This window comes from Oncorhynchus kisutch, linkage group LG7 (assembly GCF_002021735.2).
Source record: "Oncorhynchus kisutch isolate 150728-3 linkage group LG7, Okis_V2, whole genome shotgun sequence".
In the NCBI taxonomy this organism is placed as follows: domain Eukaryota; kingdom Metazoa; phylum Chordata; class Actinopteri; order Salmoniformes; family Salmonidae; genus Oncorhynchus; species Oncorhynchus kisutch.
In genome coordinates, this window is record NC_034180.2 from 48512525 (window position 1) to 48584429 (window position 71905).

Consider the following 71905-nt stretch of genomic DNA (forward strand, 5'->3'; position numbering starts at 1 on the left):
ACAAAAAATACCAGCAGCAGATTGTTACATTTACACACAGATTATTCCCCTAACAGGTTATTCCCCTAACAGGTTATTCCTCTAACAGGTTATTCCCCTAACAGGTTATTCCCCTAACAGGTTATTCCTCTAACAGGTTATTCCCCTAACAGCACAAGAACTTGCATTACCCGAAACAGTTAGAAGAAATAGAACAATAAAAATCCTCCAATAAATGTTTAATGGGCGACAGGGGGACAAGAGTCTCAGTTTAGTCTGCAGGCTATTCCATAGGCAAGGAGCATAACAGGAAAAGGCAGCCATACCCAACTCTGGAAATCGCATGGGCCTCAAGTGTAATCCATGTTTGAGACCTGTTTTCATGAATTATAATTATAATGTTGAGAAGTGATGATAAATCAGAAGGTAGTTTATTCAGAAGTGCTTTATAGACAAACACGAGAGCATGTTGTTCTCGTCTCATGGACAGCGAAGTCCAACCCACATGTTGATATAAAACACAGTGTTGAGTTCTGTAGCTAGCGCCTGTAATAAATCTGAGTGTGCAATGATAAGTAGCATCCAGCGGTTTAAGTGTTGATGCCGTAGCATGCATGTAAATAATATCCCCACAATCTAGAACAGACATAAAAGTAGTTTGCACAATTTGTCTTCTATGTGTAGAGGACAAACATGTCCTGTTTCTATATATTGAAGCAACATCTCAAGACATCAGTCAGGAAGTTAAAGCTTGGTCACAAATGGGTCTTCCAAATGAACAATGACCCCAATCATACTTCCAAAGTTGTGGCAAAATGGCTTAAGGACAACAAAGTCAAGGTATTGGAATGGCCATCACAAAGCCCTGAGCTCAATCCTATATAAAATTTGTGGGCAGAACTGACAAAGCGTATGTGAGCAAGGAGGCCTACAAACCTGACTCAGTTACACCAGCTCTGTCAGGAGGAATGGGCCAAAATTCACCCAATTTATTGTGGTAAACCTGTGGAAGGCTATCCGAAACGTTTTAAGGGCAATACTACCAAATACTAATTGAGTGTATGTAAACTTCTGACCCACTGGGAATGTGATGAAAGAAATAAAAGCTGAAATAAATCACTCAACTCTTATTCTGACAGATTGACATTAAAATAAAGTGGTGATCCTAACTGACCTATGACAGGATTAAATGTCAGGAATTGTGAAAAACTGGAGTTTAAATGTATTTGGCTAAGTTGTATGTAAACTTCCGACTTCAACTGTATATATATATATATATATATATATAGTAAATCACACAAATTTGCCTCGGTCTTATTCTGGCTGTCTGGAATATTTAAGCAAGCACTTAGGCCATATGAATGACTGCTTAATCACTTATCACTAACCATCCATGAGTGTGAAAAGCGAGCTCTGGTTTTCACATCCTTTTATCGCTCGTTTCAGGATATGGATTTATCTAGAAACATCCACGACAATGTTAAAGTATCAGCACCTAATCTGCTGGCAGCCAAATAATAAATAGAATAAATTGGTAATGGGATTTCTTCCCATCTGGACAGTATCATGATGCAAAGGAAAACCAGAGACAATGAGTCAACCCATCCCTTAATAAGACGATGCTGACTTAATTGATGCCTTCAATTGACTGATAATATGCAAATGAATATATGGATGACAGGAAAAGCCTACATTTCCCTCAGTTGTTTCACAGATTTTTACATTTATCATTCAAGATAATGTGTGTATGTAAAAGATCAGAATCGGATCTGGCATATTTGTCTGGTTTATTTTCTTAATTCAAAATTAAACATTTTAAATGTTTATTTTATTTTTTTTACAATATATTTTATAATAAAAATGTCAAGGGAAAGCTGTGCAGATCAGACAAGAATAATACCAAACAAGTAACTTCTTGATAATGAAATTCAGTGCAATGTGGCTCCATTGTAACTGGTATTACCTGATTTAAAACAGACAATATGCTACACGAGCCTCTTCTGACTAACATGGTCTAAGGTATGCCACTTCTCCAGCAGGTTTGAATACATGATACTTTTACTTAAAAAAATATACATATTTTTTTTTTTTTAAACACAGGCACACCAAATCCACACATATATATGCAATACAATATATACATCATAAAAGTAAGCACTCAGAATTAGGATAAATAACGTTGCCATGTTTGCTGATTGACTGGCCTAAGGGATTTGCCAACACTAGTCCCTACAAAAGCCTCCATTTCTCTAAATGATTTACACGAATTTACTTTGTTTTTCTCGACCCACTCCTCATGACACTTGGTGACAAGATCAGGTGAGCTGTCCTCTTCGTTCAGCTAGCAGCACGGCCGTGGCAGTCAACCATCTCATACACACTCAACCCTACCACCCCAAAGAACGTGGTGGTATATGGCTCTTATGAGCCCAGGGCGTTGATGCCTCCCATCCTCTGTCTGAGAGTGTGTAGCAGATGTTTAGGCAGGCAGTCCCAGGACCCAGATAGCAACTCTCTGTGCTGCAGCGCTGCTTCCATACAGAACCTAAAACAAAATCAGGCAATATTTAACTTCCCAGTTCACATGGGAAGGTAAGTTTTAGGTTGACCACAAGATGTATTGTATCAAGAGTTGACGTGTTCATTAGGCAGAAGGAAACTGACTGAAACAGGGACCTGGACTTTGGGTTGTGTTCATTAATGCATGCAATGAAAAACAGTATTTCGGTGTATGGGCCATATTGTCTGGGTTCGGTTTCTACTCACCGAACAAGTGACTTGGGTTGAACAGTGAAAACCAGCAACTCTTTGCTGTGAGCCTGTTGAAAAAGAAATGGAAGAACATATTCAGACTGTACTTGGTAGTAAAACTGGTTATCAATCTTTTTTTTGTTCTAATTTCAAGTGACACCAAGAAAGGTCTAGTAGTTTATGACTGAGTGTTGTTCTAACCGTCCTCACCGCTCGTTGATGGGACAGCAGGTTGTTGGCACAGCCACCGAACACAAACACCTCCCCGCCAGGACCGGAACAGGCCGTGTGCCAGAGCCTGACACACACACAAAATCAGCGAAAAATCACCACTGACTCATAACACAAACAATGTACACAGTGAGACACGCAGCTTCTTTTCCTAACCACTTATTTGGTGATATTGTCATGAAGATAGTTTTTATAGACTCATTGATCTCTATGGAGATATTACCTGGGGCTCTCTGTGTGATTGTGCTTGAACTGCTGCCACTCGTTCTTGCTGACACAGTACAGCCAAGCATCACCTGTATACATGACAAATAGATAGAGGAATTCATTGTGGTCGAGCCATGGACTCTTAAGGAAAATTAAATATTCTTCACTCACTGAGCGTCTCTCGGGAAGTTGTGAAGCCTCCGAACAGGAATATGTGGTCAGGTGACACAGGGGTTAAGGAGTGCCATGAGCGTCCCACAGGACCCTGCTGAGGAACACTCCTGCAGAAGGCCAAGGAGAGGTGGAGGTGGGACCGGGAGAGGTGGAGGGGAGGTGGGACCGGGAGAGGTGGAGGTGGGACCGGGAGAGGTGGAGGGGAGGTGGGACCGGGAGAGGTGGAGGGGAGGTGGGACCGGGAGAGGTGGAGGGACCGGGAGAGGTGGAGGGGAGGTGGGACCGGGAGAGGTGGAGATGGGACCGGGAGAGGTGGAGATGGGACCGGGAGAGGTGGAGGTGGGACCGGGAGAGGTGGAGGTGGGACCGGGAGAGGTGGAGGTGGGACCGGGAGAGGTGGAGGTGGAGATGGGACCGGGAGAGGTGGAGGGGAGGTGGGACCGGGAGAGGTGGAGGGGAGGTGGGACCGGGAGAGGTGGAGGTGAGGTGGGACCGGGAGAGGTGGAGGTGGAGATGGGACCGGGAGAGGTGGAGGGGAGGTGGGACCGGGAGAGGTGGAGGGGAGGTGGGACCGGGAGAGGTGGAGATGGGACCGGGAGAGGTGGAGATGGGACCGGGAGAGGTGGAGATGGAGATGGGACCGGGAGAGGTGGAGGTGGGACCGGGAGAGGTGGAGATGGGACCGGGAGAGGTGGAGATGGGACCGGGAGAGGTGGAGGTGGAGATGGGACCGGGAGAGGTGGAGGTGGAGATGGGACCGGGAGAGGTGGAGGTGGAGATGGGACCGGGAGGGGTGGAGATGGGACCGGGAGAGGTGGAGGTGGAGATGGGACCGGGAGAGGTGGAGATGGGACCGGGAGAGGTGGAGATGGAGATGGGACCGGGAGAGGTGGAGGTGGGACCGGGAGAGGTGGAGGTGGGACCGGGAGAGGTGGAGGTGGGACCGGGAGAGGTGGAGGTGGGACCGGGAGAGGTGGAGGTGGGACCGGGAGAGGTGGAGGTGGGACCGGGAGAGGTGGAGATGGGACCGGGAGAGGTGGAGATGGGACCGGGAGAGGTGGAGGTGGAGATGGGACCGGGAGAGGTGGAGGTGGAGGTGGGACCGGGAGAGGTGGAGGTGGAGGTGGGACCGGGAGAGGTGGAGGTGGAGATGGGACCGGGAGAGGTGGAGGTGGAGATGGGACCGGGAGAGGTGGAGGTGGAGATGGGACCGGGAGAGGTGGAGGTGGGACCGGGAGAGGTGGAGGTGGGACCGGGAGAGGTGGAGGTGGGACCGGGAGAGGTGGAGGTGGGACCGGGAGAGGTGGAGGTGGGACCGGGAGAGGTGGAGGTGGAGATGGGACCGGGAGAGGTGGAGGTGGGACCGGGAGAGGTGGAGGTGGGACCGGGAGAGATGGAGGTGGAGGTGGGACCGGGAGAGATGGAGGTGGAGATGGGACCGGGAGAGGTGGAGGTGGAGATGGGACCGGGAGAGGTGGAGGTGGAGATGGGACCGGGAGAGGTGGAGGTGGGACCGGGAGAGATGGAGGTGGAGATGGGACCGGGAGAGGTGGAGGTGGAGATGGGACCGGGAGAGGTGGAGGTGGAGATGGGACCGGGAGAGGTGGAGGTGGGACCGGGAGAGGTGGAGGTGGGACCGGGAGAGGTGGAGGTGGAGATGGGACCGGGAGAGGTGGAGGTGGAGATGGGACCGGGAGAGGTGGAGGTGGAGATGGGACCGGGAGAGGTGGAGGTGGAGATGGGACCGGGAGAGGTGGAGGTGGAGATGGGACCGGGAGAGGTGGAGGTGGAGATGGGACCGGGAGAGGTGGAGGTGGAGATGGGACCGGGAGAGGTGGAGGTGGAGATGGGACCGGGAGAGGTGGAGGTGGAGATGGGACCGGGAGAGGTGGAGGTGGAGATGGGACCGGGAGAGGTGGAGGTGGAGATGGGACCGGGAGAGGTGGAGGTGGAGATGGGACCGGGAGAGGTGGAGGTGGAGATGGGACCGGGAGAGGTGGAGGTGGAGATGGGACCGGGAGAGGTGGAGGTGGAGATGGGACCGGGAGAGGTGGAGATGGGACCGGGAGAGGTGGAGATGGGACCGGGAGAGGTGGAGATGGGACCGGGAGAGGTGGAGATGGGACCGGGAGAGGTAGAGGTGGAGATGGGACCGGGAGAGGTGGAGGTGGAGGGGAGGTGGGACCGGGAGAGGTGGGACCGGGAGAGGTGGACCGGAGGTGGGACCGGGAGAGGTGGACCGGAGGTGGGACCAGGAGAGGTGGACCGGAGGTGGGACCGGGAGAGGTGGGACCGGGAGAGGTGGAGGGGAGCATGGGGAGGTGGAGGGGGAGAGGGTTAAGAGTTGTTAGTACCATCATGGTGAACACACAAGGACATCCATGGGTAAGAACACAACATCCTCCCATAAAAAAATGGATAAGTTGCCATAGCATACATTTCATGCCACTCCCAGGAATCCATGTCGATGTAGTACATGTCGTTCAGGCGGTAATCCTGTTGCGAAAGAGTCAAGCCTTACTCATATGGAGGAAGAGCATCAAACATTTAGAACACAATATCCTTTATAATCTATGTTGTAACAAGGCATAACAATATGTAAATCATATAAATTAACATCGTGAAGACCTAAATCTCTGTCTACAGGCCAGTGATATTGTTTTACATTAGACAGCATGACCATAAACTCAGCAGGAACTTGAGTAAACTCTATTTTCAAAGAACATTCCTACTTACCCTGTAACGCCCCCCAAACACGTAGCCTCGGTTGCCCACCTTGGCACAGGCATGCGCTGCCCGGGGAGAGGGGGCGTTGCCCTTTCGCCAGGAGAGAGGGAGGGAAAGGAGAGGTGAGAATGGGGCTCCCACTGAGACAGCTGTACAAAATGGCTTCCAACACAAAGTCGTAACGTGACAGGATTTATGGGAACGGCGTTACCTTGGTGACTGGCTGGCTCCAAGTGGACTTCTCCAGGTCTAAGATGTGAATGTGGTTGTTCCAGCCCCGCCCCGGATTATCTCCCTGTTACAACACACAGTGAAGGGGTTGTGTTCCTTAGGCCATGCAACAGAAAACATTTTTCTACAAAACACCAAAATTGACAACTCTTATTGGACAAGTCCAGGTTGTCCCTCCCTGTTTCAGTCCATTTTCTTCCGTTGGGTGCCTAATGAACACGACCAAGGATTTACCCTTACTGACGAGTCCCTTTACTGCAGACTAATAGACTAAACAGACCATTGTTTTCATACTGCCATTAAAAAGCAGCTGCAGAGTTGACCATACCATGAATGAAGTTTCATCATATTCAAATGTCCCTCGGTGAGCTCCTTGTGCCATATAGCCGTAGCCCCCGAAGAATACTAGCCTGTCGACACACAGAGCAGTTCATTGAGAAACATCAAAATAAACATCTCTTTCTTTAGAGGCAATATGTAATGGCGCAACAACAATATAATATAATCTAACTCACTGCCTGCCAATGGGCCACCTCACCGGTTCTATAATCTAACTCACTGCCTGCCAATGGGCCACCTCACCGGTTCTATAATCTAACTCACTGCCTGCCAATGGGCCACCTCACCGGTTCTATAATCTAACTCACTGCCTGCCAATGGGCCACCTCACCGGTTCTATAATCTAACTCACTGCCTGCCAATGGGCCACCTCACCGGTTCTATAATCTAACTCACTGCCTGCCAATGGGCCACCTCACCGGTTCTATAATCTAACTCACTGCCTGCCAATGGGCCACCTCACCGGTTCTATAATCTAACTCACTGCCTGCCAATGGGCCACCTCACCTGTTCTATAATCTAACTCACTGCCTGCCAATGGGCCACCTCACCGGTTCTATAATCTAACTCACTGCCTACCAATGGGCCACCTCAACGGTTCTATAATCTAACTCACTGACTGCCAATGGGCCACCTCACCTGTTCTATAATCTAACTCACTGACTGCCAATGGGCCACCTCACCGGTTCTATAATCTAACTCACTGCCTACCAATGGGCCACCTCACCGGTTCTATAATCTAACTCACTGACTGCCAATGGGCCACCTCACCGGTTCTATAATCTAACTCACTGCCTACCAATGGGCCACCTCACCGGTTCTATAATCTAACTCACTGCCTGCCAATGGGCCACCTCACCGGTTCTATAATCTAACTCACTGCCTGCCAATGGGCCACCTAACCGGTTCTATAATCTAACTCACTGACTGCCAATGGGCCACCTCACCTGTTCTTGTGGACCCAGCAGCCTAGTTTGTCCTTGCAGGACGGTGCCAGGCCCTTGAGATCCTTCATCTCCTCCCAGCAGAGGGCCGGTGTTCGGAGGGGGAGCCGGAAGACCTGAAGGCCACGAAGCAGAAGAGGGACAACGTTGCGATGGTATGAAATCAAAAAAGGTACAACATCATAAGTTTCGTAACAGACATTAACATTTAAATGGTTTGTTGGAAAACAGACTTCTGAGGTGAGATGTAGATAAATAAATAAATCCTGCCGTGATGAATTAACATCCGATGCTGAAAGTGGGGATTTTAACCAAAAAATTATCGAAAACATAGTTCTTAGCATGCAGTACATAAAATATTTTTGTAAACACAGTTTCTGAAAAGGGACGGACTGAACACAACCTTAGGTGCCAAGATTCTACAAGACATAACAGAGTCCATTGTACATGCACACACGGTATATTCTCACCCGGTCAGTGTTTCCCCTGGCATGGTGGCCTCCAAACAGATAGAGGACGCCATCCACACACACTCCACAGCTGCCAGACATGGAGGTATGCAGGTTACCCACAGTCATCTGCTTCTTCCTGCAAATACAGACAGTAGATATACAGTGCCTTGCGAAAGTATTCGGCCCCCTTGAACTTTGCGACCTTTTGCCACATTTCAGGCTTCAAACATAAAGATATAAAACTGTATTTTTTTTGTGAAGAATCAAAAACAAGTGGGACACAATCATGAAGTGGAACGACATTTATTGGATATTTCAGACTTTTTTAACAAATCAAAAACTGAAAAATTGGGCGTGCAAAATTATTCAGCCCCTTTACTTTCAGTGCAGCAAACTCTCTCCAGAAGTTCAGTGAGGATCTCTGAATGATCCAATGTTGAACTAAATGACTAATGATGATAGATACAATCCACCTGTGTGTAATCAAGTCTCCGTATAAATGCACCTGCACTGTGATAGTCTCAGAGGTCCGTTAAAAGCGCAGAGAGCATCATGAAGAACAAGGAACACACCAGGCAGGTCCGAGATACTGTTGTGAAGAAGTTTAAAGCCGGATTTGGATACAAAAATATTTCCCAAGCTTTAAACATCCCAAGGAGCACTGTGCAAGCGATAATATTGAAATGGAAGGAGTATCAGACCACTGCAAATCTACCAAGACCTGGCCGTCCCTGTAAACTTTCAGCTCATACAAGGAGAAGACTGATCAGAGATGCAGCCAAGAGGCCCATGATCACTCTGGATGAACTGCAGAGATCTACAGCTGAGGTGGGAGACTCTGTCCATAGGACAACAATCAGTCGTATATTGCACAAATCTGGCCTTTATGGAAGAGTAGCAAGAAGAAAGCCATTTCTTAAAGATATCCATAAAAAGTGTCGTTTAAAGTTTGCCACAAGCCACCTGGGAGACACATCAAACATGTGGAAGAAGGTGCTCTGGTCAGATAAAACCAAAATTGAACTTTTTGGCAACAATGCAAAACGTTATGTTTGGCGTAAAAGCAACACAGCTCATCACCCTGAACACACCATCCCCACTGTCAAACATGGTGGTGGCAGCATCATGGTTTGGGCCTGCTTGTCTTCAGCAGGGACAGGGAAGATGGTTAAAATTGATGGGAAGATGGATGGAGCCAAATACAGGACCATTCTGGAAGAAAACCTGATGGAGTCTGCAAAAGACCTGAGACTGGGACGGAGATTTGTCTTCCAACAAGACAATGATCCAAAACATAAAGCAAAATCTACAATGTAATGGTTCAAAAATAAACATATCCAGGTGTTAGAATGGCCAAGTCAAAGTCCAGACCTGAATCCAATCGAGAATCTGTGGAAAGAACTGAAAACTGCTGTTCACAAATGCTCTCCATTCAACCTCACTGAGCTCGAGCTGTTTTGCAAGGAGGAATGGGAAAAAATTTCAGTCTCTCGATGTGCAAAACTGATAGAGACATACCCCAAGCGACTTACAGCTGTAATCGCAGCAAAAGGTGGCGCTACAAAGTATTAACTTAAGGGGGCTGAATAATTTTGCACGCCCAATTTTTCAGTTTTTGATTTGTTAAAAAAGTCTGAAATATCCAATAAATGTCGTTCCACTTCATGATTGTGTCCCACTTGTTGTTGATTCTTCACAAAAAAATACAGTTTTATATCTTTATGTTTGAAGCCTGAAATGTGGCAAAAGGTCGCAATGTTCAAGGGGGCCGAATACTTTCGCGAGGCACTGTAAGGGCTCTGGTCAAAAGTAGGGCACTATATAGGGAGCCATATCATTTGAGACACGCTAGACACTAACAAAAGTATATTTAAAAATAATTATTACCATCGTTCTGTCTCCATGTTGTAGATCCAGATTTCATTCCTTGGCAAGTATAAGTCAAAGAAGCCAGTGGTCTGGGAATTCTAATGACAAGACAAACGAGGGAAGTCAATGGAATTACATAATCTGTAAACATGTTGGCTGGGAGTTCGGCTGTGTTATATCTGGCAAAGTGGACTGTGGCAAATGGTATTCATAGGTCAAAGTTGACAGCAAATCTTCCAATAAAAACTATAATTGATTGAAGACTGATTGATCATTGTTTCAATCATTGATTAAAATGGTATAGTTCCAAATTAAATTATTTAGATACACTATCATATAAACAAGTCTATTCAGAATGCCTGTCATACTTGCTTACCTTATATCCTCCCCAAACGTACATGTAGTGTCCATCCACCGCTGCTATGTGGCCACTGCGCTCAGCTGGCTGCTCCAACTCAAAGGGCTCTGCTTCTGTGTCCAGAACAACTACATCCTCATCATCGAGTTCATCAGCCTCATCCACCACCCAGTCAAATTCTCCCTCCTCTTCATCCCTCTCCAACTCCTCATCTTCCTCAACAGGCAAGGGGTCAGGAATGTCCTCCTCCATTTCTGCCATGATCACCTGGAAGGGAGAAGAGAGCTACATAGTTTTGCATACACAGGGATTCAGAGTAGAGGAGTATGAGGGGTATTGGAACAATACAGACATTCACTATAGTTAAATCTCATCCCAACATGCAGCTAGCTATAGGATATAGCTAAGCAGGTAGCTCAGCCAACAATGGGCTGTGTTATGAACAGGGTTAGTATGACTAAAAAGAGAATACGTTTTACAGTATGAATTCTAAGAGATTTATAAGTAATTCAGATTGTAAAATGTCTTCTCTTTTTAGTCAAATATATAGCGTTAGCTGTTACAGGGTAGGACTAGAATTGTTGTTGCCGGCTAAGTAAGTTAATATCAACAGCTGGCAACTGTTTCAGTACCACCATGGCTGATGGTTGGTGCCCTGACTGTTGGTTTACATGGAAACACAAGTCATGATGTTGGTTTGCTTGCCATCATGAAGACAATATAAATGCGTAGCTTGTGCAAAAAGACTAGTTTGCAGTAAGCATCATGTTTTGCATATACCGACTCAACGTGACACCAAAAGCTACCTAGCCAACGTTAGCAAACTTAGCTGTCTGCAAGCTAGCTAACGTACTACACAGTTCGCCCTATCAACCAATTTAACTGCGTTTTAACGCCACCTAAACTTTGAAAAAAGGAACTATGCAACCTTTCAACAACAACAACAAAAAATCCACTTACGTAGTCTGCTTTAAATGGTCCACGGCTGCTTTGGCCTTCAGTGTGAAACGTTGTTTTTGTTCAGTGATTATTATGCGACATCTGGTTGAAGTCGTCAATTACAAGATGCCTGACCGGAATTAACCAATAACTTCTTATTTCCGCCATCTTTGTGAGGTCAAATATAATCATTTGATTTATGCAAGTACAGAAGAGTCAACATTAACCAGTCAAGTAAAAAAGCACAAAGATGACAATTCAATGACAGTGAACCTTTATTCTCCATGATACAAAAGGTACATACAAATAAAATAAAAAGGGATTTAGCAAAAGTATTTTTAGACATATTTTACAAACATTTTTTTTTTTACACAACTATAACAGCCGATTCCCCCCCGTCCAAAATAATCCTTATGGTCTTTAGAGGCTTTGAAGTTTGCTGTGAGGAAAAATAAAACATATTTAGATCAGCAAAGAGAAATGAAGACTGCCATGAAAACCAAGTTGACTCTCAATATACTATAGTTACCATATTGCCAGTAAAGCAATGATTAGCACCAAGTGAATTATGTGTAGAGCATGCATAAACAAAGAGTAAAAAAATAAATCTCACCTGTCCTCAACGGTCCTGTTGGATGGGTAATATACCTTAAAAGTGAAGCCACTTTTTGGGAAGGAGCCCTGCAAGAACAGAATGACAATATATATAAAAAAATATTTTTAAAATCTTAAATTAAGAATATAAGATCTCATCATAATATAGTTCGAAACCCAAGACCAACATCTCATACCGAGTCTCATAATAAAACAAAATGGTGGAAATCTAGGAATAAGCATAACGTACCGGGTTGATGCAGAGGCAGTCTGTGTTGGAGATGTTGAAAGGGTCATATTTGTCCGCAAAGATGATGACATCAGGCACGGGGTACACCCGTAAAGCATAGTCATAGGCCCAGAACACTGGACTGACATACAGCGGCAGGGGAGTCAGGTGGCCCTGAGACAAGATGGTCTTCACAAACTGGGGAAAGAGAGTTTATTGGTGATTGTCAGACATTTTCATGTCGTTATCATTCATGAAGAATAAATTTAACTACAGGACAAATATTCACGCAAAGCACCTCAGAGTAGGGGTGCTGATCTAGGTGTGTGTGTGTGTGGGGGGGGGGTGATGCGCTTTGTGAATACGGGCCAAACTAACTAGCTAAGTTTATATAATGTACAGTACCAGTCAAAATTTTGGACACATCTACTCATTCAAGAGGTTTGCTTTATTTTTTGTATTTTATACATTGTAGAATTATGGTGAAGACATCAAAACTATGAAATAACACATATGGAATCATGTAGTAAACCAAAAAAGTGTTAAATTAAATAGATTTTAGATTCTTCAAAGTAGCCACCCTTTGCCTTGACAGATTTGCATACTCTTGGCATTCTCTCAACCAGCATCACCGGGAATGCTTTTCCAACAGTCTTGAAGGAGTTCCCACATATGCTGAGCACCTGTTGGCTGCTTTTCCTTCACTCTGAGGTCCAACTCATCCCAAACCATCTCAATTGGGCTGAGGTCAGGTGATTGTGAAGGCCAGGTCATCTGATGCAGCACTCCATCACTCTCCTTCTTGGTCAAATAGCCCTCATACAGCCTAGAAAGAAAACACTCTAAAGCCTATATAGAAAACACTCTAAAGTTTCCAAAACTGTCAAAATATTGTCTGTGAGCCTCCCGGGTATCGCAGTGGTTAAGGGCGCTGTACTGCAGCGCCAGCTGTGCCACCAGAGACTCTGGGTTCGCGCCCAGGCTCTGTCGTAACCGGCCGCGACCGGGTGGTCTGTGGGGCGACGCACAATTGGCATAACGTCATCCGGGTTAGGCCGGTAGGGATATCCTTGTCTCATTCGCACCAGCGACTCCTGTGGCGGGCCGGGCGCAGTGCACGCTAACCAAGGTTGCCAGGTGCACAGTGTTTCCTCTGACACATTGGTGCGCGGCTGGCTTCCGGGTTGGATGCGCTCGGTGTTAAGAAGCAGTTTGGCTTGGTTGGGTATTGGAGGACGCATGACTTTGAACCTTGTAGAGTTATAGCGATGAGACAAGATAGTAGCTACTAACAATTGCATACCACGAAATTGGGGAGAAAAAGGGGGTAAAAATGTATATTTAAAATTATTTTATTTTTATATTGTCTGTGAGTATAACATAACTGATATTGCAGGCGAAAACCTGAGGAAAATCCCATCAGGAAGTGCCTCTTATTTTGAAACCTCTGTTCCTATGCATGCCTATCCTCCATTTAAAGGGATATCAACCAGATTCCATTTTCTATGGCTTCCCTAAGGTGTCATTCTTTAGACATAGTTTCCGGCTTTTATTTTGAAAAATGAGCGAGAAAGATCACATTGCGTAAGTGGATAGGTGGAGGCTCTCAGAGTGAGTTTTGCACAACAGAGTAAAGCAGCCATTGTTTCTCCCTGTCCTATTGAAAAACCTACACTCCCGGGTTGATATATTATCGAATATCTATTTTAAAAACGATGATTATAAAAAACGTTTGACATGTTTCTGTAGACATTATGGATATTATTTGGATTTTCGTCTGCGTTGTTGTGACCTCTCTTTCCTGTGGATTTCTGAACATAACGCGACAAACAAACGGAGGTATTTTGGATATAAAAATAATCTTTATGGAACAAAAGGAACATTTGTTGTGTGGGAGTCTCGTGAGTGAAAACATCCGAAGATCAAAGGTAAACGATTAATTTGATTGCTTTTCTGCTTTTCGTGACCAAGCTACCTGATACTATGCTGTCCGGTCCTCTGGCAGTCTCTATGGGGGTGCCACAGGGTTCAATTCTCGGACCGACTCTTTTCTCTGTATATATCAATGATGTTGCTCTTGCTGCGGGCGATTCCCTGATCCACCTCTACGCAGACGACACCATTCTATATACTTCCGGCCCGTCCTTGGACACTGTGCTATCTAACCTCCAAACGAGCTTCAATGCCATACAACACTCCTTCCGTGGCCTCCAACTGCTCTTAAACGCTAGTAAAACTAAAAGCATGCTTTTCAACCGTTCACTGCCTGCACCCGCACGCCCGACTAGCATCACCACCCTGGATGGTTCCGACCTAGAATATGTGGACATCTATAAGTACCTAGGTGTCTGGCTAGACTGTAAACTCTCCTTCCAGACTCATATTTTATTTTTTATTTTATTTTACCTTTATTTAAGCAGGTAGGCAAGTTGAGAACAAGTTCTCATTTACAATTGTGACCTGGCCAAGATAAAGCAAAGCAGTTCGACAGATACAACGACACAGAGTTACACATGGAGTAAAACAAACATACAGTCAATAATACAGTATAAACAAGTCTATATACAATGTGAGCAAATGAGGTGAGAAGGGAGGTAAAGGCAAAAAAGGCCATGGTGGCAAAGTAAATACAATATAGCAAGTAAAACACTGGAATGGTAAATATCAAACATCTCCAATCTAAAATCAAATCTAGAGTGGGCTTTCTATTCCGCAACAAAGCCTCCTTCACTCACGCCGCCAAACTTACCCTAGTAAAACTGACTATCCTACCGATCCTCGACTTAGGAAATGTCATCTACAAAATAGCTTCTAATACTCTACTCAGCAAACTGGATGCAGTTTATCACAGTGCCATCTGTTTTGTTACTAAAGCACCTTATACCACCCACCACTGCGACCTGTATGCTCTAGTCGGCTGGCCCTCGCTACATATTCGTCGCCAGACCCACTGGCTCCAGGTCATCTACAAGTCCATGCTAGGTAAAGCTCCGCCTTATCTCAGTTCACTGGTCACGATGGCAACACCCACCCGTAGCACGCGCTCCAGCAGGTGTATCTCACTGATCATCCCTAAAGCCAACACCTCATTTGGCCGCCTTTCGTTCTAGTTCTCTGCTGCCTGTGACTGGAACGAATTGCAAAAATCACTGAAGTTGGAGACTTTTATCTCCCTCACCAACTTCAAACATCTGCTATCTGAGCAGCTAACCAATCGCTGCAGCTGTACATAGTCTATCGGTAAATAGCCCACCCAATTGTACCTACCCCATCCCCATACTGTTTATATTTATTTACTTTTCTGCTCTTCCAGTGTTAATCTGCAAAATTGTAATTATTCGCCTACCTCCTCATGCCTTTTGAACACAATGTATATAGACTTTTTTTTCTACTGTGTTATTGGACTTGTTAATTGTTTACTCTATGTGTAACTCTGTTGTCTGTTCACACTGCTATGCTTTATCTTGGCCAGGTCGCAGTTGCAAATGAGAACTTGTTCTCAACTAGCCTACCTGGTTAAATAAAGGTGAAATATATATTTTTTTTTAAATACTAAGTGTACTTAATGTTTTGTCATGCGATCGATAAACTTACACAAACGCTTGGATTGCTTCTCGCTGTAAAGCATAATTTCAAAATCTGAGACGACAGGTGGATTAACAAAAGGCTAAGCTGTGTTTTGCAATATTTCACTTGTGATTTCATGAATATGAATAGTTTTTGTCATTATTTGAATGTGGCGCTATGCAATTTAGCGGTTGCTGATGACAATTATCCCGCTCAAGGGATGGGTAGCGTCAAGAAGTTAAGGAGGAAAGAAATCCCACAAATGAACAAGACACACCGGTTAATTGAAATGCATTCCAGGTGACTACCTCATGAAGCTGGTTGAGAGAATGCCAAGTGTGTGAAGCTGTCATCAAAGCAAAGGGTGGCTACTTTGAAGAATCTCAAATAAAATATGTTAAACACTTTTTTGGTTACTACATGATTCCATATGTGTTCTTTCATAGTTTTGATGTCTTCACTATTATTCTACAATGTTGAAAATAGTAAAAATAAAGAAAATCCCTGGAATAAAGTAGTTTTGACTGGTAATGTAGGTAATTGTACTAGTATATGTTGGGTATGTCATAACTGAGAAGCTAAGACTCACATGGTTTGGAATGTCGAGGTTGCTGCTAGGCAGTCGGACACAATTTCTGCACATCTTGTTCACCAGGTCTTCTCTGATGACAACAATCTCCTGGCTGCAGTACTGGATTCTGACATAGGAACATTTGAGTCACAGGTCGTGAGATGTTAAAAGACTACATGCAATGACAAAACCTGTGAGAACTAACTGTCAAAGAATGGTCAATTGTTATCACAGAAAGTTTGTGGCACCTGAACGGTGGAGGACGGGCTTGTGGTAATGGCTGGGGTGGAATAGGTGGAATGGTATTAAGTACATCAAACACATGGTTTTAAAGCGTTTGATGCCATTCCATTTGCTCCGTTCCAGCCATTATTATGAGCCGTCCTCCCCTCAGCAGCCTTGACTGTTTGTTATAATGAGCAAATGGAACCAAATGTTTTTGACAATGTTGGGCTTTGTTGCCAAAATCCAAACTTTTATCCACTTCCCCAGTCAGATGAACTGGATACGATTTTTATGTCTCTCTGATCTTAAACATATGGAGATGGGAGAACCTTCCAGGAGGACAAACATCTCTGCAGCACTCCACCAATGAGACCTTTACGCTAGAGTGGCCAGACGGAAGCCACTCCTCAGTAAATGGCACATGACAGCCCACTTAAGAATTCGCCAAACGGCACCTAAAGGACTCTGACCATGAGAAACAAGATTCTCTGGCCTGATGAAACCAAGATTGAACTCTTTGGCCTGAATGCCAAGTGTCAGGTCTGGAGGAAACCTGGCACCATCCCTACGGTGAAGCATGGTGGTGGCAGCATCATGCTGTGGGGATGTTTTCAGTGGCAAGGACTGGGAGACTAGTCAGGATCGAGGGAAAGATGAACGGAGCAAAGTACAGAGAGATCCCTGATGAAAACCTGCTCCAGAGCACTCCGGACCTCAGACTGGGGTGAAGGTTCACCTTCCAACAGCACAACGACCCTAAGCACTCAACCAAGACAACGCAGAAGTGGCTTCGGGAAAAGTCTCTGAATGTCCTTGTGGCCCAGCCAGAGCCCGGACTTGAACCCAATCGAACATCTAGGGAGAGACCTGAAAATAGCTGTACAGCGATGCTCAAGTTCCAACCTAAAAGAGCTTGGGAGGATCTGTAGAGAAGAATGGTAGAAACTCCCCAAATACAGGTGTGCCAAGCTTTTAGCGTCATACCCAAGAACATGCAAGTCTGTAATCGTTGCCAAGGGTAGCTTCAACGAAGCACTGAGTAAAGGGTCTGAATACTTATGTAAATGCGATTTTTTTATATATATATAAAAAAAAAATCTAAAACTCAGTTTTACTTTGTCATTATGGGGCATTGTTTGTATATTGATATATTGATACAGGGGAAAAAACGATTTAATCAATTTTAGAATAAGGCTGTAACAAAATGTGGATAAAGTCAAGGGGTCTGGATAGTTTCCGAATGCACTGTATATCCCTTTAATAAAGCTCAAGAGACAAATTCCTCAAAATAGAATAAATCAACAAATATTATATTTCCAAGTTGATTCACAACCGGCCGTGATTGGGAGTCCCTTCGGGCGGCGCACAATTGGCCTAGCATCGTCTGGGTTTGCCCATGGTAAATAAGAGTCATTGTAAATAAGAATTTGTTCTTAACTGACTTGCCTAGTTAAATAAAGGTTTAAAACATTTAAAAATACATATATTTCAGTCACCTGCATGGGTTGGTAGTGAACACAGAGAATGGCACCCTCTGTCTGAACTCCTCAGTGATGTGGTCTGCCAATGGGGGCCTGAGGACACAAGTATTTATATCAAGTACAGTACATCAGAGGACTACAGTCAAATCATGAGCAACACAACAGAGGAATAACAGGTATCTTGTTTTTCAACTCTCACCTGGGTAGAATTGTACTCGGACCAGGGTCTTCAGGCCCGGGGACGAACACGAAGCGACTACTGCAATTTTGAAAGGATGCATTCAGTTAGACAAGTAAACACAACAATTTCCCGTAGAAGACCCATAATGCAGCATGGTGAATATTTCCCAAACAGTTTGTCACCCTGGATGCAACAATGTAGTACTGTTGAAATTGTTTCCTGGAATATCAGACTTTTAGGTCAACCAAGTGGTTTTCCTCCCTCACACGTTACCTGTTGTGGATGCTGGGATATTCACAGATTGCATCGGCAAGAACTTTCAAAGACTCTGGGGGGGGGGGGAGAAAATACTTCAATTGTGTGTACTAATGCTTCTGTCATAACCCATTTGCCAGGCCAGTATAACTTCACAAGCAGGGCATTATTATTTTTTCTTTCTTACCTTTGAGTGATTTGATTTGTGTTTTTCCATAGGGGGCCGAGGAGAAGTTGCCGCAGAAGATGAAGCAGGTAGGAGGCATGGCTGCGTATCCTACAATGGAAACATGCTAAGATTGTTTCAGACCATACTATTAAGCAGGAGAGATAGAAATTGAGCCCACTGATGGAGACTTCAAAATCTGTCAGAGATGGACATGAAACGCATGACAATAACCATCAGTGTCAACATTAATACGACTTGCATAAATGCTCGAGTCAATCAATGAACCCAATTGTATCTAGAAAGCCTTTTTTACATAAACAGTTGTCACAAAGTGCTTTACAGTAACCTGGTTAATACCCCCATACGAGCTCCTCTTCTGTCAGTGACGTTATGGGTGGAACGAACCTGAGAACATAAGGTGGATCTTCTCCAGCACCTCCACGCTGTCCAGCCACACGTCTGAGACCACCACAAACATGGCGTCCTCGTTCTCTTCCTCCAGCTGCTTTAGCTTGGCTGAGGCCTTCACCGATGTGGTGGACGGCCCACCGAAGAAGTTCACGTTACCGTAGTAGGCCCTAAAAAAGTCCATGCTCATCAGCTGTTTTTTACATTTATTTGTTTATCTTCTTGTATATATATATATAAATAAACATAGGGGAAAGGAAAATATATTTTTAAATGCCAACTGTAGAGTTAAAAACAATACATTGGAATTTAAAATAACTATCGCCCTTCTCAGTAGACCTACTGATTTTCAGAGGAGAATACATTATGTAGGTAATGTGCATTTCTAAATGAAGACAACACTGATAGGTCAGCAACATTGTAATCTATTGACCTTGTGGTGGATGATGGCTCAGTCGGCGGGAATCCAAATGCGTTGACATGGAAGACTGAGTCCTCATACCAGCCTATGGGGGGGAAAGAGGACCGGACTACTAAGTCATTGCATAACACAATAAGGTATATCTCCTTCAATGTCCATTAACGTGGATGGAGAAGATCAATTATTTTACCTTCTGCCAAAACAAAGCAGGACTCTGTGTAAAGTCCACTGTGGAACTGGTGAGGACAAGGTTAAAGAAAACATGCATGATCTGAAATACAATCAAAATTGACGAAATTCAAGATTTTAATTGGCCCCTTGAATTATGTAAGAACATTTGTAGCATTCGCTCTCCATCACCATCCCCACCAGTGAAAGGATATTGCCTTTGAGAGGTTCAGCTGTACTGTACCACTGGGGTCTTCCAGATAGAATTTCCCCTGAAAAAAAAAAAAAACATTCCAGGTGAAGCTGGTTGAGAGTTGGCCAAGAGTGTGCAAAACTGTCATCAAGGCAAAAGGTGGCTACTTTGAAGAATCTCAAATATATTTAGATTTGTTTAACACTTTTTTGGTTACTGCATGATTCCATGTGTTATTTCATAGTTTTGATGTCTTCACAAATATTCTACAATGTAGAAAATAGTAAAAATAAAGAAAAACCCTGGAATGAGTAGGTGTGTCCAAACTTTTGACTGGCACTGTATATCTATAGATATTACTATATTTTCCAATTAAAAAGTAATTAACATGAATTTTAGCTGCTCACCTCTTTAAGCTGTGTGACCATCCCCAAAACAATGACCTCTCCTAGTTTAGCCGTACTACCTAAAAGTGCTTCAACAGTCTGAAGCTGAAAACAAGAACAGAGCAAGATCAGGGCAATCAATGTTCAACATGAGAACATCCTCTTAGGTTATATCAAATCCACTAAACATGTTTAAGTGTGTTTTAGGTTATGACAGAGTTATTACCTGAAATTTGTTTCTGCCTTCTTCTGCTGCTGCCCCTATTACAGGTGGGGTGAAGAGTTCGTGCCGATGTGTACGCTACAGAAACGGGGTAACTGTCAATGTGGATCAGGGTACACCTTTATTTATCACGGATTTAATTTTTCATTTATTTAAGTGGATTGGGAACACATTCTCTTTACAACGACCTCACAGAGAGCAGCGTCTCAGGAAAGAAAAGTTTTTTTAAAGTAACTGTCCAATGAAAATCTCACTTTTAAAAGTTAATATTCTGTTAACCCATACCCAAATAATGTTGATGACTCATCCTACACTCGTATGTGGCCAAAGCATAAATTGGAGATTTTTTTATTTTTTTAACCCCACCTCAAACTTGTACCTCAAACAGACTGTTTAAAATGCTTGCTATTTCCTCATAAATGATGTCGTCCTCCTGAGGAAGATGAGCTGGCCAATCAGCGGTCTGCTCTAGTGAACATTTTTAATGACCACTATACCCCCACAGAAAATATGCTTTTTAACATACTGTTATTAACAAAAAAATTTTAAGGAAAACTTTTTCACTCATATTGTAATTACATATAGGTAATATTATGTCAGAGAAGTCTGGAAACACTGGTACAGTTGCTTTAAGGCCAAAATATACAAAGATCATCAAACTATGATGGATTCAGAGGGCAAAGAAATGTAGCCTACTGACCTGCTGTAGGAGTATGTAGCGTTCCCTAAAGAGCTCTGCCTTGTCCCTGGCTGAGCCACAGAGACTTGGAACAGAGTGGGTGGTCATGTTGAGGCTAGGTGAAGAACAAACAACGCTTTCACTGATGGGTTTCTTCACATGTTGGTTTCAATAGAAAGATCATTTATTCTAGAGTGTTTTTGATAAAACATGTGAACCATGTAGACTAGATGTGGTCAACCTATAGTAGTAGTAGTTTTATTACCTTGCATGTTGCCAGTACTTGGCAGATAAAAGCTGAATCAAGTACACAGCACAAACAAGTAATTAAACAAGTAAACAAACAGTAAAGCATCAGGAAGTCAAGGTTTATACATTCATACTTACGGTACAAACTTCTTCCTCTCTGTGCTGTAGATATATCTTGGCACGTCAAAAGCGCCAATTATGTTGAAAACATTATCTCTGAAAATAATTAAATAGTTCACACGAATAAGTCAAATTTGAGGATGACTATCTAGAGAATGTGTATGAAACTGGGTATTGTGAGACTGACACCTTTCTCAACTTACATGGTTTCATCACATGACTGGCTGCAGTCCTGAACAGCAGTCTCCACCACAGCCAGCTCAATCATACTGGAGGACACTGTCCAGGAGAAGAGGAATAGCTACATCATTCACAAGCATCGAATATTCTGAAATACATTTGTGGCAACAGGTAGCCTAGTGGTTAGAGCATTGGACTAGTAACCAAAAGGTTGCAAGATCGAATCCCCGAGATGACAATGTAAAAATCTGTCGTTCTGCCTCTGAACAAGGCAGTTAACCCACTGTTCCTAGGCCGTCATTGAAAATAAGAATTTGTTCTTAACTGACTTGCCTAGTTAAATAAAAGGTCATGTAAAAAAATAGCCAACACAACTGACTGTATTGAGTTTTGTACATAATTTTTAGTAGCTTGTTATGATCGAAGAAGACGTACATGGCTGCTTCTCCACAGCATCCATGACTCTCTCGATGACATCATCCAGTTCAAGCTCATCGACAGACTCCAACACCTCCACCAGGTACCTGCTGGCTTCCCTGGAGGACAACAACAACACAACGAACACATCTGAGGGGTATACTACAAAGCTGGATCAAGGAGTTAGCCAGCTAACTTGTCTGAATATTCTGAAATAACTTTTTTAGATAAGATATACTTGAAATGGGCATGGTCTAATTGACTTAATAACCAAACACATATCTATGTTTAGCTAACTTTCAAATCAATTGTTATTTCTGGTTGTTTATCAAAGTTTGCTGGCTAACTCATTGACGCTGCTTTGTAGTATACCTCTGACTGCCAGACATCAATCCCATCATTCCTATTAAAAACATACAACATTTGCATTAATTTCTATAGATTAAATGCTTAAATATGCATAGCATACTACTAAAATGTCTAGCTAGCTGTCCATGTAATTTACTGTAGCTAAGCTAACCTTAGCCTCCTAGTTTCTTTCTTGGTATCACTGACACAACAAGACAGATTTAGCTACTAACTAGTAATGCAGCCATTACATTTACTGTAAACCAAATATTATGTCAAGAACAACATGATTGACAAATGACAGCGTACGGTCGAAGCATAAGTCCCCTCATCTTGAAACCAGCAGATACTTTCGTCTTCACTCTGCGAACCTCCATGTTCAATCTTTCTTCAACAATCAACATTTGGCGCTAAATATTAACTTCCGCCTATATGTTTCGTCACTTCCTTCAAAGCAAAGATTCTACACAAGCTTCACTACTGCACGATTCTGCCGATATTTGCTGTTTGAAGTCAGCTGAGGTTTTCAAAACAGTGGGTATTCTCAAAAACACATGGATAAAGCAGCCAGACATGTAAATAGCTATTACCCAGATTATTACTTATCATTGCATGATCAATTGGCATGGTTATTAATGTATATCAGTCTTGTCATATGTTTATTTATCATATCGCAATATTATTCTAAAATGTTTCCCGCACATAATTTTGTTGGTGTAAAAACTAATACAGAATAGAACAACCATTATTAGTAGGTCAGGTTGAAGGATAGATCATAAGTGTCCAAAAAGACAACCTGCCCTGAAGCCTATCAGGGCAAGAAAAACTTGTTTTCTCCAAGAAGCTGTTGGAAAACATCCTCTTGAGGCGACGGACGAGAGACCCTTGTACCTTAACTTACCATATGGCCTTGGTTCTTCGCTGTCAAAAGCTGTGTTGACAAAAATGAATTACTTGGATCTCTAAACAAGGTTACATTTTTACAGATTTCTTCAACCAGATACATTGAAAGTACTGCCACGGTGTGGTCTTTTATGTAGCCACCTTTCGTTATTTTTTCATCTCCCTTTTTAGTACCCATGGATTCTGCACTTGCAAAGCACTGTCCAGAGCTTGTAGCCGGTGAGCGATGCGGTCATACGGCTGTAGTTGAGGGAAATGTCCTATACGTGTGGGGAGGCTACGTGTTACGCAAAAAACTGTCAAACAGATGGAAGAGTTTGAAGAAAGTCTACTAGCAAATATCGTTACAAACATTGCCAATGGATAGTCTTGAATTTATGTTAAGCATTTCAATATTTCACTAATATGTTGTTAGGGATATGCAAAATTATTCAATGTAGTTGTGCAATAAATGTTTTTCTTCTCCATACAGTATTGATGAATATGCACAGATAGAATTTAAGAATGTAAAGCAACGTATTCCATCTTCCCATTCAGTAATAAAAAAAAAAAACTTTTACGTTTCAATTGTTTTCTGCAGTAAATTGCTGATGCTGATGTTTTACTGCCAAATGATGAAGTCTGGTTTTATGATTTAGAAAGAGGTGTGTATGGTAAGAATATTAATCTAATTATAACAAATTGTATTTTTGTATATGGGAAGTATATAGATTAACACGTTTCAAAGATTGTGAATTCATAAATTGATGTAATACAAAAGTTTGGATCCTTGGAAAACTACATTCTAAACATAAAAAAAAAAATCTAATCTACCCATGAAAAAAAGAATATGGAAAAATGTACTCAAAGATTGCACTGAAACCAACATATCATTAGATGGCAGACTTTGTAAACACTACAGGTCATAATTGGTAAACTCTGCATCGCATGTCAGAGGTGTTAGGCCTACTACATAGTTACTCAAATGTTATTACATTGACACAGTGGAATATTGGTATTTAGAGAGTTTTTGAATTTTGAATTGTGTTAAAATTCTAGACATTTAGGGAGCGTTTGTAAATTCACTCCGTAGTGTCAGTGTACCCAGTGTGCGCTCTGAGCATTCGTAAATTCATAGTGTTGTCAGATTGTCCTATCATAAATTCAGAGCGTTTCTCTCTATGAATGGGTGTAACGGATGCGAAACGCTAGCTTAGTTAGCGGTGGTGCACGCTAAATAGTGTTTCAATCGGTGACGTCACTTGCTCTGAGACCTTGAAGTAGTACTTCCCCTTGCTCTGTAAGGGCCGTGGCTTTTGTGGAGCGATGGGTAACGATGCTTCGAGGGTCCCTGTTTCACGCCCGGGTATGGGCGAGGGGACGGTCTAAAGTTATACTGTTACATGGGCACACTCGATGCTCTGGCCGAGGAGTAGCGTTTGTAAATTCACTCTGGATATCTACTCCGATTTCAGAGCACTCTCGTCTGTGTGTGTCAGAGTGCAGAATAACGTTTTTTTTTATTTAACCTTTATTTAACCAGGTAGGCAAGTTGAGAACAAGTTCTCATTTACAACTGCGACCTGGCCAAGATAAAGCAAAGCAGTTCGACACATATAACAACACAGAGTTACACATGGAGTAAAACAAACATACAGTCAATAATACAGTAGAAAAATAAGTCTATATACAATGTGAGCAAATAAGGTGAGATAAGGGAAGTAAAGGCAATAAATAGACCATGGTGGCGAAGTAAATACAATATAGCAATTAAAACACTGAAATGGTAGATTTGACAGTAGATGAGTGTGCAAAGTAGAAATACTGGGGTGCAAAGGAGCTAAATAAATACAGTAGGGAAAGAGGTAGTTGTTTGGGCTATTTATAGATTGGCTATGTACAGATGCAGTGATGTGTGAGCTGCTCTGACAGCTGGTGCTTAAAGCTAGTGAGGGAGATGTGTTTCCAGTTTCAGAGATTTTTGTAGTTCGTTCCAGTCATTGGCAGCAGAGAACTGGAAGGAGAGGCGGCCAAAATAGGAATTGGCTTTGGGGGTGACAAGTGAGATATACCTGCTGGAACGCTTGCTACGGGTGGGTGTTGCTATGGTGACCAGCGAGCAGAGATAAGGCGGGACTTTACCTAGCAGGGTCTTGTAGATGACCTGGAGCCAGTGGGTTTGGCGACGAGTATGAAGCGAGGGCCAGCCAACGAGAGCGTACAGGTCACAGTGGTGGGTAGTATATGGGGCTTTGGTGACAAAACGGATGGCACTGTGATAGACTGCATCCAATTTGTTGAGTAGGGTGTTGGAGGCTATTTTGTAAATGACATCACCGAAGTCTAGGATCGGTAAGATGGTCAGTTTTACGAGGGTATGTTTGGCAGCACGAGTGAAGGATGCTTTGTTGTGAAATAGGAAGCCAATTCTAGATTTAACTTTGGATTGGAGATGTTTAATGTGAGTCTGGAAGGAGAGTTTACAGTCTAACCAGACACCTATGTATGTGTAGCTGTCCACATATTCAAAGTCAGAACCGTGCAGAGTAGTGATGCTGGACGGGTGGGCAGGTGCAGGCAGCGAACTATGACCAAACATCGGCCCCTCCCAAAAAACGCAATTCAATTGTTGCCATAACACAGTTAGAGTCACTAACCCTCGTGATAACATGAAAACACTAACCAACTCTGCTAGGGCGAGCAAGAGTCGAATGGTCAGAGTGAGGTGTTCTCTCATATGTCTGGAAGTAGCTTGCAAGCTAGCCAACGTTAGGCAGATAGCTTGGGTGCTTTACTGGCGTCGTGAGGTCAGAGCGCACGGAACCCTAATTACTCCTCGGCCAGAGCGTCCAGTGTGCGCTCTGAATTTACGAACGGACAATCTGATAACGCCCAGAGCACACTCTGGCACTCCAGATTGAATTTACGAACAAACCCTTTACAACGACAGTCAACCCACCCACGCCAACTGCATAAAGAGTTGGCTAGGTTGCTAGGTAGCTACTTCCAGACATAAACACCTCATTCTGAACATTTTACTCGCCCAGACAGAGCTGGCATAGCTTCTTGAGTGTTGTGTCATGTTATCAAGAGGATTCATGACTGTAACCTAGTTACTGACAACAGTTGAATTGAAACAATTCGTCGATGTTTACTTACACCTGTCACAACAACCAAGTTTAGGGCGTTCATAAATTCCTCAATTATTCTGTGCTCTGGCACTCAAACCAGAGCACTCTGAAATCGGAGTAGGTTGCTAGGGTGAATTTACGAACATACAATTACACAGCATGGTTTAAATATTCCCCATCTAATGTTAATGGTGAACTAACATGGCTGCTATGTTGTACATAGTGTTGTAGTGTCATGTAAATGCATCATAATGCTAATTCTAGACATTCAGTTCTATAGTATTTAAAAAAAAAACATTTCCCATGTAATGTTAATGGGGAGCTAACATGGCTGCCATCGAATGTTAAAGTGTCATGTAAATGCTTCATGATGCAGAAACCCCATTGGTTCAACTCTCTAAATACATCTGGTTAATGGTATGCTTTATGTGCAATGTGTGTTCTCGAATGGTTTAGCTGCAGAACGGAATCCTTCATTTCCCTGTTCTGTTTGTTTATTGTTTGTTTGTTCTCCAATCTGAAGGGAAATGTGTCAAATGTCTGGAGAGGTCCCACCCCCAATGTCAGGCACCTGTGGCTGCTCTTTGAATGGGGACATGTACATATTTGGGGGATGCAATGACAACAGGACAGACCAATCAGGTAAACTCATTCAACAGAAAAAGGGTTCCAGAGCATGTATTCACAAAGTGTCTCGGAGTAGGAGTACGGATGTATGATTCGTTTTTCCCTCTTAGATCATAATGAATAAGATTACATGGGCAGGGTGGACCTGATCCTAGATCAGCACTCCTACTCTGAGACACTTGATGAAAACAAGCGCTGATGGTACAGTACACATTGGCAGGGAAGTGTGAAAATCCTCAATAGTTTTACAAAGCCTTATATTGTTTTGTTCACATTTACATGATGAACTGTACTGTGTTTGCAGCTTTACTGTGTCAACCTCCTGGATGGGAAATATAGCTGGAGGAAAGTGAACCATTAGAGTGGCTCATCTCCCTCACCCAGAGATAAACATTCTTTATGTAAATAGAAAGATTGTCAGGGTTCTGATTACACCTTTACTATTATAGGTGGTCTAAATCAATAGTGTGCTGGCCAGGCTAAAGTCTTTCTTACACTTATGGGGGTTCCTAGCTCCCCTGTAATATGAACCCCTTGTGATTGGAAGATATTTTGGTCTTTCTGTAGGCTCATCTACTTCGCTGGATATGGTTATAAGCAACTTGATGACATCAGTAACAATAGAAGCTTTTCTTATGGATGAGGCATCAAGTGTAATTTTTTGCTTCCGGGTGCAATTATGTCCATAGGTATACATTCATTTACTATTAACTTTCCTTATTGTATGAATTAGTAATATTGTGCTTTGGAGGTGGATGACCTCTATTAGGGATGGAACAATGAAGTTCATATGTTTGACCCAACATGGGCCTGTTGGAGTGAATGACAAACCAGTGTAAAATGGAGGTTAAATTGTGTTTACATATATAATAAAGCAATTAATTCAGTGAATAGACAAAAACATGGTGTTCTCATAGCATATGATTAACAGTGTAGCATATAAGGCAAGACACTTAAAATATGATCGTTTATTTGTGGATATCTAGCTACACTGTAAATGTTGTTTTTGTCTACAGGGTCGTGCCCCTGACCCCAGGGCTGCCCATGCCAGTGCAACACATAGGAACAAAGGATACGTATGTGGAGGCAGAATAAGGGTGAAAAACGATGTATCTCAACACCTCTCTCCGTGGTTGCATTGACACAGACAACCTGAAGTGTCACAACGATACATGAGATTGTGTCTCTCTGCTGTACATTAATGAAACATAGGACTTTTGACTCAAGTTTCTTTTGCGCTGGTCTGGAATAAACTCTTCTGTTTTTCCGTTTTCACTTTTAGGAATCCAGGACAAGTGACATTTATTGTTTAGATCTAGAATCATGGACATGGTCCGAAATGTACGTATTTACTTTTCACTCTTTCAAATGCTCAACTTAAAATGGTTACTATTCTGTACTATACTGTTATCACATCACACTTGATTTAAAAAAAAATCTGTTCTTTCAAAATGGCTTTTCCAGAGTACCAGAATCCACTGTGCCAATGGGAAGGTCGTGGCATACCCTAACCGCAATATCTGATAGCGCTTTGTTTCTATTTGGAGGACTGGGTATGGACTGCGAACCAATGAGTCAGTCATTTACCCATTCAGGTTCCCAATCCTACCTCTGTACCTTATGTTCCATAGAAACATGGCATTATTTGGTTTTCTAAAACAAATTATGCATCTCTAGGCGATGGCTGGGCATTTGATGTAGAGACAAAGAAATGGAGAGAGCTTGAGCATCCATACATGAACAAACCAAGGTAGTGTATGTGCTAGTTGTTAGCAGAAAGTGTTTCATTTTCCAATTTGAGGAATGTACCAAAAATGTGCAAATGGTAAAACTGTTAACACATTGTCTGACTCAGAGTGAATTATAGGATCTCTATATGTAATTCTATGATATGGGCCTCATTTCACAGAGCTTTCATAGCGTTAGTGTCATTCTCACGATTCACATTCTTACGATGTGTCATTCTCACGATTCACATTCTTACGATGTGTCATTCTTCCGATTCACATTCTTACGATGTGTCATTCTTACGATGTGTCATTCTTACGATTCACATTCCTACGATGTGTCATTCTTACGATTCACATTCTTACGATGTGTCATTCTTACGATTCACATTCTTACGATGTGTCATTCTTACGATTAACATTCTTACGATGTGTCATTCTTACGATGTGTCATTCTTACGATTCACATTCCTACGATGTGTCATTCTTACGATTCACATTCTTACGATGTGTCATTCTTACGATTCACATTCTTACGATGTGTCATTCTTACGATTCACATTCTTACGATGTGTCATTCTTACGATTCACATTCTTACGATGTGTCATTCTTACGATTAACATTCTTACGATGTGTCATTCTTACGATGTGTCATTCTTACGATTCACATTCCTACGATGTGTCATTCTTACGATTCACATTCTTACGATGTGTCATTCTTACGATTCACATTCTTACGATGTGTCATTCTTACGATTCACATTCTTACGATGTGTCATTCTTACGATTCACATTCTTACGATGTGTCATTCTTACGATTCACATTCTTACGATGTGTCATTCTTACGATTCACATTCTTACGATGTGTCATTCTTACGATTCACATTCTTACGATGTGTCATTCTTACGATTCACATTCTTACGATGTGTCATTCTTACGATTCACATTCTTACGATGTGTCATTCTTACGATGTGTCATTCTTACGATGTGTCATTCTTACGATTCACATTCTTACGATGTGTCATTCTTACGATTCACATTCTTACGATGTGTCATTCTCACAATTCACATTCTTACGATGTGTCATTCTTACGATGTGTCATTCTTACGATGTGTCATTCTTACGATTCACATTCTTACGATGTGTCATTCTCACAATTCACATTCTTACGATGTGTCATTCTTACGATGTGTCATTCCTACGATGTGTCATTCTTACGATTCACATTCTTACGATTCACATTCTTACGATGTGTCATTCTTACGATGTGTCATTCTTACGATGTGTCATTCTTACGATTCACATTCTTACGATGTGTCATTCTTACGATTCACATTCTTACGATGTGTCATTCTTACGATGTGTCATTCTTACGATTCACATTCCTACGATGTGTCATTCTTACGATTCACATTCCTACGATGTGTCATTCTTACGATTCACATTCCTACGATGTGTCATTCTTACGATTCACATTCTTACGATTCACATTCTTACGATGTGTCATTCTTACGATTCACATTCTTACGATTCACATTCTTACGATTCACATTCTTACGATGTGTCATTCTTACGATTCACATTCCTACGATGTGTCATTCTTACGATTCACATTCTTACGATGTGTCATTCTTACGATTCACATTCCTACGATGTGTCATTCTTACGATTCACATTCTTACGATGTGTCATTCTTACGATTCACATTCCTACGATTCACATTCCTACGATGTGTCATTCTTACGATTCACATTCTTACGATGTGTCATTCTTACGATTCACATTCCTACGATTCACATTCCTACGATGTGTCATTCTTACGATTCACATTCCTACGATGTGTCATTCTTACGATTCACATTCTTACGATTCACATTCTTACGATGTGTCATTCTTACGATTCACATTCTTACGATTCACATTCTTACGATTCACATTCTTACGATGTGTCATTCTTACGATTCACATTCCTACGATGTGTCATTCTTACGATTCACATTCTTACGATGTGTCATTCTTACGATTCACATTCCTACGATGTGTCATTCTTACGATTCACATTCTTACGATGTGTCATTCTTACGATTCACATTCCTACGATTCACATTCCTACGATGTGTCATTCTTACGATTCACATTCTTACGATGTGTCATTCTTACGATTCACATTCCTACGATTCACATTCCTACGATGTGTCATTCTTACGATTCACATTCCTACGATGTGTCATTCTTACGATTCACATTCTTACGATTCACATTCTTACGATGTGTCATTCTTACGATTCACATTCTTACGATTCACATTCTTACGATGTGTCATTCTTACGATTCACATTCCTACGATGTGTCATTCTTACGATTCACATTCCTACGATGTGTCATTCTTACGATTCACATTCCTACGATGTGTCATTCGCACAATTCACATTTTTAAGATGTGTTTTTAGTAGTGAAAGTGTTTCCTAGAGCCTTTGCTAGTAACGTGGCCGTTAAAAACCTTTTGCACATCGACTGATCCAGACTGGGTGGGCTTTACTTGTCTCATCGCGCTCTAGCGACTCCTTGCAGCGGGCCGGGCACCTGCAGACTGACCTTTATTGTCAGTTGAACAGTGTTTACTCTGACACATTGGTGCTGCTGGCTTCTGGGTTAAGCCAGCGGGTGGTAGGAAGTACGGTTTGTCGAGTCATGTTTTGGAGGACGCATTACTCGACCTTTGCCTCCTGAGCCCGTTGGGGAGTTGCAGTGATGAGACATGATCGAACTTGGGGAGTAAAAGGGGCGGTAAAATATATAAATAACTTCGGCATGCTCATAATGGTTACTTTATTATTATTCTTTTTTTAAAGCAGACATATCTACCGATAGCTGCCCTTCTTTCCAAAACATTGTAAAACCTCCCTGATCTTTGTGGTTGAATCTGTGTCTGAAATTCACTTCTCGACTGAAGGACCTTACAGATAATTGTATGTGTGGGATACAGAGATGATGTAGTCATTCAAAAAAATAATGTAACTTGTTAATTAATTAAACGTTTACTCCTGAACTTATTTAGGCTTGCCATAACATAGGGGTTGAATACTTATTGACTCAAGACATTTCAGATTCGAATTATTTTTCATTAGTAAAAAATTCCCAATCAAAAATTTCACTTTGATATTATGGGGTATTGGGTGTAGGCCAGTGATACAAACTCTACATTTAATCCATTTTAAATACAGTAACACAATAAAATGTGGAAAAAGTCCAAGGGTGTGAATACTTTCTGTCAAGCCGTCTACGCATACAGTTTGACGCATACGTTCGATAAACCCAACGTATGCACCACACCAAACGCACTGCAACTGCCTCTGCAACGCAGTGCTGCAAGGCATACGCAGCGTTTCATTGGAAATTAATGTAATTCTGGTGTACCAAAATGCAAAAACACTGTCAGTGTGTTTGAAGCGTTAGCTGTACTATGAAAGGTCTGAGACAGGCGTTAGATTACAGGCGTTAGATTACGAGCGTTTTCAAGTGCAATGTTAATAACGATGGTTTTGGGAAACAAGATTTGAATGATTAACCTGGCTCTTAAAGTCTCCATCTTATTTACTTTCTACCCTCAGGTTGTGGCACACAGCGTGGCAGGGGAAGGACTCTGATGTCATTGTGTTTGGGGGTAGTTGCGACTACATCCTCCTTGTAGACACAGTAAGTATTATGGAAACCATACAGGGAACGTATGGTTCAATGGTGAATGTGCATAAAGATTGCGGCCCCCCATCTACTTACGACAAATGCCTCGTTTGCTAAGTTCGCCATATTGTACAATGCTGTCGGTTACTCTTTTTTTTGTATCGGCATTAGCGTAGTATACATGATCCCAATTCTAGCTCCAAGATGGCGGCAATTTGAAAAAAAAAAAAAAAGTACATTGTGCTGATTTATAGGCATATTGAACAGCGCAGCATAGTTTAGGAACTCTGTGGGTAGTGCTAAAAACAAGTACGTAATACATTATATATACAAAAGTATGTGGACACCTTCAAATTAGTGGATTTGGCTATTTCAGCCACACCCGTTGCTGACAGGTGTATAAAATCGAGCACACAGCCATGCAATATCCATAGACAAACATTGGCAGTAGAATGGCCTTATTGAAGAGCTCAGTGACTTTCAACTTTGCACTGTCATAGGATGCCACCTTTCCAACAAGTCAGTTCAACAAATTTCTGCCCTGCTAGAGCTGCCCTGGTCAACTTTATATGAAGTTATTGTCAAGTGGAAATGTCTTGAAGCAACAACGGCTCAGCCGCGAAGTGATAGGACACACAAGCTCCCAGAACGGGACCACCGAGTGCTGAAGCACCTGGAGTGGAAAAGAGATCTCTGGAGTGATGAGTCACGCTTCACCATGTGGCAGTCCGACAGAAAAATCTGGGTTTGGCGGATGCCAGGAGAACGCTACCTGCCCCAATGCACAGTGCTAACTGTAAAGTTTGGTGGAGGAGGAATAATGGTCTGGGGATGTTTTCCATGGATTGGGCTAGGACCCTTAGATCCAGCGAAGGGAAATCTTAATGCTACAGCATACAATGAAATTCTGGACAATTCTGTACTTTCAACTTTGTGGCAAGAATTTGGGGAAGGGCCTTTGCTGTTTCATCATGACAATGTCCTTGTGCACAAAGCGGGGTCCATACAGAAATGGTTTGTCGAGATCGGTGTGGAGGAACTTGACTGGCCTGCACAGAGCCCTGACCTCAACCCCATCGAACTCCTTTGGGCCGACTGCGAGCCAGGCTTAATCGCCCAACATCAGTGCCCAACCTCAGTAATGCTCTTGTGACTGAATGGAAGCAAGTCCCTGCAGCAATGCTCCAACATCTAGTGTAAAGCCTTCCCAGAAGACTGGAGGCTGTTATAGCAAAGCAGGGAACCAACTCCATTTTAATGCCCATGATTTTGGAATGAGATGTTTGACGAGCAAGTGTCCACATACCTTTGGTCATGTAGTGTATCTGAATTCTTCCATCTTTATACACCTTCGTCATTGGGATGATTTTACCATTTCTGACAGGAAGGAGATTGCCTGGTATTATGTTAAAGCATATATTATTCAAATTCATAAACAGAAAGGGTCCATACAGCATTCATTTATGATGAATTATGGAACATATGGATTATGAATTATGGAACATATGGATTATGAATTATGGAACATATGGATTATGAGTTATGGAACATATGGATTATGAATTATGGAACATATGGAGTATGAATTATGGAACATATGGATTATGAGTTATGGAACATATGGATTATGAATTATGGAACATATGGATTATGAATTATGGAACATATGGATTATGAATTATGGAACATATGGAGTATGAATTATGGAACATATAGATGATGAATTATGGAACATATGGATTATGAGTTATGGAACATATGGATTATGAATTATGGAACATATGGATTATGGAACATATGGATGATGAATTATGGAACACCTTTACAATGAGCTGTTGTGGTGGGGTATATAAAGAATTGTTTATGACACAATTCACGTTTTTTTTACAATCACCTTTCTTCAGGGTCACTGCAATGATGTACTTGTTTTCCAGATCCAGCCCTACCACCTCCTTCGGTAACTAATCAATTATGATCATTCGTTCAATGAGGGAGAATCTGTCTCAGCTAGAACACACTTTGATATTTTGGAAATCATGTTGACTGTTTGCCATTACATGGATGCTATAACGTAGTGAAAGATTAGTATACTAAACTACATCTTCCAAATGCATGCAGTGCCCTGCCCTCTTAGCCGACACTTTCACTGTTCTTTAAAACATTTTTTCCCCCCACAGGATATGTGAGGATTACATAGCCAAGAATGTGAAGAACTGCAAGCTGCTTCAAAAACAGCTTCCATGTATGCCCCCAAAACTACTGTCAGCTGTACAGAGGATAATGTCCTTTTTTCGGACATCTAGGAAAATATAGCATTTTCATATGTAAATATTAGTGGGAAATTATCAATAGTAGACTACAGTAAATTGATAATACAGAGTTCATAGTTCATACTCTATGTTCCACGTATTACTGTTGATAAGACAGTCATAAAAATGTAAATTCGTTAAAGTTGTATTATGGCTATTAACACAAACGCCACGCGAGTGGACGAGCCCTCTCCAGTACCTGGCTGCTGCGCTGCCTTGTTGCCATGGTTTCGTCAACACACAAGACACTCGGCAGCTTGCTCCTGCGTTTACGCCACAACTCCTTGGTAACCTAGTCTACAAACAACTCAAAAGTACTGAGAAACTTTACTTTTGGCAGGTTGCGAATGATTTGCTGTATAATATCTGTTCATATTTCGTGTAACACCTTAAAATCTTTGTAGTAAAGTTGTTGTTTTGTGCTGGGATATCAAAGCTAGCTACAAGAGTGAAAAGACTTTGTGGCTACAGTAGCCAAGTTAGCTTCTCGCACAAATATGGAGTTCGGTTCCAAACTCAAGGACCTGAATATGACACCGGATGAAATGGGCCGCTTTACCAAGGCTTTTCAAAATGAGGAATTCAGAAAGATGCTGCACGAATACGCAGAGGAAATATCAAAGCCAGAGAACAAGAAGAAATATGAGGAAGAAATCAAGTTGTTAGAACAAGAGAGGGGCGTGGACATTCAATTTGTCCACCCCAAACCTTACCGAGCCCTGAAGACGAGTATGGACGGTAGGCAGAAGTGCTTCATCAATGTCTGCAGCAATGACATGATTCGTAAACCTGAGTTTAGGAGGGTAGATGAGGCTGGCAGAGTAGGGCAGCATTGGTCACTACCCCACAGCTTGACACCTGGAACGCCAGACAGGGATGCAAAGGGGAATAAGTACACAATCTATGATGTTGTGTTTCATCCAGACACTATTCACATGGCTGGAAACAACCCAAGATTTATGGAAATGGTTGACAACACTGCTGTTGAGGCTGTCGAGAATGGGGGCAAAGTGAAGCTAGACAAAAACAATGTAAGAGTTTTGAAAATCAAATACAAAGGGACACCACACGCTGCCGTCATGCGCAAGCCCTTACCTGGTCAACCTGCCAAGGAAAAACCTTCACCACTTGACAATCATCTCTCGTTCCCCTACCCCGACGAAAAGCAACCAGATACGGCAACAAATCAAAAGGAGAGCCCTATGCCGAAGGCAGAGATTCAGTCCGACACCCAGATCAGCCAGAGACAACAAAATGTCAATTCACCCAAGAAGCCAACGAAACCACATTACACTCTAAAATACAGATCATTCATTGATTTGCAAGATTTCAGGTGTTCAAGAGATTCAGCTCAGAGCCCACGCCCTAAAGAGATTGTCATCACTATTGATTTGCCTTTGCTTAGATCTGTTGCGGATGCTGATCTAGATGTGACTGAAAGACTTGTTAGTTTGGAATCCAAGAAACCAGCTTACAGACTAGAGGTGCCGATGGCATACCCAGTGGATGAAAACAAGGGAGAGGCAAAGTTCAACAAGCAAAAGAAACAACTGGTTGTTACTTTACCTGTTCTACCTCTGAAGCAGCCAACAGTCGCTGAAGTGTCTGGCCGGCAGCTTGTCAATGATGATGGTGAAGAGGATTTTGAGAATAGTTGTGTAAGCGCAGCGTTGTCGGAAGACGCAACACATGGAAAAGAAGATACCCCCGACCACAACGGATTTGGCAAAGAAGATACCCCCGACCACAACGGACGTGGCAAAGAAGATACCCCCGACCACAACGGCAAAGAAGATACCCCCTACCACAGTGGACGTGGCAAAGAAGATACCCCCGGCCACAACGGCAAAGAAGATACCCCCGACCACAGCGGACGTGGCAAAGAAGATACCCCCGACCACAGCGGACGTGGCAAAGAAGATACCCCCGACCACAGCGGACGTGGCAAAGAAGATACCCCCGACCACAACGGACGTGGCAAAGAAGATACCCCCTACCACAACGGACGTGGCAAAGAAGATACCCCCGACCACAACGGACGTGGCAAAGAAGATACCCCCGACCACAGAGGACGTGGCAAAGAAGATACCCCCGACCACAGAGGACGTGGCAAAGAAGATACCCCCTACCACAACGGACGTGGCATTGAAGATACCCCCGACCACAGAGGACATGGCATTGAAGTTACCCCCGACTACAGCGGTTGCAATGAAGGGGACATCTCAGAAGACGTTCACTCTGCAAATACAACATCACTCCGGTCTGAAAATCAACTAATCTCAGTCCTGGAAGACAAGATAGAGTTTTCTGAACAGTCTGGTGACATTGAGGAGGACAAGCAACACAAACTGAGAAGTGGTGAATCACACCGAGCTAAAGCTTCAGAGCCCACTGAGTTTGATGGCAAGACTGGGTGCACTGACCAGAATGAGGGACAGTCAGATGAGAATCATTTACATGATGAGGTGAGCCATCATCTTTAGGTTAACATTCATTCAGTAGAAGAAAAATGTACTATTATAGTGTATGTCTAGCAAAAGCTGACCCTGTTGTTGTTGAACCGTTAGGCTTCTGTTCATCAGTGCTGTTACTAACCCCAACATCCACTGTGACAATTAATTTTCTTTTAGGTGGAAACAGACCCATCATCCCTGAGCGAGAGAATAGATGACCCATCTAACACTGCAGCAATGGTCATCCCATCCAATCTTGACAACAATGACCAGGCCAAAGACTGCTCATCCCCCAAGATCGAAGAGATAGTTGAAAGTCAAGCTCCAACTAAGGATAAACAGAAGACTGTGCAATTCAGTGAGCATGTGGAGGTGGCTCAGTCTCAGGAGGAAGATGACCTGCCTGCTGAGCAGACCTTTCAGGACTGTAATATGAGACCACAGCAAGTACTGCTGACAGAAATCAACCAGCATGGACAAGAGGTGGTCATTTGTGATCATACTACATCTGCTGGTTTCGTTTTTCAAAACTCCTTTATCTATGACCTGGACTGAGTCTCCTGTCAAGGAACTTGCTCCGTCACAAAGATACTATATGAAGTTTGTTGCTAATTCAATTCGTTGAGGTCTTGCGTGAAAACCTAAAATCCTTTTATCCAATTGAGGGCAATAGGAAAAAAAGTATTTAAAAAGGTTTATCTGAACAAGTGAATCAGTAAGACTCCCATGTCTTCAGTATCAATTTCAGAGATCTCCTTTTGAAACTATTTTAATAAGTTATTTCCCATATACTTACTTCTTTCTACAAAAGGGGGGAAAGTTTACATTTAGTATGTTTAAGCAATAAAGCCCATATACCGGTGTATATGCCAATCAGCATTCAGTGGAGTACCCACCCAATTTATAATTCGTTTTATACCTACCATTTGCTATTAGGCCTACGTGTTGAGGGTGTGGAGAAGCCCACCATTTGAGCGACGCTTCAACAATTGTAAAATGCTGTACTCAGACCATGCCACGAGGTTCAAGACTGCTTGACATATCAAAGGATGCATTAGTCACACCACAAATACTAACATTTTAAACAATTGTTTTGGTACATTGTGTACTACTACAAAATGACAAATATCATTTTAAACCTTCAGAAACTAATTGAGACAATGATAGATATGGATAGTTTCTTTAATTTCCTTTCAAACTTGTACCAATACAGTAAAAATAAATCAACATTTTTTGAATTCCACAAACATATAAAAATGTTTATATACACAAACACACATTGTTTAAACAGATATAAACTACTACTTGTCATTTTAGGTTTCTCAATCTGTACCACTGATGGTGAAACACACTTGAATACAAAATGTCTGAACATCAGCATATGTCCAATCAGTGGTTACATAAGAAGTTCTGAGATGCGTGTTGGGTCCAATGACCAAAGAGTTCATACTGCCCTTTACATTACAGTCTACACTGGCTGGTCACCATTGCCCTACACTGGCTGGTCACCATTGCCCTACACTGGCTGGTCACCATTGCCCTACACTGGCTGGTCACCATTGCCTTCAGAATAATACCAAAAGCATTAACCACGTTTCCATCCGACCATTTCATGCGGATTAATTACCTAATGCATGGAAAAAGGTTACAACTGGGCTGATGGAAACAGGAAATGCCGTTACAATTCTATAAATACCAATTATTTGTTTGACATGGTGGGATCTTTTTGTGTCTAAAATTAATTATGTGAGAAATTACAGTGGAAACGCCTTTATGTGCAAATATTGATACAATTAACCATCACATCGAAGTAAACTTGGGAGTCACGTGATGATATTTTGTGTGTTCCTCCCACTACAACTCGGGAAACCATGCATTTATTAAGCTACAGATGAACTAACTTATGAACTTCATAGGGTGGTGAAAGAGCACGGTGTTGAGCTTGAAGTATTGATGGTCTTATTCTGGTGACATGATGATCGATGCTTGGCTGCCATTTGACAAATAATATCACTCTGCTCCATAATAAAATCTCATCATGTAGGTAGCCTACCTGCACTGTGTGTGTGAGCTGTTGGCTAGAGAGCACGTGCCAAGACCAGAGTGGGTACATTTACTGTATAACGCAACATTTGTGACAAAACCCATCAGTAGACTTGACAATACGATGGAAACCCATTTAACTTGTGTTTTCACATTCTGTACATGGGATTTAACAATTAAAAGTTATGTTTACGTGCACTACGTCATCACACAGCATTTATCCGCAAAAAAAGTCAATTTGATGGAAACATCTCTGGTGGGAAAACAAGCATATTTTTTTTTTTTTTTTAAATGCAGATTTAAGAATATTCTAAATGAAAATGTGTCGCAAATTGGATGGAAACCTAGCTACGGTACTGATTGCCATGGAACAGTTGAGGGACTTAAATCATCTCAGGCCTCGCTGAAGGCATTGGTCCAGGAACTCAGAGTAACATGATAGGGAGCAAAAGTGATGCTGCACCGGTGCATCTGTTCCTCCCATGTCATCAACCAAAACCACAGTGTGAGACACCAGATGCAGATTCATGCTGACTGCTGTTTTGATGTAGTAGTTCACACAGGTACAGCCACAGTCACAGGTCTTGGCAACCTCCAGGTCTTGACAAAGTTGGGCAGGGATGAGATGAGGCCCGTATGGGATTCTATGTGGCATAAACACAAAACATAACTTAGGCTCAAATATTGCATAAAACTTTACGTGATACTACACGTTTAAACTTTACAAACAAGGTAAAAGTACGTAAATGGGTGAAATGTTGAAAGGAATAATTGGACTAACCTGAGGTTGGCCACAGCCCTGGCGGCCATCTCCTGCAGTGTCAGGGGGAAGGTGAGCTGGATGGTGTGGTCCAGGGGGTTGGGATGGGCGAACGGATTACCAAACAGGTCCAGGTTCTCCAGATTTAACTTTCGGAAGTCCCCTGGCAGCAGGGCCAGCTGGTTGTGTGCAGCTGACAAAAAGCGCAGCTTGGAGAGATGGCTGATGTGAAAAGGCAGCCACATCAGTCCGTTGTTGTCCATCTTGAGGTTGATCAGCTCTCGCAGCTGGCAGAAGTGAGGCGGCAGGGCCTGCAGGCGGTTCTCACTCAGGTCGAGGTGTTGAAGTGTGCGCTGGAGGCTGGACAGGCAGAGGGCTTCACTAAAGGTCTCTAAGTGGTTGTTGTGGAGAATAAGCTCAGCCAGGCAGCCCAGGTCACCGATAGTGTCAGGAAGTTTTTTTATGTTGTTATTACTGAGGTCCAGTCTGCGCAGTGCCTTGAGGGAGAGCATTCGCATGTCCACCCGTGAGAGCTTGCAGTAGGACACCTGGAGCTGCTCTAATGAGTAGGGAAAATTGGAGGTCAATGGATAGTCCTTCTTGGATACAATAGTCAGCTTCTTCTTGGGCTTCTCCACATCCCTGGCTCGGACGGGCGTCAGTGTAGAGAGAGGCAGGCTGTCCATGTCATTTCCTCTGTGAGCCAACCGAGCAGCCGAGAGGAAGTTCTTCAAGCTGTTAGCATCAGCCTGAAACTCAAAAGAAGGCCGATGTCACTAGTGGTTAACAGTCAATACAACAGCTCTTATCGTACCTGCTATCAAACAATTTGAGCGTTACATGAGAGGGATTGCATTTATTTATAAATCCCTCCATATCAAACAAGTTGACACATTTGCTATCTATCCTTCAGAGTGAGAACCATTCACGATGGTGGGAAAAGTGCTTGGCTTATAATAAGACACGTAAAATGCATAATTAAGCAATAAGGCATGAGGGGGTGTGGTATATGGCCAATATACCACGGCTAAGGGCTGTTCTTATGCATGACACATCGCGGAGTGCCTGGACACAGCTCTTAGCCATGGTATATTGGCCATATACCACACCCCTCATGCCTTATTGCTTAATTATGCATTTTTACGTGTCTTATTATAGGCCAAGCCTTATTGCTATTATAAAACTGGTTACCAATGTAATTAGAGCAGTAAAAATAACTTTTGTCATACACGTGGTATACAATCTGATATACCATGGCTGTCAGCCAAATCAGCATTCAGGGCTCGAACCATCCAGTTTATAATGTAACTAACAACCCACGGATTTCATCATATTGTATCAGGCCTACATTTGTTCCCATGACACAGATATCTTTGGTCTTAGTTGTGCTAGCACAAGATGAAACATTTAATTACAAAAAGATTACAATACACATGAGATGTTATTAACATAAGTCACACAAAGGATTGCCTAGTGAGTCCTTCTCACAATGCTAGCCTGGTTCCATTTGTGTATCACCATAGCTGTACGCACCACAGCCTGTGTGTGATGGGTTGAAAATTTGTTTCAAGATCTAGGGGAAAGGTCAACACTGCCCTAATACAGCCTAGAGCCATTGTCACCCTTTGGGAGAAACAGCTGCTCATTTACAGAGCATGCTCCCCACATTCAGACAAGTCTGGCTAATGCATACATATCAGATTAAGATACACACGGAGTGTACAAAACATTAGGAACAACTGCTCTTTCCATGACAGACTGACCAGGTGAATCCAGGTGAAAGTTATGATTGATGTCACTTGTTAAATCCACTTAAATCAATGTAGATGAAGGGGAGGAGACATTTTAAAGAATGATTTTTAAAGCCTTGAGACAAGATTGTGTATGCGTGCAATTCAGAGGGTGGGCAAGACAAAATATTTAAGCTGGGTAAGTGCCAGGCGCACCAGTTTGAGTGTCAAGAACTGCAATGATGCTGGGTTTTTCACGCTCAACAGTTTCTCGTGTGTATCAAGAATAGGCCACCACGCAAAGGACATCCAGCCAACTTGACAAGTGTGGAAAGCATTGGAGTCAACATGGGCCAGCATCCCTGTGGAACGCTTTCGACACCTTGTAGAGTCCATGGCCTGACGAATTGAGGCTGTTCTGAGGGCAAAAGGGGGTGCAACTCAATATTATGAAGGTGTCCCTAATGTTTTGTACACTCAGTGTATTATGCAATGATTCTTTTAAGCATCGGAGATGATTGAAAATCCTAATTAGGGCTGGGAGGATACAGCAATGCAACATTCTATATGTTGGGTCATGTTAACTGTTTAATATGCACGCCCTAAAATGATTTATTTCAGTGTAAGCGGTCTACTTTTCCAGCAGAAATGTAAGTAGCATATGAACCTGAAGGCCAAATTATATATATTTTAAATTCTCCTTTTTCATTGGAGATCAGATTCCGCCATACAGAAATGTCTAGAGACATACCTTGCTCAAGCAGATGTCAACAGTGGGCTCCTTCAGTCTCACAGTGGCTTTGCCCTCCTCAACAAACCTGGTGAAGAATGTTTCAATGTTTTCTTTTAGCTGTAGAGGAAGTAGGTACACACATTAGAGTAAGACGTGGAACAAAAAACAAAGTGATGGTGGATTCGTTACCTAGCATTTCTGGTGACTCGTTCATGCAAGACCACACACTATTAATGTCCATTAAAAGGGAAAATCCACAAACTATATTTAGGCCCTTTTATCTTGTTGTATCTGCACCAAAACTCCAGTATTTGTCATTCATAGCTTGTTCTCCAGCTTCTTCTTTTTTCTTTTTAAATAGGGAGCCAATTCGTTTTCAGCACTTTTATTTCCATGACTGATCAATACTCATTCTCATGGCTCTCTTGTCCCTCTCCAGCAGACATATGGTGAGCAATATCGAATTGCAATACATGTGATTTCGGCACCAAAGTATCGTGTTAATATCGTATCTTGAGGTCCCTGGCAATTTCCTGACCGAATATCAACAGTAGACGAAGGAAAAAAAATACCCCAAATAGTTTAGCACAACCCTTGTTAATTTTCCTCCAAGTTATCTGAGATAATGGATTTCAATCAAATGCAACTCATTCATTCCACAATGAAGTCATCATACATTTGAAAAGTAGCTATACCAATTAACAATGTCAAGAGTGGGATGATTCATCCTGTGTACTTGGGGTATACCTGTAAAACATAGAATACATAGCTAGACAACTAGCCAAGTAGTTAAATAAACAAATAGCTAGATACTAACCTTATATTTCGTTCCTGTCCTATCCTTTGCTGTACAGATCATTAGATAAATGTTGTGGCGTTGTGTGGTCTTGTCCACATGTCTTCCAATAGACAGCACAGCCCTTGCTCCCTTTCCTCTGTTTTTCATCCCATACGTGGGAAGCATCCGGTTCACGACTTCGACGTCGCACTGAAGCTTCATTGCTCGAGGTGTATAAATAAATGCGCGACCTGTGTTAGTTCTGTAAATATATCCCAATAAATGAATGTGTTCAAAAAAGTTTTTCCAAACCAAACGGGCAGTTTGATCCCATGTATGATTTTCGTTTAACACAACCTGCTGGCATAAAAAAAGGTAACGTTAGCCCTTGTCACGCCACTAAGTTACTTTGCTAGCAAGATGTCTCAACCTTAGGAGTTTGTATAGCTAGTTTGTAGCTAAGTCAAATACAAGGACATCTGTTATCTGCTAGCACACTCAGCCAGACAACGAACATAGTTAGATAGCTGACTAGGTTAGTTGCTAAAAAAGGTAGCACAGCATAATATACACTTACGTTGGCAAACTGCAAGTTATGACAACAGAACTAACGAAATGTTTCAAACGCTTTACCGGACCGTTATGGAATACAAGAGTTGACAAAAAAAATCATGCAAGTTCTCTCTAGCATGCAAACTAACCTGTCAACATGGACCCAAAGAACAAGGAAACGTAGCTACCCAGAGGATCGAACGCGCGAAGAGAACTGATAAACGTACACATGCGCAGACGTGATTTTGTTTGAGAATATTTTCTTTGGTTGTGGCAAGAAGGGTGCAGCTTTTGTCAAATTATTAACGTCAAAAAGTCGATTTTTTTGTTGTTGTGAATTTGATTTGAACCTAACCCCTTTCTTAACCGTAATCTAATTCTCCTAACCTGCTACAAATTCAAATCTGACAAAACCTAGAACCATTTTAGCCATGACAATTTTTTTCTTAGCACCTACCTCCGGTTCTCAACATTCTGTGAAATTTATAAATAAAAGTAATGAGCGTTAAGAATGCAATTAAATTGGTTGAATGGCGCTTCTTTCGGATGATCAACACTGAAGTCTCAAATGCGACCAGGCCAGACAATAATTGTGTATGATCTTCTGTGTAGAAAATAACACCATAATTGCTTTCAATGGCTAGATTTCCATCCAATTGTCGGCAGATTTAATGTGAATATTCTCAAATCCGCATTTTCCCACAAGAGGTGTTTCTCTCAAACTGACTAGGGTGTTAGTGTGTAAATAAACATTGCTTTTAGAGATAAAGGGAGCATACCAAATTATACAGACTATCAGAAGCACAGTGCACTTTGTTTCATGTCTGTAGGCTTTACCATTAACTTTATTTATTTTTTATTTTTTATTAAGGTTTAAATAAATATAACTAGGCAAGTCAGTTAAGAACAAATTCTTATTTACAATTACGGTCTACCAGAAGGCAAAAGGCCTCCTGCAGGGACGGGGTCTGGGATTAAAAATATAGGACAAAAACACACATCATTAGATAAAGAGGCACTTAAGACAACATAGTATGGCAGCAACACATAACACAGCATGGTAGCAGCACAAAACATGGTAAACATTACCGGGAACAGACAACAGCATAAAGGGCAAGAAGGTAGACAATACATCACGTGAAGCCGACACAACTGTCAGTAAGAGTGTCCATGATTGGGTCTTTGAACGAAGAGATGGAGATAAAACTGGACAGTGAGTGTTTTTTGCAGCCCGTTCCAGTCGCTAGCTACAGCGAACTGAAAAAAGGAGCGACCCAGGGATGTGTGCGCTTTGGAGACATTTAACAGAATGTGACTGACAGAACAGGTGTTGTATGTGGAGGATGAGGGCTGCAGTAGATATCTCAGATAGAGGGGAGTGAGGCCTAAAATGGTTTTGTAAATAAGCATAAACTAGTGGATCTTGCAACAGGTATTTTTATTTATTTATTTCACCTTTATTTTAGCAGGTAGGCAAGTTGAGAACAAGTTCTCATTTACAATTGGCCAAAATAAAGCAAAGTAGTTCGACACATACAACAACAGTTATACATGGAGTAAAACAAACATACAGTCAATAATACAGTAGAAAAATACGTCTATATACAATGTGAGCAAATGAGGTGAGATAAGGGAGGTAAAGGCAAAAAAAAGGCCATGGTGGTGAAGTAAATACAATATAGCAAGTAAAACACTGGAATGATAGATTTGCAGTGGAAGAATGTGCAAAGTAGAGATAGAAATAATGGGGTGCAAAGGAGCAAAATAAATAAATACAGTAGGGGGAGAGGTAGTTGTTTGGGCTAAATTATAGATGGGCTATGTACAGATGCAGTAATCTGTGAGCTGCTCTGACAGCTGGTGCTTAAAGCTAGTGAGGGAGATAAGTGTTTCCAGTTTCAGAGATTTTTGTAGTTTGTTCCAGTCATTGGCAGCAGAGAACTGGAAGGAGGGGCGGCCAAATGAGGAATTGGCTTTGGGGGTGAGCAGAGAGCTGGAGCACGTGCTATGGTGACCAGCGAGCTGAGATAAGGGGGGACTTTACCTAGCAGGGTCTTGTAGATGACCTGGAGCCAGTGGGTTTGGCGACGAGTATGAAGTGAGGGCCAGCCAACGAGAACATACAGGTCGCAGTGGTGGGTAGTATATGGGGCTTTGGTGACAAAATGGATGGCACTGTGATAGACTACATCCAATTTATTGAGTAGGGTTTTGGAGGCTATTTTGTAAATGACATCGCCGAAGTTGAGGATCGGTAGGATGGTCAGTTTTACAAGGGTATGTTTGGCAGCATGAGTGAAGGATGATTTGTTGCGAAATAGGAAGCCAATTCTAGATTTAACTTTGGATTGGAGATGTTTGATGCGAGTCTGGAAGGAGAGTTTACAGTCTAACCAGACACCTAGGTATTTGTAGTTGTCCACATATTCTAAGTCAGAACCGTCCAGAGTAGTGATGTTGGACGGGCGGGGCAGGTGCAGGTTGCGATCGGTTGAAGAACCTGCATTTAGATTTACTTGTATTTAATAGCAATTGGAGGCCACGGAAGGAGAGTTGCATGGCATTGAAGCTCGTCTGGAGGGTTGTTAACAGTGTCTAAAGAAGGGCCAGAAGTCTACAGAATGGTCTCGTCTGCGTCAAGGTGGATCAGCGACTCTATATACAGAGATGACCAGTTTACAGAGGAGTATAGAGTGCCGTGATATGTCCTATACGGAGCATTGGTGGCAAATCTGATGGACGAATGGTAAAGAACATTTAGCCGCTCGAGAGCACCCTTACCTGCCGATCTATAAATGACGTCTCCGTAATCTAGCATGGGTAGGATGGTCATCTGAATCAGGGTTAGTTTGGCAGCTAGGGTGAAAGAGGAGCGATTACGATGGAGGAAACCAAGTCTAGATTGAACCTTAACCTGCAACTTTGATATGTGCTGAGATATTACAATTTGTTACAATTTTAGGGGACACTGTGGCCCCGTCTGACGATACCCCAGGACAGGGCCAAACAGGCAGGATATAAACTCACACCAAGAGGGATAACAACAGACCACCAACTTACTACCCTGAGACAAGGCTCAGTATAGCCCAAGAAGATCGCCTCCACTGCACAGCAATGGGGAAGGGAAATATGCAGTCAGGAAGCACCGCCACACAATCAATGGAAACACGAAGAACATTTTGTGTATGTAAGTTATATTTCCCTTCCCCATTGTGTAAACAGAACATATCATACTGTCTGTCACCTGATGTGCACATAGAGCAAGCACAGTGTGTGTGATATATCACACACACACACTACATGACCAAACATGTGGACACAATTAGTGGATTTGGCTATTTCAGCCACAACCGTTGCTGACAGGTGTATAAAATCGACTACACGGTCATGAAATCTCCATAGACAAACATTGACAGTAGAATGGCCCATACTGAAGAGCTCAGTGACTTTCAATGTGGCAGTCAAATGTCTGGTGTTCCAGTCAACTGTTAGTGCTGTTATTGTGAAGTGGAAACGTCTAGGGGCCACAACGGCTCGGCCGTAAAGTGGTAGGCCACACAAGCTCACAGAACAGGTCCGCCGAGTGCTGAAGCACGTAGCTCGTAAAAAACGGTTGCAACACTCACTACCGAGTGCCAAGAACTGTTTGTCGGGAGCTTCATGAAACCGGTTTACATGGCCGAGCATCCGCACACAAGCCTAAGATTTCTTTATTTTGTCTCTTTTCTACATTGTAGAATAGTGAAGACATCAAAACTATGAAATAACACATATAGAATCATGTAATAACCCCCCAAAATGTAAACAAATCAAAATACATTTTATATTTGAGATTCTTCAAAGTAGCCACCCTGTGCCTTGACATCTTTGCACACTTTTGGCATTCTCTCAACCAGCTTCATGAGGTAGTCACCTGGAATGCATTTAAATTAACAGGCGTGCCTTGTTAAAAGTTCATTTGTGGAAATTCTTTCCTTCTTAATACAAGTGAGCCAATCAGTTGTGTTGTGACAAGGTAGGGCTGGTATACAGAAGAGCTCTTGTCGTGTCATTGGCATCATTAAACTGGTGACTTATTTTTAGTTTATCAAATAAATTCTCTGTAATTGTGATTAATTAAATCAGGTAGCTGTAATTAACTAGGAAGTCGGGGCACCAAGGAAAATATTCAGATTACAAAGTAATAGTTTTCCTAATTTAACTTTCAGATATTTTAATGTCTTCTCATTAATGAATTATTATTTACCTCACGTTAGTCTCATTCCAAATGTCGTAAATTGTTGGTTATCTGCACAAACCCAGTCTTCACTATGAGTGATCCATACATCAATTGTCTTAAATCATTTATTTACTAAATAAATCACAGAAATGCATAAACAAACAGTAGATATAGTTACAAGGAAATAATAGCAGATGTGCCCTAGTGGGCTAAACCGCCATCGCGACTTGGTGGACAAAAGGGAAGTGGGGGTCGACTGAGGTAAGACACTACAAAGTTGATAATTATAACAATTGAAATGATAATCCTTTGCACATGAACGCTCACTCATTCGGGAATAATTGCAATCAATATATATATTTACGCTCAGTATGTCGTCCTGATCTCTGTTGGAAAGTTTGTTTCTGTTGGAGTTTGTCCGCCCTCTCTCTCTCTCTGCATTGGTTAGAATGGATAGTTCAGAGTAACATTCAGCAATGTCGTTATAGAATAGATGTTTCAGGCGGTTGTCGGTCTTCGCGTTCAATGATACCGAATTCCTAGCCGCAGACTAGTAATTAATATCAAAGATTTGTTCTTATTCTGTCGGTTAGATAGTCTAAGAGTTTAACCATTCAGTTAAGAATTCAGCAAGAGAAATATATGGTCTCTGCTCAAAACTTAGCCCTATGTGATGAGGTACTGGTCTCGTCTCAACCCTTAGCCCTCTCGTAATTGAGGTAAGCTTGGTCTGAAGTGGGAAAACCCAGGTGGGGGTTTAATTCGGAACATAGAAAAGGGCTGTTCCCATGACGCCAGGTCCTGTCTGTGCTCCTGGGGGCGGGCCAATGACTTAGTGAAACTTTAAACAGAAATACAATTCCACACATTATCATTACATAGCATCACATCATTGCACAAATAGTTCCATCTTTACTCATTCATTTTATACAATGTTTAGATGCAGACCTCATAACTGAGACTCTTGTATTAACAGGGTTATGGTAATGTTGCTGTATTGACTCATGAGTTTCACAGAATTGTACCCAACGGGCCAGTTCGTAGCTGGCTATTTCACCGACCATTTATACATTCTCCAGAACATGAATATTGTTCGGTTCTCAAGTTCTGTGAGGTGGAAGAAATTCCTTTGTTCTCTCTATGAAAACTCACTCTCTCTTATACTCTGGCCATGAGGAGAGAACTCCTCAAGGAATTTATGACCTGCCTAACAGATTCTGGTGTAGGGAGTATAGAGAGAGGGGGATGGTGCAGAGAGAGGGGGATGGTGCTCGCTGTACCTAAAGAGGGCAACGTCCATATTAGGGCAAGAACAGCTCAAATAAGCAAAGAGAAACGACAGTCCATCATTAATTAAATAGCAGCGGTTGATTACCTGAAAGTCAGACAAAGATAGTCACAGCGATGTAGGCTTTGTCCTTTAGTAAGGCCAGACTAACACCCCAGCCAGAGCTCACCATTCCAAGACTGGAGCTGTGTGTGGCTGTGTTGGCCGTGGAGATCGCCAAACTCACTGTGGAAGAAGTAGACATGAAATTAGACGCAATCAGATTCTACACTGACAGTAAAGTTGTGTAACAATACATACACGTGTATGTGAATAACCGCGTGCAGCAAATCAGGCAGTCAACTCAACTATATCAGTTACTACAGAACTCAACCCGGCAGACCATGGTTCTCCGTCTGTCCCAGCAGCTCACGTGACAAGGACAACATGGCTGTCTGGACCAGCCTTCTTAAGCAACCCAGAAAGTTCAGTCTCTGAAGACAAGAGAATCATACTTGTCCTCTTGCTTAGTTGTGCACCGGAGCCTCCCACTCCTCTTTCTATTCTAGTTAGAGCCAGTTTGCGCTGTTCTGTGAAGGGAGTAGTACGCAGCGGTGTACAAGATCATCAGTTTCTTGGCAATTTATCACATGGAATAGCCTTCATTTCTCAGAACAAAAATAGACTGACGAGTTTCAGAAGTAAGTAGTTTGTTTCTGGCCATTTGAGCCTGTAATTGAACCCACAAATGCTGATGCTCCAGATACTCAACTAGTCTAAAGAAGGCCAGTTGAATTGCTTCTTTAATCAGAACAACAGTTTTCAGCTGTGCTAACATAATTGCAAAAGGGTTTTCTGATGATCAATTATCTTTTTAAAATGATAAACATGGATTAGCTAACAAAATGTGCCATTGGAACACAGGAGTGATGGTTGCTGATGATGGGCCTCTGTACGCCTATGTAGATATTCCATTTTTAAAAAACAGCATTTCCAGCTACAATAGTCATTTACAACATTAACAATGTCTACACTGTATTTCTGATCAATTTGATGTTATTTTAATAGAGAAAAATGTGCTTTTCTTTCAAAAACAAGGACATTTCTAAGTGACCCTGAACGGTAGTGTACATTATGCAATGGCTGAAATACATTTCAGAAAATGGCCACTTGGTGGTAGAAAAGGTCTGTGGCTTTGGTTTCTGTCAGGGTGTAATTATTACCATAGATGAGACAGGTTGAAATGCAAAAATGCCTTTAGAAGGAGCCACACTTAGGCTACTGCAAGATTCTAGACTTTTTAGAACAGTGTTCTATTGAGTTGGTGTGTGTGAGATGTTCTGGAATCAGCTTCCTGTATTCCTCAACTTGGCTAGGTGTCAGAGGTAGGTTGAATAGCACTGCTGGTTGGTGACAGATACTTAGTGGTCATAAGGGTGACGTTCCTGCCTGACTATTATGGCAGACACATGCCAGATAGTGTCCGTCTCTCTGTCTGTCTGCCTAAGAGTATGGCATTTACTGGGCTATAGGAATGAATAATCAATTACAGCAGAGATGGGTAGTTTAGTCTTATGTGTAGGCCTACTCTGAAAGATGTGTGTTTGATTGGAAATCCGCCATCATTAACACAATGGGAAATATCTAATTATTTTGTTTTTGAAATATTGCTATAGCTTGGGCGACCGAGAAAAACTAATTGGTACTATTTAAGGCGAAGTGACAAACAATCATGCAGGCACTAGGGATGTGGGTGTGAGCGTGCAGGTCTGGGCAGATGAGATGTAGTAATTGTTTGTGTGCGTCTGTAAGTTGTTGATCGTATGTATAAGTTTATATCTGGACTGAAAATTTAAAAAATAAAACAATAATACAAAAGAAATAAAAGAGATTGGCCATTATTTCAGTCCTTGCTTCAGCATTTTATATTGACTGCACCCTGTGGGCCCATTTTGAGCATGTGAAACTTTTTTTTTTTTTTTTCCTTCATCATTATAGAACTAGAAAACGATCGACCTATGGAAGTGGATGGCAGGTGGCTACCGTCATCTGTGGCTGTACTGATACCAGCAAATTCATCTCAATAACTCTCTGACACTCAGTGAGAGACATAGAAACCACCTCTCTATTTCTGGCTTCATTGAATTCAGAAATAAGGGGCCCTTGCCATGTCTGAGTGCCAGATAATAGACTGAATGCGGTGTGTAAATACTCAACGTGGGACAGCAGTCAGGGATTTGGAATGATGAACATAATGAGGAATACTGGAAATCTTTCCAGAGAGCTATACTGTATTTCTACAGTATTGATTTGTAGGAGAAGAAAACATTGGACCGTTCGTTATTGGTATTCATCATGGTTCATTTAAGGATACCAGGGACATTAAAAATATATATATAATCATTTAAGGGCAGAACACTCAAGCCGAGAGGTCATGATAAAACCTTGTTTTATCTGAAATATGTGCTTAATTGAGTGTGACATATTCCCAATGTGCCAATCAATGTTGAGACCAGAGGATGTAAGCAAAAGGAGAACTTGACTAAATAGGTCTGGAAGGGTATAGACATCCTGGAATCATCTCATTTAATACATTTCCAAGCATCAAAAGGAAATAACTTTTTTTTTTTTTCAATTATTATGTTAGGATGACTCCTTTCACTCCTTATCCCTCATGACCACTCAAAACAAATAACATTTTCAATTTCCATTTAGGCTACATGGTAATTCTATTACCAGGATAATTAAGAAGAACGCTTCTTAATATAATATCATGGACTCTATGATGGCACAAAGTAAAACAAAATCGAAATGGAAAGCTCGTCAGCTTATTCATAATGCACAAATTACTTAAAAGCAAAATTGTCAAATGCTAAATGAATCTCAATAGCTAGGTTTTCATCCAATTGGCGACAGATTTCATGCGAATATTCAAAAATCTGCACAAAGGTCATTTCCCCCAAACTGACTTGTTGCAGATAAAAATCAGTGCGTGATGATGTAGTTCACACAAAATGTACTTTTTTTTGCATAACTTTCTTGTACTGAATAAAAAATCTCAAGTTCAATGTGTTTCCATCACATTTTCAACTCTACCAATATTTTTTTTCATAAAAAATATTGTTGTTAAAACCTCTACACCTCTATTTGTCCCAACGCCAGTCAAGCAGTGATGGAAAAAGTACCCAATGTTCATACATGGGTAAAAGATAACTTAAAAGAAAATGACTCAAGTAAAAGTGAAAGTCACCCAGTAAAATACTATTTGACTAAAAGTCTTAAAGTATTTGGTTTTCAAAATACTTAGGTATCAAAAAGTAAATGTAATTTCAAAAATATACTTAAGTATCAAAAGTAAAAAAGTATAAATCATTTCACAATCCTTATGTTAAGTGAGTCTGCCAGATCAGAGACAATAGGGATGACCAGGTGATGTTCTATTGATAAGTGCGTGAATTGGACCATTTTCCTGTCCTACTAAGCATTCGAAATGCAATGAGTACTTTTGGGTGTCAGGGAAAATGTAAGGAGTAAAGTACTTTACAACATGGGTCAAGCCTGATCATGTCACCATATTATGACCGTCAATATTTATTGGAAAGGAGGATCAAGCTCATCACCATCATGCCCCCCCAATATGTTTTTTACTATTTTTTTCTCAGCTAAAATTTGGAGGAACAGAACATAATATCAGCCCAATTAATAGGCTTATGCTACAAACTATACACCATTTTTAACACATCTGGTTAGGAGGCTATATAATCAGTTCAATGTCAATAACATGGCATAATATTTTCAATCTTTTAATTTAAAAAACAACAACATATTTCACCTTTATTTAACCAGGTAGGCTAGTTGAGAACAAGTTCTCATTTACAACTGCGACCTGGCCAAGATAAAGCAAAGCAGTGCGACAAAAACAACAACACAGAGTTACACATGGGATAAACAGAGGTACAGTCAATAACACAATAGAAAAATATACAGTGTGTGCAAATGTAGTAAGATTAGGGAGGTAAGGCAATAAATAGGCCATAGTGGCGACATAATTACAATTTAGCATTAACACTGGAGTGATAGATGTGCAGATGATGATGTGCAAGTAGAGATACTGGGGTGCAATAGAGTAACAACAAAAAACAAACAATATGGGGCTGAGGTAGTCGGGTGGGCTATTTGCAGATGGGCTGTGTACAGTTGCAGTGACCGGTAAGCTGCTCTGACAGCTGATGCTTAAAGTTAGTGAGGGAGATAAAAGTCTCCAGGTTCAGTGATTTTTGCAATTCGTTCCAGTCATTGGCAGTAGAGAACTGGAAGGAAAGGCTGCCAAAGTAAGTGTTGGCTTTGGAGATGACCAGTGAAATATACCTGCTGGAGCGCATGCTACTGGTGGGTGTTGCTATGGTGACCAGTGAGCTGAGATAAGGAGGGGCTTTACCTAGCAAAGAATTATACATGACCTGGTGCCAGTGGGTTTGGCGACGAATATGTAGCGAGGGCCAGCCAAGAGAGCATGCAGGTCGCAGTGATGGGTAGTATATGGGGCTTTGGTGACAAAACGGATAGCACTGTGATAGACTGCATCCAATTTGCTGAGTAGAGTGTTGGAGGCTATTTGGAGATGACATCGCCGAAGTCAAGGATCGGTAGGATAGTCAGTTTTACGAGGGTATGTTTGGCTGCATGAGTGAAGGAGGCCTTGTTTGCGAAATAGGAAGCCCATTCTAGATTTAATTTTGGATTGGCGATGCTTAATTTGAGTCTGGAAGGAGAGTTTACAGTCTAATCAGAAACCAAGGTATTTATAGTTGTCCACATATTCTTAGTCAAGCCTGTCCAGAGTAGTGATGCTAGTCCGGCGGGCAAGTGCAGGCAGCGATCGGTTGAAGAGCATGCATTTAGATTTACTTGCATTTGGAGGTTTGTTAACTCTAGTGTCCAAAGAAGGGCCAGATGTATACAGAAGGGTGTCGTCTGCATAGAGGTGGATCAGAGAATCACCAGTAGCAATAGCAACATTGTTGATATATACAGAGAAAATAGTCAGCCCGAGAATTGAACCCTGTGGCAACCCCCATACAGACTGCCAGAGGTCCAGACAACAGGCCCTCCGATTTGACACACTGAACTCCATCTGAGAAGTAGTTGGTGAACCAGGCGAGGCAGTCATTTGAGATTCCAAGGTTATTGAGTCTGCCGATAAGAATGAGTGATTGACAATCGAAAGCCTTGGCCAAGTCGATGAAGACGGCTGCACAGTACTGTCTTTTATCGATGGCGGATATGATGTTGTTTTGGACCTTGAGCGTGGCTGAGGTGCACCCATGACCAGCTCGGAAACCAGAATGCATAGCGGAGAAGGTAAGGTGGGATTCGAAATGGCCGGTGATCTGTTTGTTAACTTGGCTTTCGAAGACTTTAGAAAGGCAGGGCAGGATGGATATAGGTCTAACAGTTTGGGTCTAGAGTGTCACCCCCTTTGAAGAGCGGAAAGCTGCCGCAGTCATCCCCCTCTTCAAAGGGGGAGACACCCTGGACCCAAACTGTTACAGACCTATATCCATCCTGCCCTGCCTATCTAAGGTCTTCGAAAGCCAAGTCAACAAACAGGTCACTGACCATCTCGAATCCCACCGTACCTTCTCTGCTGTGCAATCTGGTTTCCGAGCCGGTCACGGGTGCACCTCAGCCACACTCAAGGTACTAAACGATATCATAACCGCCATCGATAAAAGACAGTACTGTGCAGCCGTCTTCATCGACCTTGCCAAGGCTTTCGACTCTGTCAATCACCATATTCTTATCGGCAGACTCAGTAGCCTCGGTTTTTCGGATGACTGCCTTGCCTGGTTCACCAATTACTTTGCAGACAGAGTTCAGTGTGTCAAATCGGAGGGCATGCTGTCCGGTCCTCTGGCAGTCTCTATGGGGGTGCCACAGGGTTCAATTCTCGGGCCGACTCTTTTCTCTGTATATATCAATGATGTTGCTCTTGCTGCGGGCGATTCCCTGATCCACCTCTACGCAGACGACACCATTCTATACACTTTCGGCCCGTCATTGGACACTGTGCTATCTAACCTCCAAACGAGCTTCAATGCCATACAACACTCCTTCCGTGGCCTCCAACTGCTCTTAAACGCTAGTAAAACCAAATGCATGCTTTTCAACCGATCGCTGCCTGCACCCGCATGCCCAACCAGCATCACCACCCTGGATGGTTCCGACCTTGAATATGTGGACATCTATAAGTACCTAGGTGTCTGGCTAGACTGCAAACTCTCCTTCCAGACTCATATCAAACATCTCCAATCGAAAATCAAATCAAGAGTCGGCTTTCTATTCCGCAACAAAGCCTCCTTCACTCACGCCGCCAAGCTTACCCTAGTAAAACTGACTATCCTACCGATCCTCGACTTCGGCGATGTCATCTACAAAATGGCTTCCAACACTCTACTCAGCAAACTGGATGCAGTCTATCACAGTGCCATCCGTTTTGTCACTAAAGCACCTTATACCACCCACCACTGCGACTTGTATGCTCTAGTCGGCTGGCCCTCGCTACATATTCGTCGCCAGACCCACTGGCTCCAGGTCATCTACAAGTCCATGCTAGGTAAAGCTCCTCCTTATCTCAGTTCACTGGTCACGATGGCAACACCCATCCGTAGCACGCGCTCCAGCAGGTGTATCTCACTGATCATCCCTAAAGCCAACACCTCATTTGGCCGCCTTTCGTTCCAGTACTCTGCTGCCTGTGACTGGAACGAATTGCAAAAATCGCTGAAGTTGGAGACTTATATCTCCCTCACCAACTTCAAACATCAGCTATCTGAGCAGCTAACCGATCGCTGCAGCTGTACATAGTCTATTGGTAAATAGCCCACCCATTTTCACCTACCTCATCCCCATACTGTTTTTATTTATTTACTTTTCTGCTCTTTTGCACACCAATATCTCTACCTGTACATGACCATCTGATCATTTATCACTCCAGTGTTAATCTGCAAAATTGTAATCATTCGCCTACCTCCTCATGCCTTTTGCACACATTGTATATAGACTCCCCCTTTTTTTTCTACTGTGTTATTGACTTGTTAATTGTTTACTCCATGTGTAACTCTGTGTTGTCTGTTCACACTGCTATGCTTTATCTTGGCCAGGTCGCAGTTGCAAATGAGAACTTGTTCTCAACTAGCCTACCTGGTTAAATAAAGGTGTTCTCAACTAGCCTACCTGGTTAAATAAAGGTGTTCTCAACTAGCCTACCTGGTTAAATAAAGGTGTTCTCAACTAGCCTACCTGGTTAAATAAAGGTGTTCTCAACTAGCCTACCTGGTTAAATAAAGGTGTTCTCAACTAGCCTACCTGGTTAAATAAAGGTGAAAAAAATAAAATAAAATAAAAAATTCGATGCGGATGACATTGGTGATTTTATCAATGTAATCAGATCAATGTCCTGGACGTTCTGATGCCCTAGGCGAAACAAAAAAAAAGGCATTTTAGACATCCTTATGAATCTTAACATGGCACTTTCAAAAGTTACCTTTCCACCCAGACAGAGGCTCTACTTGACGCAGAAAACTGTAAACTTCAACTGCTGGCTACTCGTCCGTTGTATAACCCAACAACAGAAGTGCTTCCCTAAAAGCTGCCTGGGTTTAAACAAACATCTTATCTTTTCAGAAAGAGAAAAGCTAAATTAATAGGGACTAAATCTCCTCGAATATTATAGGCTGCAGTTTAGCTTCCGATTGTCATAGAGAGGAATCAATATATCCTCATATGCATCGGAGTCACGTCTTTCCGGGGCATTTCAGAGCTTGTTTCTACCATAAGGCATCACCGAGTTAAGCATTGTTATATAACGCTTGATATAATGTTGATACGTTTAATGTATTTATTTCAAAATATAAAGCAAACAATAGATATCCTTTTTGCCATTTTCTTTAACAAAGGGTATGTGACACCCTCTCTCAATTCGAGCCCTGGTTTTAGTCAAACACACCAAGCCCTTCCCAGACACGGAGGTATTATATCAGTGCATGCAACAGTATTGGATTATTTGGCTATACCGACATCTATGGATAGGGTAATTGTGTATGTCAAACAGGTATGCTTACTACTTGTTTTTTGGAAAATGAAGAAATAAACTCTAATTATCTATGTAATGATGTGTTTATGCCGGTAACATTTTTGGTGGATGCGTGTATATATAGGAGGTCCCTTACAAGGCAAAAGGGAATTTTTATTTAACCCCTACATCAGAGAGTTACATTGTTGCTATCACTATGCAACCTACTACCTATAGTAGGAAAACAAGTTTCTTATTAATAACATCCCTCCTGAAATCAAATCAGCTGAGTTTGCTTGGACACCAGCCTCATCTCCAGCTCCTTCCACCTCTGGAAACTATCTAGGTGGTCATGTGACTTCTCATGCGAGGTGAGGAGGTGGCACTGATTCTTCCAGTCCCTGGTTCCATCCCTGGCCAGTGCAAATTTGCACTCTTGTGAAAAAAGTTTGCAGCAAAAACAGAAGGTTGCATCGTTGCCTTGGTCTCTCCCGGTTCGCCATCCTCCTATTGTAGTGGGCCACCGAAGACTTTCGTTGCCCCTCATCTCTTGAGAAATGTCCCTCCTTGTCCTGATGTGGCCCAGCCTGCACTAAGAGATCCCGTTAAGATCCATTCATATATTTTGGCCACTCACCGGTATCTTTTATGTTTTTTTTGTCTGGGAGTCAGATTTAGCAGCAGCACCACCACTGTCATCCTGGACGGGGAGCGACGAATCTGAGTCTGGGTGCAAGATAGTAGGGTCTTCGCCGGCATTGTTTGGAGGTGTGGCTAGGCCTGGTGCGACCACCTGTTCTTGTCCAACCAGAGAGATGTCATCATCGGTGGAAGCGCATGGCTTGGACTCTTTGCTGCTAGAATCAGCGAACAGGGGCTCGTCGTTGTCGATTAATGAATGGCCTGTCCTCGTGGGCTTGTCACACCGGCTGATGGACATTGCTGCACACTGATGCATTTCACCAGCGAATTTCTTTGGTTTAGAAATTAGGCCTCTTTTCTTATTGTTGTTTTAAAATATTATCTTCCTGATATTTTTGGTATCTTAGACATAGTAAGAGCATTATTTAAATCTCTATAGATTACCTTTAGCTAAAATGATATGCACTAGTAGTAGCTAGCTAACGTTAACAGGCTAGGTTAATCACTTATTGTCTTCCTCACACACAAACTACAAAATTAAATGCAATAATTTATTTGGCAGATTCATTTGTATTAATGTTTCATAATTGGATAATCCCATATAAACACACGCATCACCTTAGCTACCAAGGATAGTTGGAGTGAACTTCGGGAGAAGAGGGAATGGGGTGGGGAACTGCAGCAACGCTATGAGCTGGTGGCCGGGGTGCTGCAGGTGGTGTTGTAGCCGATCAGGGGCGCCGAAGAGCGGCAGCCAAGTGTCAAAATGCCTAATGGGAGGGCCGGCCCTGCTCATCACCCTGCACTTTCACAATCCTGTGAAGTTCATCATAATGTATTGCATCTGTAGTCTAATAAACTGCATGCTTTCCAGAGTTGTAGTGGGAAGACTACACAACAAATCATAGTGTGACTCCCAAATTTACTTCGATATGATCGGGAAGTAGTTTGGGGGTGGGGGTACTGCGATTTTTATTTGCTATTATTTTTATTTATTTTTTATTGTTTACCTAAATGTATTTCTATTTAAGTCTTTACATTTGTAACTTGAGTCTGATAATTATCTGTAAAAAACAGTTAATTATAAAAATGCTTGCATGATATGTTTTCCACTTTAGTAGACACACGTATCCAGAGGAAATTACAGGAGTGCATTTTCATATTGGTCCCCCATGGGAATTTAACCCACAAATCTAACATTGCAAGAGCAATGCTCTACCAACTGAGCCACATCATCACATCATAGCATCACCAACCACTTGATGTCTCAATGTACTCAATTACTTGGATTGGTCATTGTTGTTCTTCATGGTGATAGAACGTCTACAGGTACAAGCCTAGATTATCAGCCTATGTACCATTTAGTAATCTACATTTACATTAAGTGGTTTGTAAGGATGGTAAATTAATACTGCACAAAAAGTGGTTGTTTTCTGTGATATTTGATCAATAAAAAAAAGATTTAATGTGATTGTGGATGTTTTGTGTCTTGCCCATAGCTTTGCACCTTCTGATGTAAATGTTTGAGGACAGGGTTTTGTTCTTTCTGGATTCCATTAGAATGACATCACAGAGAAAGGGACAGGGTTTTGTTCTTTCTGGATTCCATTAGAATGACATCACAGAGAAAGGGACAGAGTTTTGTTCTTTCTGGATTCCATTAGAATGCCATCACAGAGAAAGGGACGGGGTTTTGTTATATCTGGATTCCATTAGAATGACATCACAGAGAAAGGGACAGGGTTTTGTTCTTTCTGGATTCCATTAGAATGACATCACAGAGAAAGGGACAGGGTTTTGTTCTTTCTGGATTCTATTAGAATGTCATCACAGAGAAAGGGACAGGGTTTTGTTATATCTGGATTCCATTAGAATGACATCACAGAAAATGGACAGGGCAACAACTCTTACAATTCCAACTATTGAATCCTGCAAGATACTGTTCTTAATTATACAACAGTGGAGGCTCCTCAGAGGAGGAAGAGGAGGATTGTCCTCCTCATTGAATTACATAAAAATAAAACAGTGAAACATTTAAAAAAGTTATCCTTTTTTAGATAAAGCTATACTAAATATTTTCACGTCACCGAATAATTGATTAAAACACAGTGTTTTGCAATGAAGTTCTACAGTATTCTCAACAGCACTCTGTAGGGTAGCATCATGGGATGGGGTAGCCGGAGGACAGCTCGTTTCCAGCTAGAAAAAAATAATTTCTTCAAAAATGTTCACTTTCACTTACTTAGCTAGCAAATGCAGCTAGCTAGTTTAGCCTACTCAAACACCCATCTCAAACAGAGAGGGATACTATGTTACCTAGCTAGCTATGGCTATCCAACACTGGAACTCTTCCAAGTCAAGGTAAGCATTTGGTTTTATTAATTTATTACCACCTTGGCTTGCCGGTGGAACTTCTAAACTGCTTGCTGACTGTACACTGTACTGCATGATTGTAGTGGGTTTACTAAAGTGTTAGTACTAGTAGCTATGTTGACTTGATGTTGGGTAATATGGTGACAACGATGTAGGCTGTGTGTAGAGGTTAGCGGTTATGATATGAGGGTTTGGCTTGGAAAGTTGTTTTTGCCTGGTCACATACAGCTGGTGAGAGGAGGAGAGCGCGTAGATGCGAGAAGGAATTATCCAGCGATCAAAGGGATCATCCTGTTTGTATGTGGTTGCTATGAAAGTGAACTGTGTTTTGTGTGTGATCAGGGATGTATTTATTCCACCGATTCTGTTAAAAAAAACGTTTCTTAAATGGAATAAAACTGAACGAAATTAGATAAACATACTGTACCTGTACATACTGTCCAATAGAAACTATTGTTTCGAATGTGTCAATTTCTGTCACTTTGATTACTCAGATTTCTCTCGACCTGTGCACCTACGTTGTAAACTCTATTTCGTAGGCTAGGTTGTGGCAACCTCATGCTCCCTCATTTTAAACGGCAGCGACCGCCATTATTATACAACTACCTTTTTCCCGAAGTGGAGATGCTGATTTTTATTGTGCCTGCGCTATAGATGTCTATCGGTCCGCCAATACAGGACTAGTAAAGACCCAGTCTACTACTGTTGTGAAAGAATCTCTCTAGAAAAACAAAAACATATATACATTAGGTAGTGCTGCAGCACCCTCAGCACCCCTACTTCCCGTAGATATGGGTATAATACCCATAAACAAATAACTTCAATGTCCTCAAAAAAAGTGTTAACTTAGATTTGTCAATTTTGAACAGCTTTGGTTTTCCTTACATACTGCTTACTTGCCTGGGTAAAACTATGACTATACATAAAGGTGCCATTTCTCGCATAATGAATTTTACCAACACAAAGTGATCCCACCTTGTCTACTGTATTTTGTTTTGTTGTCCACATTTGGAAAGTTTACACACAAATTAGTTGTTTCCATCAGGCCTGTCATTATATTTTGTTATCCGACATGTACTTTACTTGCATAAAAATGTTTGATAGAACAGTAAATAAAATAATGTTTTGCCCAAACCGTGCCTGTTTTCAGTGTGCTTCAGTATTTCTTGACTGTAGAAACAATATTTACTTTCTAACATTTGGAAATAGCTGCGAGGGAAGTTTTCATATTGTTTGTACCTGGCAAAAAGCCACTTGTATCAAACTAACCTTTCCCTAGTTTGCCCATTGGCTCTGTCAAACATGAGTTGGTATCAGGATGGCTCTGATATTACCTGATTTCCCCTGAGAGCTCTCTTTGGATTTGAATTAAATAGTATTTTAGGGACCAACATGTTTCATTAACGAGGCCACGGGCACTGGTAAAAGAAGAAAAAAAATGCATCCCATAAAAATAATTATAGTTTTAAAAATGAGTTCAGAATTTTGATCCATTTCTTTGAGATAAATGGTATACTGGTATTTATTATGTGATATTACAGACGTTATTTTGAATGACATAACAGTGCGCGTTGAACAGAAAAATACACCGTAAATTTACTAAACTCACATTGTTACTGTATTACTCATTACTTGCTCTACTAGGCAAGTAATGCCTTTGTAATGATTACATTGACTTCTCTACTTAAATCACTTCTGGGATGACACCTACACTCAATGACATCCCCCATCTTTAACTGAAGGAACATCTGTCACCTGTCTGAGACACACCTTAGTTCACTTTAGAGCTTCTTTATCAGTGCCATGAGAGCCATAAAAGTGGTGTCACCTTCGCACATTTTTATAGATATGTGCAGATGTCAAAAGTGACTTAAAAAAAAAACGTATTGATCCATAACTCCAAGTATCCCCAGCATTTATTCACAATGAACAAACACACACATCAACAAACACCATCTCGATCAGGGGGGGCAATTATTGGCCCATTTTCTACTGAAAATCCACTTGTACTACTGCCAACCCATCTTATTTACAACCCTCTATGTTATTTAAAGCAAAAGACGAAGCTCTGGGAATAATTGCAGAAAAAAAAGCTGCTGGCAAAGTGAGTGGGAAGCCAGCACGACCCAAAATTGCTTCAAGGAGAGAAAATATATTCAGTTTAATGATCAGGCCCCTCCATTGACATTTGGAAAATCCAATATTCTATCTCGGAGCAGGCAATCTCTGTGAGTCTCTCTCTCTCTGTCTCTCTTGGCAATGAGTCTTCAATGCGATCGGCGGCGAAGAGCAATAAACATTTATAACTCCTCACATTTGGCATCAAGTCCACCCACACCAGTGTACCAGAGGCAGGCAATAACACTGTGTGTAACCTGTGGTGTGTGAGAAAACAGAAACATCCTGCTGAGTTGCAAAACGACCGGACGATAATATACACATGGTGACAGTGACGTCCAATCAGTGCAACTGTTATTGTGTGTAAACTAGACCCCCCCCCCCCCCCCCCCCCCGCATTCATACAGATTCATCAGTATTGATTCTTCTTTGAACTCCTGACTCTCAACACTCCTAATTGTGGTGAGTCACACCACTTTGTACTAAAATTCCAATTCTGGTTTAATTTAGTACAACTTAAAATTTCACATAAAAAAGTACATAGATAACTTTCTGTTTTAGATCTACAGGATCATTTAGGAGAAGTGTTAGCTACTGTACATTGAATGTGTTCAAATGAAAAATTCAACCACCGGTATAGAAAACCTGCACTGTGAATAGGATATGCCAAGGTTGTTCTGTGCTCTAAGCACCTTCAGCAGATTACTTTGTTGACCTTAATGGAAATGAACATAAACAACTTATTCAACCCTCTCTTTTTTAAAATTAAACTTCAACTAAATCCATCTGGAGAAGCGGTTTGTATGACCTGCATGCTAATTAATATTTAAGAGCAGGCAACTCCCGTGTTTATTCATGAAGTTGCCAGGATACATGTAAATACATTCACCACCACCTGTACAATTATGAGCTCCATCCCAAGAGAAAACAGAACAAACAAATAATGCACAATAGAGAGATTGCTTCTCTCAATACTTAGCTTTGTAAGGCGCTTTCAGGAAGCCAATCAAAACGGTTTTATTACATTGGCCCCAAGGCCAACAATGACTTACTGCATCTTTGTAGAAAAATCACACTTTTAAAATGTTAATATTCGGTTAACTCTATCCAAATAATGTTGTTGACTCATCCTATGCTTGGATTTGTGGCAGCGTAGTCTAGTGGTTAGAGCGTTGGACTAGTAACCGGAAGGTTGAGAGTTCAAACCCCCGAGCTGACAAGGTACAAATCTGTCGTTCTGCCCCTGAACAGGCAGTTAACCCACTGTTCCCAGGCCGTCATTGAAAATAAGAGTTTGTTCTTAACTGACTTGCCTGGTAAAATTAAAAAAGGCCTAATGAGGACCCATGCGGAGGTTTCAAACACTTAACAAATCTATTTATGTTGCTTTGCATTTAATTGTCTGGTAATAAGAAGCCACCTATGTACAGTACATGCACTTACATCAAAAAAGACTGAAATCTCTTTAATTACTCTTTGTGTTCTCATTTTATCCTGTTTTCAATGGAAAATATCAACCGTTTGAACTGAACTCACCTCGTAACATTAGCTCATTGCCATGTCTCTATGTCTACCATACTGTATAGTATGATATAATATAATAATACATGCCACTTAGCAAGCACTTAACACACGGACCCATGTTTGTCCTCAAAGCTCCCACTATTAGCCAAATAATGATTATTATGAGCTAAAACACACATTTATACTGGCCCACTGGGATAAAGATGGACCAGCTCATCTGGCATTTGCCAGAATTGCCCAATGCTTAGTCCGTTTCTGATAAAGTCAACATCCTTCACTCAGCTGCCAGCTAGCGGCCCCTTACCTCTATCAATTATTCAAACCGTCTATAGCATGCAGTTGTAGCTACTGTAGCTGCCTGCAGGGTGATGATGCTGGACTTCCATTGCAAGTGAAGAGACAGCAAACAGGGCCCATAGCCATCAAGCGTCTCAGAGTGGTAGAGCGGATCAAAGAGGTTAAAGAGGCCAACTGAGATCAGCAGTTCCACTCTGAGACGCTTTAAGAATACAGACCTGCGTTCAAATAGTATTTGGAATCTGTCGAATACGTTGAGTGTTTACTTGAACCTGCCTGCCAGATGGGTGGGGTTTGCATCGATTCAGGCAGGCAAGACCAATCAGAGCGGCTAAAGTAGGCCTACAGTATGTGAAGGATTTAAAATACTATTTGAACCCAGGTCTGACTACTGCAACACACTGTCAAAATAGCAAGCTATCTGTGTGGTTCCTGCATGGCTTTTCTGTGTCATAATGTTCCTTATCACCATCACAAGGCTGAGTCAAGATCTACGGGAGCCAATCACGCGTAAAGAGCAAACATGACTGTCAATCCCTGGCACTGTCATGTTTATTATGTGTTTTCATTCCGTGAGTGAGTACAAAAGACAAATGAGACGCGTCAAAATGTTTCTGACAGCAAGTGAAGGGAGCACAGGAGGGGATACGTCTACAATAAAGCCAATTAGATCTAAAGACTGGGTTAAGAACTATGTAAATCAGACATGAGTTTACATATATACAGTAATCACCTTAATTAGTACACACATTTTGAATCAAAATAAAGATTTCAGCCACTGTCCACTTCAATATTTTATCCGTCATATTTCTTGCAATGCGAACGTACTATACGACCTCAACCCATCACAATGGAATAGCCTGAAACCTTTCTCCAAACCCCAGGGAATTCACCGCCGTTGGGCTAACTGAATATTTCAGTTCACGTCTGGTAGCTGTCACACAGGTTTAATTGCCCTCATGTAGGTTGATTATAGCGTGCTTGACTTTGTCTCTCTGGAGGTTTACGGTAATAGAGTTATGGAATTCAAACAATCCATTTGTTCACAGCAATGTAATTAGTGTGGGTCCAATATTATTAACCTGGACATAGTATCCATTTCAGGGGAACTGACTTTGTCGTTAACTAAATGGGGAGTGTTGTCACAGTTAATGAGAACTAATGGCACTTGATTAGACATCCTCAACCCCAAAAACCATCTCATTACGCATAAACAACGTTCTTTGTCTCTGCCTCTGTTAGACCTTTGATATTAGATCCATATATTTTATTTATACAGGTTAGTGATTGTTTGTAAGATAAGGTACTGTTGTGCCGTTCACCCTGATTGGTTCATCTAGAGGACATTGTTTAATTTATTTACGCTCCGAAGATCCAAAAGTATAACTTCATAATAACAACATCAGATGCAATATCATACCATCTTTCTTACAATGTAATATGTGGGTCATAAGGGGGCTTGCAGTCCACAAAACTAGTTTTCTTTTGTTCATTTATTTTCCTGCTTCATTGAACATAGATCAATGGAATGTTAATAATAATGGGATAATTACTCAGAGAGACAAAAATAGTAAATAACATAGGAACCTGTTTTTATATCACATTTTTGTCTCTGGGTGGGCACTTAATTGATCAAACTAAGGTGAAAGGAAACTTTTTTTTTGTATCAAATATTTTTCTAACCTTTGAGTAGGGATCTAGAACCTAAAAGGGTTCTTTTGCTGTCCCCGTAGGAGAACCCTTTGAATAACTCTTGTTGGTTCCAGGTACAACCCTTTTGGTTCCAAATAGAACCCTTTTGTGTTCCATGTAGAATTCTTTACACAGAGAGTTCTACATGGAACCCAAAACGGATCTAGCTGGAACCAAAAGCGTTTAACCTGGAACCAAAAAGGGTTCTCCTATGGGGACAGCAAAAAAACACTTTTGAAACCTTTTTTTCTAAGTATAGGCATATACTTTGATAAGCAACAGTTCTGTTATTCACCTTTTACTCAGAATATTGAATGATCATATTCGTTTTAGTTACCTACCGCTACAGTATGTTGATCAGGAGCTTTTGTAGTTTGCTCAGAGGTCTGTTTTGTTCTCCTCTGTCTCCTCTAAAGACTTGTTGTGTTTCAAAACTTGGGATTGTATCAACTGTTCTCAGTTTGTATGTATTTCATTTATTTGATGACATAGTTCAGTTTTTAAAAGTTGAGGAATTATGAACATGCTGCAACTTCTAATTAATGGAGACGTGTGGAGGACAGTCCCACGGAATCCCAGCAAAAATCTGTGTTTTTTTGTGTCCAGCCCTCAATACAATTAAGTGTGTACCATTTTCTTTTCAAGGCAAGTAGAATGAAAAACTATTTGATTTGATTTTAAAAACGATTTGACATAAAAAGTTACATTCATGAGTAATATTGACTAATGGTCAGCAAAACAATATAACATGATCAAACAGAATATTCATAAGAATACTGTAAATACAGAAATGGTTTACTCAGTTGGAAACGGATATCCAACTAGTCAATAAGAACTGTGTGGAGTTTGTGACGACAACTACGTGAGTTTATTACAATATTATAGACACTATTTCCTGGCGGAAATTTGTGAAATTTGTGAAAAACATTACCCATTGTCTTATATCCATGTCTGTGAACTGTCTGTAAGTGTTTGAGAGATAAAATAATTTCTCCAGAAAACATCAGGAACCAGCACAATGCAATATTTCAGCATGATCTCCATTGTAGAAAAACCCTTCTTAGTTATTACAGACGGTTAGCTTTTATGTTGTGTAACAGTTTGTAGAATACTTAATTCAACATGACCACGGAAGCACAGTCAGCAACACTGGGTGACTCACTGAAGTTAAAGTGTACCCTTCATTGACAGTCTTCTTGAGTTACCAATTCAATGAGATGCTGCCCCAGCCATCAAAATGTCTCCATGGTGCCTCTGGGAGCACTGCTTTAAATTGAATTCACACTGCTACCCTGCTGTTGCCCGGGCCTCTCCTGCCTCTCCTCCCTACAGCAGACGACAGAGAAGTGAAGGCAGAACTGAAGGTGGTGAGTGCCCTAACAGGACAGCTTCTGTTTACACCATTACCTAGTTGCTCCCATCTTAAAGGGAAAATTCAAGTGAGGTATCACATCTGCTTGAAGTGGAAATCCGAACACGTTTTAGCAGGGCTGAAGAAAATCGCTTACTGATGTTTCAGAGAGACATTTCAGACCGAGTTGAAAGACAGAGCTTCGTTTCTCCATATAAATTGTTAGTTCCTCCCTTCGGTTCCACGACTTCCGACATTAAAAGTCCACTGTTTGAAGTTCCAAGCCGTACATTTAATCGGTGGAACAAAGCCATTATTTTGTTGTTCAAAGCCCCCAATGCTTTAAACAAATGACTTATAAACATAGTACATGCAAAAACAGCCTAGTGTCCTCTATGTGACTGTTGGAACAACAACAATACGTTTCTGATTGGTTTAGCTCTCAGACGGAATTAGAGGCAAAGCTCAGGGAAAGAGGAGAACTTGGTTCCAAGAAGGAATGCGACAGAGGTTTAATCCATTTCCCTACCAAACAAAACAGACGTGTGTCTGATCTATACAAAGAGTTGGGCTACAATTGATTATGCCAGTGAATGCCACATTGTTCCCATAAAACAGGAGCTATTATCTGCCCCGAAGAATCAGTCTGCTGCAGTGAAAATCCTGTCGTGGTAATTTCATTAAGAAGACAAAGCCTTCCTAGAGAGTGCCTTATACATGACGTCAAGCACAATAGATGGATTTATGCGAATATTGCTATATATACAGTAACAGCCAAAAGTTTGGACACACCTGCTCATGCAAGGTTATTTCATTATTTTTACTATTTTCTACATTGTAGAATAATAGTGAAGACATCAAAACTATGACATGTTTTATTATTTATTTATTTCACCTTTATTTAACCAGGTAGGCTAGTTGAGAACACCTTTATTTAACCAGGTAGGCCAGTTGAGAACACCTTTATTTAACCAGGTGGGCCAGTTGAGAACACCTTTATTTAACCAGGTAGGCCAGTTGAGAACACCTTTATTTAACCAGGTAGGCCAGTTGAGAACAAGTTCTCATTTACAACTGCGACCTGGCCAAGATAAAGCAAAGCAGTGCAACAAAAACAACAACACAGAGTTCCACATAAACAAACGTACAGTCAATAACACAATAGAAACATCTATATACAGTGTGTGCAAATGTAGAAGATTAGGGAGGTAAGACAATAAATAGGCCATAGAGGCGAAATAATTACAATTTAGCATTAACACTGGAGTGATAGATGGGCAGATGATTATGTGCAAGTAGAGATGCTGGGGTGCAAAAGAGCAAGAAGATAAATAACAATATGGGGATGAGGTAGTTGGCTGGGCTATTTACAGATTGGCTGTGTACAGGTACAGCGATCGGTAAGCTGCTCTGACAGCTGATGCTTAAAGTTAGAGAGGGAGATAAAAGTCGCCAGCTTCAGTGATTTTTGCAATTCGTTGAAGTCATTGGCAGCAGAGAACTAGAAGGAAAGGCGGCCAAAGGAAGTGTTGGCTTTGGGGATGACCAGTGAAATATACCTGCTGGAGCGCATGCTATGGATGGGTGTTGCTATGATGACCAGCGAGCTGAGATAAGGCGGGGCTTTACGGCGTTGTATGGCGTTAAAGCTCGTTTGGAGGTTTGTTAACACATTGTCCAAAGAAGGGCCAGATGAATACAGAATGGTCTCGTCTGCGCAGAGGTGGATCAGAGAATCACCAGCAGCAAGAGCGACATCATTGATATACAGTGCCTTGCGAAAGTATTCGGCCCCCTTGAACTTTGCGACCTTTTGCCACATTTCAGGCTTCAAACATAAAGATATAAAACTGTATTTTTTTGTGAAGAATCAACAACAAGTGGGACACAATCATGAAGTGGAACGACATTTATTGGATATTTCAAACTTTTTTAACAAATCAAAAACTGAAAAATTGGGCGTGCAAAATTATTCAGCCCCCTTAAGTTAATACTTTGTAGCGCCACCTTTTGCTGCGATTACAGCTGTAACGCTTGGGGTATGTCTCTATCAGTTTTGCACATTCCTCCAGTTTTGCACATTCCTCCTTGCAAAACAGCTCGAGCTCAGTGAGGTTGGATGGAGAGCATTTGTGAACAGCAGTTTTCAGTTCTTTCCACAGATTCTCGATTGGATTCAGGTCTGGACTTTGACTTGGCCATTCTAACACCTGGATATGTTTATTTTTAAACCATTCCATTGTAGATTTTGCTTTATGTTTTGGATCATTGTCTTGTTGGAAGACAAATCTCCGTCCCAGTCTCAGGTCTTTTGCAGACTCCATCAGGTTTTCTTCCAGAATGGTCCTGTATTTGGCTCCATCCATCTTCCCATCAAATTTAACCATCTTCCCTGTCCCTGCTGAAGAAAAGCAGGCCCAAACCATGATGCTACCACCACCATGTTTGACAGTGGGGATGGGTGATGTTCAGGGTGATGAGCTGTGTTGCTTTTACGCCAAACATAACGTTTTGCATTGTTGCCAAAAAGTTCAATTTAGGTTTCATCTGACCAGAGCACCTTCTTCCACATGTTTGGTGTGTCTCCCAGGTGGCTTGTGGCAAACTTTAAACAACACTTTTTATGGATATCTTTAAGAAATGGCTTTCTTCTTGCCACTCTTCCATAAAGGCCAGATTTGTGCAATATACGACTGATTGTTGTCCTATGGACAGAGTCTCCCACCTCAGCTGTAGATCTCTGCAGTTCATCCAGAGTGATCATGGGCCTCTTGGCTGCATCTTTGATCAGTCTTCTCCTTGTATGAGCTGAAAGTTTAGAGGGACGGCCAGGTCTTGGTAGATTTGCAGTGGTCTGATACTCCTTCCATTTCAATATTATCGCTTGCACAGTGCTCCTTGGGATGTTTAAAGCTTGGGAAATCTTTTTGTATCCAAATCCGGCTTTAAACTTCTTCACAACAGTATCTCGGACCTGCCTGGTGTGTTCCTTGTTCTTCATGATGCTCTCTGCGCTTTTAACGGACCTCTGAGACTATCACAGTGCAGGTGCATTTATACAGAGACTTGATTACACACAGGTGGATTGTATTTATCATCATTAGTCATTTAGGTCAACATTGGATCATTCAGAGATCCTCACTGAACTTCTGGAGAGAGTTTGCTGCACTGAAAGTAAAGGGGCTGAATCATTTTGCACGCCCAATTTTTCAGTTTTTGATTTGTTAAAAAAGTTTGAAATATCCAATAAATGTCGTTCCACTTCATGATTGTGTCCCACTTGTTGTTGATTCTTCACAAAAAAATACAGTTTTATATCTTTATGTTTGAAGCCTGAAATGTGGCAAAAGGTCGCAAAGTTCAAGGGGCCGAATACTTTCGCAAGGCACTGTATATAGAGAAAGAGCCGGCCCGAGAATTGAACCCTGTGGCACCCCCATGCGGACTGCCAGAGGTCCGGACAACAGGACCTCTGATTCGACACACTGAACTCTATCTGAGAAGTAGTTAGTGAACCAGGCGAGGCAGCCATTTGAGAAACCAAGGTTATTGAGTCTGCCGATAAGAATGCGATGATTGACAGAGTCGAAAGCCTTGGCCATGTCGATGAAGACGGCTGCACAGTACCGTCATTTATCGATGGAGGTTATGACATTGTTTAGGATCTTGAGCATGGCTGAGGTGCACCCATGACCAGCTCAGAAACCAGATTGCATAGCGGGGAAGGTACGGTGGGATTCGAAATGGCCGTTGATCTGTTTAACTTGGCTTTCGAAGATTTTAGAAAGGCAGGGCAGCATGGATATAGGTCTATAACAGTTTGGGTCTAGAGTGTCTCCCCCTTTCAAGAGGGAGATGACCGCGGCAGTTTTCCAATCTTTAGGGATCTCAGACGATACGAAAGACAGGAGGAACAGGCTAGTAATAGGGGTTGCAGCATTTGATAATATGTTGCAGACTGAGCTGAGGCTGACTGGTGTTCAAGTTAACGGTGAAGACCGATAGCAGTGGCCAACTGACTACTAGCTAGTAGCTAGAAAGCTGGCTAGCTGCTAATGGGGGTTCCGGTTCTTAAGTATAAAAATAGCAGATCCGTACCACATTGGGTGAGGCGGGTTGCAGGAGAGTGTATTCAGTCTGTAGACAGAAAGTGAGATGAAATATATATGGAAAAAAAGAGGAAAATTATATTTACACGGGACAGGACGGGACAAGACAAAACACACGTCCGACTGCTACGCCATCTTGGAACTCTATAATAACACACATGGAATCATATTTTCAATTTGAGATTCTTCAAAGTAACCACCCTTTGCCTTGATGACAACTTTGCACACTCTTGGCATTCTCTGAACCAGCTTCATGAGGTAGTCACCTTGAATGCATTTCAATTAACAGGTGTGCCTTGTTAAAAGTTAATTTGTGGAATTTCTTTCCTTCTTAATGCATTTGAGCCAATCAGTTGTGTTGTTCAAATCATATCAAATCAACTTTCATTGGTCACATACACATATTTAGCAGATGATATTGCGGGTGTAGCGAAATGCTTGTGCTCCTAGCACCAACAGTGCAGTAGTGTCCCAATCAGTTGTATTGTGACATGGTAGGGGTGCTATACAGAAGATAGCCCTATTGGTAAAATACCAAGTCCATATTATGGCAAGAACAGCTT

At 41.8% G+C, this 71905-nt stretch overlaps 4 protein-coding genes across 13 annotated transcripts; 1 reads left to right on the plus strand and 3 right to left on the minus strand.

The window, feature by feature from the left end:
* Nucleotides 1-1749: 1749 nt before the first annotated feature.
* Nucleotides 1750-11369, minus strand: klhdc2 (kelch domain containing 2). The gene is made up of 14 exons (XM_020488368.2): nt 11223-11369; nt 10281-10529; nt 9923-10002; nt 8054-8171; nt 7587-7699; nt 6629-6710; nt 6281-6364; nt 6079-6159; nt 5780-5838; nt 3340-3449; nt 3185-3257; nt 2941-3028; nt 2746-2798; nt 1750-2524 (listed from the first exon to the last, which is right to left on the minus strand). Exons 2-14 carry the CDS (start codon nt 10521-10523, stop codon nt 2401-2403), a joined length of 1308 nt encoding a protein of 435 aa, XP_020343957.1. The 5' UTR covers nt 10524-10529; nt 11223-11369; the 3' UTR covers nt 1750-2400.
* Nucleotides 11370-11458: 89 nt separating this feature from the next.
* pole2 (polymerase (DNA directed), epsilon 2) lies at nt 11459-22695 on the minus strand. The gene is made up of 19 exons (XM_020487212.2): nt 22575-22695; nt 21936-22036; nt 21524-21599; nt 21339-21416; nt 20973-21066; nt 20276-20350; nt 20071-20154; nt 19686-19742; nt 19493-19541; nt 19315-19387; nt 18879-19051; nt 18492-18581; nt 18323-18377; nt 18068-18127; nt 17884-17961; nt 16181-16289; nt 12046-12222; nt 11815-11882; nt 11459-11640 (listed from the first exon to the last, which is right to left on the minus strand). Exons 1-19 carry the CDS (start codon nt 22667-22669, stop codon nt 11622-11624), a joined length of 1611 nt encoding a protein of 536 aa, XP_020342801.1. The 5' UTR covers nt 22670-22695; the 3' UTR covers nt 11459-11621.
* Nucleotides 22696-34839: 12144 nt separating this feature from the next.
* On the plus strand, nt 34840-39321 carry dnaaf2 (dynein axonemal assembly factor 2). The gene is made up of 2 exons (XM_020488371.2): nt 34840-37092; nt 37258-39321. Exons 1-2 carry the CDS (start codon nt 35125-35127, stop codon nt 37633-37635), a joined length of 2346 nt encoding a protein of 781 aa, XP_020343960.2. The 5' UTR covers nt 34840-35124; the 3' UTR covers nt 37636-39321.
* On the minus strand, nt 38245-43940 carry lrr1 (leucine rich repeat protein 1). Of its 10 annotated transcripts, none has more exons than XM_031829216.1 (5): nt 43826-43940; nt 43164-43484; nt 42365-42463; nt 39905-40638; nt 38245-39767 (listed from the first exon to the last, which is right to left on the minus strand). In XM_031829216.1, the coding sequence occupies exons 2-5, from the start codon at nt 43344-43346 to the stop codon at nt 39512-39514; spliced, it is 1272 nt and encodes a 423-aa protein (XP_031685076.1). In that variant the 5' UTR covers nt 43347-43484; nt 43826-43940; the 3' UTR covers nt 38245-39511. The 10 variants fall into 10 exon arrangements, with proteins under 10 accessions (XP_031685076.1, XP_020343961.1, XP_031685080.1 ...); XM_020488372.2 differs by having other exon boundaries at nt 39905-40632; nt 43826-43939; XM_031829220.1 differs by having other exon boundaries at nt 43164-43386; nt 43826-43934.
* Nucleotides 43941-71905: the final 27965 nt, after the last annotated feature.

What these genes read in the sequence shown, in the direction of transcription:
- klhdc2 (XM_020488368.2), bottom strand. Translation starts at nt 10,523, where the DNA reads ATGGCAGAAATGGAGGAGGACATTCCTGACCCCTTGCCTGTTGAGGAA. An exon ending in CCAGGGGAAACACTGACCGG is followed by an intron (nt 7,700 to 8,053) that starts GTGAGAATATAC and finishes CGTGGCCTTCAG; the next exon opens with GTCTTCCGGCTCCCCCTCCG. An exon ending in TGTTTGGGGGGCGTTACAGG is followed by an intron (nt 5,839 to 6,078) that starts GTAAGTAGGAAT and finishes CTTTCGCAACAG; the next exon opens with GATTACCGCCTGAACGACAT.
- pole2 (XM_020487212.2), bottom strand. Translation starts at nt 22,669, where the DNA reads ATGTTGATTGTTGAAGAAAGATTGAACATGGAGGTTCGCAGAGTGAAG. An exon ending in AGGGGACTTATGCTTCGACC is followed by an intron (nt 22,037 to 22,574) that starts GTACGCTGTCAT and finishes GTTGTCCTCCAG; the next exon opens with GGAAGCCAGCAGGTACCTGG. An exon ending in TTCACTACCAACCCATGCAG is followed by an intron (nt 16,290 to 17,883) that starts GTGACTGAAATA and finishes TTCCTATGTCAG; the next exon opens with AATCCAGTACTGCAGCCAGG.
- dnaaf2 (XM_020488371.2), top strand. Translation starts at nt 35,125, where the DNA reads ATGGAGTTCGGTTCCAAACTCAAGGACCTGAATATGACACCGGATGAA. An exon ending in AGAATCATTTACATGATGAG is followed by an intron (nt 37,093 to 37,257) that starts GTGAGCCATCAT and finishes ATTTTCTTTTAG; the next exon opens with GTGGAAACAGACCCATCATC.
- lrr1 (XM_031829216.1), bottom strand. Translation starts at nt 43,346, where the DNA reads ATGAAGCTTCAGTGCGACGTCGAAGTCGTGAACCGGATGCTTCCCACG. An exon ending in GGACAGGAACGAAATATAAG is followed by an intron (nt 42,464 to 43,163) that starts GTTAGTATCTAG and finishes CTTCCTCTACAG; the next exon opens with CTAAAAGAAAACATTGAAAC. An exon ending in TTGACATCTGCTTGAGCAAG is followed by an intron (nt 40,639 to 42,364) that starts GTATGTCTCTAG and finishes CCTTCTTTTGAG; the next exon opens with TTTCAGGCTGATGCTAACAG.